Here is a 51,509-nt window from a genome sequence, read left to right as displayed (position 1 = left end):
GGAGGCTGGCTGGTAGGTTAATGGTTAACATCACTTCTGGGAGTGTGATTGGCTATAAAAGGACAATGAGGCCCCAGGCAGAAACATGCTCCATGGCCTTCAGGGTGACAGGTGTCCCTGACAGGCAGACAGCCCAGGCAGACAGGCCTGGGCTGGGGATTTATGACCCAGAGAGACGGGAGAGAGATTGGAGGAAGAGGTGTAGAGCAGGGAGAGATGTAGAGAATGGAGAGAGAGATGGAGTTTGGGGTGAGAGATTGAAACCAGAGGAGAGATTGGAGGGAGATAGGGAGACAAGGGAGGAGAGATTCGAGGCTCAGACAGTCACCCTGTTTGTCATGTTGTCACCACAGTGCTTGGTAGGGGCATCAGCCTGAGCTGCAGCAGCCTTGAGACACATTTTCCCATAAGAGACACGTTGAACAGATTTTTAGGCAGTGAGGGTGTGAGAAGCATGACAATGCAATCATTTTACTCTTGCTGAAAATGAAACTGAAAAGATAGAACAAGCAATTAACAATCAACAATGAAACTGATGGAATAAAGAATCAACCAACCAATAAGATATATGGAACCTGGAAGCATTGCACCTGCAGGTGGTCTATAGCCTTCTCAAGGTGACCTTTCTCATGGCAACATCATTAACAGCACAGCAGCATTGTTAGCAGGTGTCTGTCATTCTAAGCCACAAACATACGTTTAGGGGGAGGGTGTTGGAACAGAGTCCTAATGAGTTCATTAGACGGGGAGATAATCAATGTAAAACTTCCAGATTAACAAACACACACACACATGCACACACACATGAATTGTAACCCCTCCAGAGTACAGTAATTAACCGGTTGCTGATAGGGAAGTCCCCTAACTAACTGTCCAGCCCAGTAGCCATATGGGATCATTCTATGTGCAGAAATGTGCAGTTCTTTGTCACTTGCAATCTACACTGAGTGTGAAAAACATTAAGAACACCAACCTAATATTTTGCCCTTTGAACAGCATCAATTTGTCAGGGCATGGACTCTACATGGTGTCGAAAGCTGGCCCACGTTGACTCCAATGCTTCCCACAGTTGTGTCAAGTTGGCTGGATACACACAGCAAACAGTTGAGTGTGAAAAACCCAGCAGCGTTGCAGTTCTTGACACAAACCAGTGCACCTGTCACCTACTACCTTGTTCAAAGGCACTTAAATATTTTGTTTTGCCAATTCACGCTCTGAATGGCACACATACACAATCCATGTCTCCATAGTCTCAAGGCTTAAAAATCCTTCTTTAACCTGTCTTCTCCCCTTCATCTACACTGATTGAAGTAGATTTAACAAGTGACACCAATAAGGGATCATAGTGTTCATGTAGATTCACCTGGTCAGTCGATGTCATGGAAAGAGCAGATTTTCTTAATGTGTTGTACACTTAGTGTATTTTACTTTATTTATTAGCATTGCTAAATCCTCAACAGGACAGGGTGTTGTAATTTTCAGGAATTTAAGAATATTTCATTAATTGAAGACTTCTTATCCCCCAAAAAGCATATGTGTGTGTATTCGTCTTTGGGGAGGGTGGGATTACTGTAATATACTGTCATATACTGTCTTTAAAGGCCCAGTGCAGTTAAAATTCAGTTTTCCTGTGTTTTATATCATATTGTACAACAGCTGATGAAACTAACACTGTAAAAGTGTTATTTTTTTTCTTGTCAGTGTTATTTCCTGATAGTTGCTGGTTGAATATACATTCCACACAGAACCTTCTAATCAGCAGGTTTGCATGGGTGGGAGTTTCAGCTTTCCATGGTGACATCCCCATGTGGTAAATTAGTTAATAGGCCAAAAACAAAGAGAGTTCAAAACCTCTCTGCAAATAACAGCTAGTTTTCACTCCCAGACAGTCCTAGCCAAATCTTTGCTTGAGAAATATTTTTTTTGCTAAAATTGTATTTTTACCCATTTTAATGGAAATCTATTACAGTAATGTACTTAATTGTTACCCAGAAATTATTTGATATTGGTATAAAAAATGGCTGTATTGGGCATATGACACCTCTACATACAGGGGTTGAAGGGTTGTGCAGGTTGTATGATTTACTCAATTAGAATGCATACAATATACAAATGTAGAAACTCTGGAGTGTAGCAGCCTCACTAAAGTGAACCCACATTGATTTAAGGTGGACAAAAACAATCTTTTAAGAAAATACTATATATTATAAATGTGAGAGATGGATCTTACGATCACCCCTTCAAAACCCTTCATTCATCTTCACAATTAAAGACAAACCACTAGTCACTATGGTCACTGAGTCGTTTCATTCACTTTAAAAGGACATAGGTGGTAAACCGCCCACTGCGTCATGGTACTACTAAGCACCATAGTAGGTGAGAGAGAAACTCAGGACATGTATTAATGATGATGGCACAGGCTCACCCCGGGCCCTTTCCAGCACCCAGACGAAGAGCACACAGGGATAAATCAAAGAACAGCTATTCGCTGGTGGAATAACTTGGCAGAGAGTCAGAGGAAGAAGTCTGGGTCACAAACTGGACCCATTGTATAAGCTATGTGGCTAGGTCGACTAGCTATGTCTGTCTGTACAAACCCTGCAGTATGTTTGAATGACTGTAATTGATGGTTGCATCTAAGAGAAAGGTTATTCTTTAAATTGAAGACAGAACATTAAACGAGATTAAGAAATGTATATGCAAAAGTCTTTCTAACCATCAAGTGGAATAAGTTACATAAAACCCAGCGTTTTTTAAGGTCTATGAGGTCTTGCTGTCACGCTCGTCGTCCTCCTCGTCTGAGGAGGAGTAGTTGGAAGGATCGGAGGACCAAAATGCAGCGTGGTATGTATTCATCATGAATTTAATAAACAGAGAACACTGAACAAACTATACAAAACAATAAACAAACAACGAATGTGAAGCTATATAAGAAATGTGCTGACACAAGCAACTAACATAGACAATCACCCACAACCCACAATGACAAAACAGGCTACCTAAATATGGTTCCCAATCAGAGACAACGACTAACACCTGCCTCTGATTGGGAACCATATCAGGCCAAACACAGAAACAGACAAACTAGACATACAACATAGAATGCCCACTCAGATCACACCCTGACCAAACAAAACATATAAACATACAAAGCAAACTATGGTCAGGGCATGACACTTGCAAGAAGTACATACTGCATCAGAGACTCAGAGACTCCACAACGTCACAGATACTTCAGCAAGGGATGTACTGTTAACCAACCAGGACGTGGGAGGAGAGGACCAGCAACACAGAAGAGGGGGTAGTGTCAGGAGAATGTGTCTAGTCAAGGACACACACCAAGGCCACAGCATCTGTCAATGTGCATGGGAGAGAGAGAGGAGAGAGAATTAGATAGAATGAGAGGGAGAGAGACAGGCAGAAAGAAAGGGAGAGATAGAGATGGACAGAGAGAGATAGAGAGAGAGAGAGAGAGAGAGAGAGAGAGAGAGAGAGAGAGAGAGAGAGAGAGAGAGAGAGAGAGAGAGAGAGAGAGAGAGAGAGAGAGACAGACAGACAGACAGACAGACAGACAGACAGACAGACAGACAGACAGACAGACAGACAGACAGACAGACAGGCAGGCAGGCAGGCAGGCAGGCAGGCAGGCAGACAGACAGACAGACAGACAGACAGACAGACAGACAGACAGACAGACAGACAGACAGACAGACAGACAGACAGACAGACAGACAGACAGACAGACAGACAGAAAAGCAGGGAGAGAGAAAGGGAGAGACTGATTGACAGAGAAGCAGAGAGAGAGGGCACCGACACACATACTGTAGAGAGCAAGAGGATGAGCATAACTACTACTACTACATAACTACTACAAACGTTACAGTTGGCACTATGCATTGGGGCAGGTACGGCAGGTCCTGGTATCCAGGTCCGGCAGGTCCATTGCGGCAGGTCCTGGTATCCTCCAAACCCAATGGTGTCGAGCGTTACACCACTCCAGCCAACACTTGGCATTGCGCATGATGATCTTCAGCTTGTGTGTGGCTGCTCGGCCATGGAAACCCATTTCAAGAAGCTCCCGACAAACAGTTATTGTGCTGACGCTGCTTCCAGAGGCAGTTTGGAACTCGGTAGTGAGTGTTGCAACCCAGGACAGACGCACTTCAGCACTCGGCGATACCGTTCTGTGAGCTTGTGTGGCCTACCAATTCGCAGCTGAGCCATTGTTGCTCCTAGACATTTCCACTTCACAATAACAGCACTTACAGTTGACCGGTGCAGCTCTAGCAGGGCAGAAATGAGATGAACTGACTTGTTGGAAAGGCGCCATCCTATGACGGTGACATGTTGAAAGTCACTGAGCTCTTCAGTAAAACCATTCTACTGCCAATGTTTGTCTATGGAGATTGCAAGGCTGTGTACTCAAGTTTATTCACCTGTGGCTGAATATGCCAAATACACTAATTTGAAGGGATTCCACGGGGGGGGTGCACAAAATAATTTAGGTAACAGGGATCTTGATCCAGGAGGGGATTGAATGTCTCTGCTGTAACCAAAAAGCTTGATCTTGACATCTAGTCACTTAGCTAGCAAGTTAGTAAACCAAATGCATAGCTGGAGCACTGAGCTGCATATCATTTATTTGACACATCTTAGATTTCTTGTAGTTATACTTAACTTAACTAATAAGCATTGGTGTAGAACGCACCCCCGCTGCCCCCCCCCCCCAAAAAAAGTACCGATTTTTAACAACAGTATTCAAAAGTCGGTATTTCTCAATACCCCGGTATACGGTATAAATGGTATATCGCCCAAGCCTAACTACTACCACTAATACATCTACTAATACTACTACCTATATCTTCAACTTTCTATGTGTCTCAACAACCTCTACACACTGGGTATCTTGTTTACAGTCCCATCAGTTGGTTAGCTGTGTCAATTCCATCTGCTGTGCTAAATAGATAGAGGGGCTGAAATGCTATGTCCATCTTTTGTCATTGCGTCACTTGGCTACTGGGCATTGTCCAAGCGTTCATGTGAGATGTCAACAGGGTCAAACACAAAACTTCAGCTGCACTCGACATGACATCTCTTACCCCTCTCTCTCTCTCTCTGTCTCTCTGTGTTGTCCCATTACGACCCAGGAGCCTCTGTCTACAGTGGGACCTTGTCTGACTGACCCTCAGGGGCCTGTCCTGACAAGCAGTCCCTGTTCCAGCTTTGCTATGTGCTTGTCCTGCTCTCTCTATTGCTCTCATTCTCTAGGACAAAAATAAATCGTTATTTTTTTATTTAACCAGGCAAGTCAGTTAAGAACAAATTCTTATTTACAATGACGGCCTACCGGGGACCAGTGGGTTAACTACCTTGTTCAGGGGCAGAACGACAGATTTTTACCTTCTCAGCTCGGGGATTCGATCCAGCAACCTTTCGGTTACTGGCCCAATGCTCTAACCACTAGGCTACCTGCCACCCCTTACTGGGGAACTCACTCTGACATTTCCTGGAACTCTGGTATTCTGTGGTGATTTGTTCCACACATTTGGGCTAGTCGATAATACTTTGCATCACAATGAGAACAGAACATCCAGTATCTATCTGGTTGTGGACATGGGTGAGATACAGAAGAGATTAACATGGAGGTCTCTAGATTTGTGAGTCAGAAATACAGATAAATTCAAGATAAATCTCTCAAGTTATATCACATGCTTGTACGCACATACACATGTACACATGTACACATGTACACACACACACACACACACACACACACACACACACACACACACACACACACACACACATACACACACACACACACACACACACACACACACACACACACACACACACACACACACACACACACACACACACACACACACACCTCTGCCACCTCATATCATAAATAACCCAATGCATTGAGAAGAAGCCCTAGCTATGTCTGATTGGCCGGGAAGATGAAATCTCAGCGGGATGGGTGAGATGGGATCCTGTTGCTACAGCAACGGAGGTGAACCTCCCCCCACTCACCTCGCTCTCAGTTCCTCTATGAGACAGTTACCTCATACGTGGAAAGAGCTCTGAAACATCCATCTATCAAAGAGGCGATCAGCATTTACACAGCTTCATAATGACATCACTGAGGCCTGCAGGTCCCCTGACACCTACTGTCTTTAATGTTCCCCTACTGTCAGAGGAGGCGGCCTGGGATCAGACAGAGAAAAGAGAGGGAGATTAATGACAATATGAAGTCTGTTTAATGCCTCGTGTCTATCTCAGTCTCCCACAAAATTAGTTATTTGACAGTCAGAGTTTCTCTGTGATACTGACCTTCAGGTTTCATTACAGGACCATGTCATCAATTTATGATCCTAAAATAGAGAGGTCAGTCAGATCATTTTTCCCACGATCTGGACTTGATCAAACAAACACCATGTCGAAAGCTTGGTTCATGAGAGGACAACTATTCTGCTTCAGTTAGTTTTTGCATCAGCACCTTTTCCTTTGATACAGGCAGAGATGACATTCCCCATGGGACGGTGCTGCCTATTCTGCTCAAAGAAAGGCCCCTTTACAAAATCCTTGCAAGATATAATTCTACCAGTTAACTGTGTCATAATGGGCGGACAACTGTTAGATCCTGAGATTGGGTCTGCTCTGCTCTCACCACATTTCCTCAACAGAGAACAAGGGAATCCCTCTCGGACACAAAATAATCGCAGGCAATACACACGCACAGGCACACACACACACACATATTCACGCACATACCTACACAAACACGCCCACACCGAGAAGAACAAAGGAAGAAGCTGCAGGCTACACTGGTCTACAGTGATATGAAACTGTTGATTATGTAAACTGGCTTTTTAAAACAGCAAAAGTATGGTCCTCAACCCTCATTCAACAATCACACAGTCAGAAATATGAGAATTCTCATTCAATATGGCCACAGATGAAAACATTCCCAATGTTTACTGTCTCAACCAATCAACTATCTGCTCTCTTTATGTATTATCCAATGACATTACATCTCTGTCTGATTTGTCCAATCCACAAAGGTTGTTTGATACTCCCACCACCAGGCAAAATCATCCCAAGTGTCTGAGTATCGCCCTGAAAATGAATCTGTTTTTCTTCTCTTTTCTGCAACCATATCCCTTTCTCCTCCCCAATTCATAACTCACATTACATTAGCCTCTAAATTTGCAAGGCAAGGAAAACAATATCCTGTCAAATAAAGCTTTCATCCTAGCAAGCACATTTGGTTCCTTGGAAGTTGTGGGAACGTATGTTTTTGGTATCACATTGGTTCTGGGAACGAAGCTATACGTTTCCTGACTTGTAAAACTGAATGTTTTTTAAATGTTCTGAGAACAGAAATGAAAATGTTACCTGTTCTGGGAATGTTTATTTTTAGGTTGCAGGGAGGTTCTAAGAAAGTTTTACTCTGGTTCATTGAAAGTTGTCCTGGGAGGTTTTTAGTAACGCTCTGAGAACGGAAGTTATAGGTTATTTGGAGGTTTTTGAATAACTTCCTTAAAACTTTCACTGAATGCTTGAATAAGACTTTTAATAATACTGCTATCTTGTTTTTGGTTAACTTTTTTGAACTCCAAGCACAGATAGGACACACGGCAATTAATACCTTAGGCATTAATGATGAAATTCAAACCTATAGTATAATCTTCTGTTCTCAATCCATTGAATTAGTTCACTGCTCCACCAAGATGGCGCTAGCATGCCATGTTTTTTTACTCATTCAAGGCTGTTCATTTTAGTCTATTCACACAGACCCCATTTTAAAGAAAACAAGCACTCTTTAAGATCAGGTGTGGCAAATTAGTGGGTGCGGCCAACACACCTGAACACACTTAACAAGATAAAGGATAGAGTTTTGTTGATGCTGAGAACGAATGTACAGTACCAGTCAAAAGTTTGGACAGACCTACTCATTCAAGGGTTTTCCTTTATTTTTACTATTTTCTACTCTGTAGAATAATAGTGAAGACATCAAAACTATGAAATAACACAGATGGAATCATGTAGTAACCAAAAAAGTGTTAAACAAATCAAAATATATTTTATATTTGAGATTCTTCAAATAGCCACCCTTTGCCTTGATGACAGCTTTGCACACTCTTGGCATTCTCTCAACCAGCTTCATGAGGTAGTCACGTGGATTGCATTTTAATTAACAGGTGTGCCTTGTTAAAAGGTCATTTGTGGGATTTCTTTCTTCTTAATGCGTTTGAGCCAACCAGTTGTGTTGTGATAAGGTAGGGGTGGTATATAGAAGACAGCCCTATTTGGTAAAATATCTAGTCCATATTATGGCAAGAACAGCTCAAATAAGCAAAGAGAAACGATAGTCCATCATTACTTTAAGACATGAAGGTCAGTCAATACGGAAAATGTCAAGAACTTTTCTTTATGTGCAGTTGCAAAAAAACATCAAGAGCTATGATGAAACTGGCTCTCATGAGGACTGCCACAGCAAAGGAAGACCCAGAGTTACCTCTGCTGCAGAGGATACGTTCATTAGAGTTTAACTGCACCTCAGATTGCAGCCCAAATAAATGCTTCACAAAGTTAAAGTAACAGACACATCTCAAAATCAACTGTTCAGAGGAGACTGCGTGAATCAGGCCTTCATGGTCGAATTGCTGCAAAGAAAACACTACTAAAGGACACCAATACGAAGAAGAGACTTTCTTGGGCCAAGAAACACGAGCAATGGACATTAGAACGGTGGACATCTGTCCTTTGGTCTGATGAGCCCAAATTTGAGATTTCTGGTTCCAACTGCCATGTCTTTGTGAGACGCAGAGTAGGTGAAGGGATTATCTCCGCATGTGTGGTTCCCACCGTGAAGCATGGAGGAGGAGATGTGATGGTGCTTTTCTGGTGACACTATCGGTGATTTATTTACAATTCAAGGCACACTTAACCAGCATGGCTACCACAGCACTGTGCTGCGATACACCATCCCATCTGGTTTGCTCTTAGTAGGATTATCATTTGTTTTTCAACAGGACATTGACCCAAAACACACCTCCAGGCTGTGTAAGAGCTATGTGACCAAGAAGGAGAGTGATGGAGTGCTGCATCAGATGACCTGGCCTCCACAATCACCCGGCCTCAACCCAATTGAGATGGTTTGGGATGAGTTGGACCACAGAGTGAAGGAAAAGCAGCCAACATGTGCTCAGTAAATGTGGGAACTCCTTCAAGACTGTTGGAAAAGCATTCCTCGTGAAGCTGGTCGAGAGAATGCCAAGAGTGTTCAAAGCCCTCATCAAGGCAAAGGGTGGCTACTTTGAAGAATATAAAATATAAATATGTTTAAAACTTTTTTGGTTACTACATGATTCCATATGTGTTATTTCATAGTTTTGATGTCTTCACTATTATTCTACAATGTAGAAAATAAAGAAAAACCCTTGAATGAGGGTTTGTTTATGTGTAACTCTGTGTTGTTGTTTTTGTCGCACTGCTTTGCTTTATCTTGGCCAGGTTGCAGTTGTAAATGAGAACTTGTTCTTAACTGGCCTACATGGTTAAATGAAGGTGAAATAAAATTAAAATAAATAGAAACCACAACAAAACTTTAGTACTGTTCAGAGAAAAGTCTAACAATGTTATTTAAAAACATATACAGCACCAGTCAAAAGTTTGGATGAGTTGGACCGCTATCCTGCACCATTCCCATAAAGCTGTGGGAAGGCTGTACGCAAAATAACCATAGGACAACCAAGCGCTCACCAAGCTCTAAGAAACATATGGTTTTCAGAACATGATGTGCTAGCTGGGATGGCATGCACCAGAACATTAAACAGACAAGCTACAGTTCTTTAGTGCTCTATAGATACCCCTCCTTGACTTGAACCACAGGATCAATCCCTAAAAACCTTAAGTTCATATATTACAGACTGTGCTTTTAACTTAGAGAACTGGGCAGGCTTCTAATGAAGCACACTAAGTTTAAGTGTGAGAGAGGCACATTCAGGATTCTATGGGACTTAAAGTAATAGTGAATAGTTTCCATCCCACTCCCACTGTTCTGCCTCAAAGCAAGAGATAACAACTATCTTTGGATATTATTCAAATCGCTGTAATATATGTACTACTTACTCAAAAAACGAATGCATGGATTTCTGTAACAAACTGGTAATATATGGATATTACTTAGCCAAATCTCTTGAGTTTAAGTTGGAAGCAACCACTTATGGGAGAATTTGGGCTTTAATGTATTGAGAACCATGTGAATCAAATCAACATGGCTGTGTAGAAAAGCTCTCATAGGTTAGAGATGTCATCAATAATGAATTTAGGATGCTCCCAGATAGTCTAGCGCTGCTGTCGTTAGGGAGCAGACAGGAAACTCTCTCTATTTCTCTGTATCTCTGTATCTTTGTATCTCTCTCTCTCTCTCTCTCTCTCTCTCTCTCTCTCTCTCTCTCTCTCTCTCTCTCTCTCTCTCTCGTCCATTAGGGATGCTCATTCTGCTACAGAGGAGAAAAATGAAACTGGGAAATTAGCCAGCAGCAAATTGATCAGACCCTTCTGTACCTTTCTGAAGGAACTAGGGCTATGGGGACGAGCACTGCTCACTGGTGCTGAGCTATATATTCTCTCCTGTCAAAAATATGCACTGACAGAATGTGCACTGACAGACATACTGTTATGGGTCAGAGAGTCCCAATAGGAGTAGTTTATGACAACGATGAGGTCATCAGGCATGTTTATATATTAACCCCCTTCCCTCAATCTTACACACAATCTAGTACCTGAGTTTATCTATTCGATTTAATGTATTGATGATATAATAACATTTTGTCATGAATGTACTTTACATATCTGTCAATGGATAGATAGCTTCTTTTGCAACATGATGATATGAAATATTGGACCCAAAGCAGGCCCTACTGTACCATAGAACAAAGTACAAACAGTCCGAGAAGCTGCAGTCCAGTCCATGGAATGAATGTATCGAAGTTGGTATCAGACAGATTTGTGTTTATTTAATTGATCGCCTAAATGTTTAGCTTAAAATGTTGATTAAGTATTATTTCTTCACATTTGTGGCACAGAAATGTGCACAAGGCAAGGCAATAGGCCTATGTGTGGATGTTCCAAAATGCACACAGCACATACATTTCATGGACAGAGATGGAAATATTGGTTAGAAATTTAGAAAGAGGGGAGATCTAAAGATGCAACAACTATCATGTGCTGCTAGACAATGAAAGAAAGTTGAAAGAAAACCAATAGAAAGGGAGAACGCATACTGTAAAACTTCAACTAAACGCTGAGTCTCAAATTGCTGCCTGTCCCTTTTAATAGCCAGGCAACGGCACACATTTCAGCAAATAAACACCTGTTTCAAATAAACGCTGGGTCTAAATGAATTGTTTACGAGGTTACCATGAATTACCATTCATTGTTTACAAGGTTTAATGATTGATTTGTTACATTAAAAAATTCAGTAATGAGTGCATCCTTCACTCATGCTGCCAAACATACCCTCGTAAAACTGACCATCCTACCGATCCTCGACTTCGGTGATGTCATCTATAAAAATAGCCTCCAACACTCTACTCAACAAACTGGATGCAGTCTATCACAGTGCCATCCGTTTTGTCACCAAAGCCCCATACACTACCCACCATTGCGACCTGTACGCTCTCGTTGGTTGGCCCTCGCTTCATACTCGTCGCCAAACCCACTGGCTACAGGTTATCTACAAGTCTCTGCGAGGTAAAGCCCCGTCTTATCTCAGCTCACTGGTCACCATAGCAGCACCCACTCGTAGCACGCGCTCCAGCAGGTATATCTCACTGGTCACCCCCAAAGCCATTTCCTCCTTTGGTCATCTTTCCTTCCAGTTCTCTGCTGCCAATGACTGGAACGAACTGAAAAAATCTCTGAAGCTGGAAACACTTATCTCCCTCACTAGCTTTAAGCACCAGCTGTCAGAGCAGCTCACAGATTACTGCACCGGTACATAGCCCATCTATAATTTAGCCCAAACAACTACCTCTTCCCCTACTGTATTTATTTATTTATTTTGCTCCTTTGCAGCCCATTATTTCTATTTCTACTTTGCACATTCTTCCACTGCAAATCTACCATTCCAGTGTTTTTCTTGCTATATTGTATTTACCTCGCCACCATGGCCTTTTTTTGCCTTTACCTCCCTTATCTCACCTCATTTGCTCACATTGTATATAGACTTATTTTTCGACTGTATTATTGACTGTATGTTTTGTTTATTCCATGTGTAACTCTGTGTTGTTGTATGTGTCGAAAAAACATCAAGAGCTATGATGAAAATGGCTCTCATGAGGACTGCCACAGCAAAGGAAGACCCAGAGTTACCTCTGCTGCAGAGGATACGTTCATTAGAGTTTAACTGCACCTCAGATTGCAGCCCAAATAAATGCTTCACAAAGTTAAAGTAACAGACACATCTCAAAATCAACTGTTCAGAGGAGACTGCGTGAATCAGGCCTTCATGGTCGAATTGCTGCAAAGAAAACACTACTAAAGGACACCAATACGAAGAAGAGACTTTCTTGGGCCAAGAAACACGAGCAATGGACATTAGAACGGTGGATATCTGTCCTTTGGTCTGATGAGCCCAAATTTGAGATTTCTGGTTCCAACTGCCATGTCTTTGTGAGACGCAGAGTAGGTGAAGGGATTATCTCCGCATGTGTGGTTCCCAATGTCAAGCATGGAGGAGGAGATGTGATGGTGCTTTTCTGGTGACACTATCGGTGATTTATTTACAATTCAAGGCACACTTAACCAGCATGGCTACCACAGCACTGTGCTGCGATACACCATCCCATCTGGTTTGCTCTTAGTAGGATTATCATTTGTTTTTCAACAGGATATTGACCCAAAACACACCTCCAGGCTGTGTAAGAGCTATGTGACCAAGAAGGAGAGTGATGGAGTGCTGCATCAGATGACCTGGCCTCCACAATCACCCGGCCTCAACCCAATTGAGATGGTTTGGGATGAGTTGGACCACAGAGTGAAGGAAAAGCAGCCAGCATGTGCTCAGTAAATGTGGGAACTCCTTCAAGACTGTTGGAAAAGCATTCCTCGTGAAGCTGGTCGAGAGAATGCCAAGAGTGTTCAAAGCCCTCATCAAGGCAAAGGGTGGCTACTTTGAAGAATATAAAATATAAATATGTTTAAAACTTTTTTGGTTACTACATGATTCCATATGTGTTATTTCATAGTTTTGATGTCTTCACTATTATTCTACAATGTAGAAAATAAAGAAAAACCCTTGAATGAGGGTTTGTTTATGTGTAACTCTGTGTTGTTGTTTTTGTCGCACTGCTTTGCTTTATATTGGCCAGGTCGCAGTTGCAAATGAGAACTTGTTCTCAACTAGCCTACCTGGTTAAATAAAGGTGAAATTAAATTAAATTAAAAAGTGCATATACCACAATTGTTGTATACCCACTTCTCAAGGCACCACTTACTACACCACTGCTCCTAAGCCTGTGTTTACCACATACCTTATTTTCGGCGTTTAAACAAATAAATAAAAAGGCTTGAGCCATGGCAGAGTTAGTGCATGTACCGTAGTGAGTTGCCCATAAAGACACAATTACTATTGCTCTCTAAAGCAGGGACGGAAAGCTCAGGTCATAGTTTGGAGGGTGCATAATGTGCATGGGACACTGCCCCCTTCCGGTTGTAGGATGTAATAGATTTATGTTCAGTATGTGTGAAATTAATTTCGTTTGTTATAAACACAACCAGACGTCGGGCAGCTAATGGGAATTGAGATGTCAAGATAATGATCATTTTACTCCAAGATAGTCCATTTGTCAGAAGAAATATGCGTCTTAGCTAGACATTTGGAAATCCAGCGTAAAACTAGTCAACAGCCACGACCGGGCGCAGCCATTTTTGAATGTTCCAACTAAATCGTGAAAAAGTGGAGAATAAAACGTATATATTTCTATCTGTTCGTTTTTTCTTCTTCACAGAACTTATGAATTGTATGGTAAAACAATACATATAATTAGTCAATGCATAATAAAATGCTGTGCTTATAACAAATCCAGCGCAGCGAAAGCAGAATGTTTTTGAATTGCCAAACCATTTCACCCTTTACTCTCGCAATAGTACAGTCAGGGGCAACATGGCGCTTGGCAGTATCGGCGGCTCCATCCGAATACTGCTTCACGATTGTCCCTCAAAGGGATTACTTTGTGGCCGCATACAATCGGACTGTATGGCATGCAGAGTAGGAGGTATATGAATAACCTATTTTATGGTTATGGTGCAGTACCTTGTCGACAAACCACCACACGAGGAATCTGTCTCAATCAATGTCACTGTTGCTGTGACAGCGGCTGAGTTGTCTTTCCTTGTCCGGTTTTCATATTTAGGCTGGAACTATTTAAAATTTCTAGACGAATTTGTAATGCATGCACTCAATTTCCACAAGTTGTTCAGCTCCATGGGCAAGTACAGTAGCACAGTACTCCTGTCAGAGACGGTCGAGAAAATCTAGTCTAATATCATCTCTGCTCCTGTTGCTCCATTCATTTCAGCAAAAAGGCATCTATTGTCAGAGGATGTTGTCAAACTACAAGAATTTCAGCAGCGGAAACAGGCAGTGGCTCATCAAGTGTCCGGATCAGAAAGTAGGCTACTCAAGTTTTAATGTGACGTGGACAAGTACAGTGACATGCCTCTCTTGCAAGCTCCAAATACAACAATGCAGTAATCAATATCAATGCAGCACTAAACATAAGGTAGAACATTGGGTTATTATGGGGTATTGTGAACAAAAACACACAAGAAATGAAAATAAGAACACAAGAAAGTAAGAAGCTATATACAGGGTCAGTCCCAATACCATATTTACATTGTGCAGGGGATACTGGAGTGATAGAGGTAGATATGTATAGGCGTAAGGTGACTAGGCAACAGGGTATATGATAAACAGCTTGTCGGTTATAAGAAATGATAGCAGATACATTTTGTTAAAATAAAGTAAATACAAACGCCAAAAGATTCACAAAATAGAAATGTCCTTGTTTTTGAAAGAAAAGCCTTTTTTTTGTCCATTAAAATAACATAAAATTAATTTGAAATACAGTCTAGACATTGTTAATGTTGTAAATGACTATTGTAGCTGAAAACGGCAGATTTTTTATGGAATATCTACATAGGTGTACAGAGGCCCATTATCAGCAACCATCACACTTGTGTTCCAATGGTACGTTGTGTTCGCTAATCCAAGTTTATAATTTTAAAAGGCTAAATGATCATTAGAAAACCCTTCTGCATTTATGTTAGCACAGCTAAAACTGTTGTGCTGATTAAAGAAGCAATAAAACTGGCCTTCTTTAGACTAGTTGAGTATCTGGAGCATCAGCAAGAAGGCCAGTTTTATTGCTTCTTTAATTAGAACAACAGTTTTCAGCTGTGCTAACATAATTGCAAATGGGTTTTCTAATGATCATTTAGCCTTTTAAAATGATGAACTTGGATTAGCTAACACAACGTGCCATTGGAACACAGGAGTGATGGTTGCTGATCATGGGCCTCTGTACACCTATGTAGATATTAAATTAAAAATCAGCCGTTTCCAGCTACAATAGTCATTTACAACATTAACAATGTCTATAATGTATTTCTGATCAATTTGATGTTATTTTAATGGACCAAAAATGAGCTTTTCTTTCAAAAACAAGGACATTTCTAAGTGACCCTAAACTTTTGAACGGTAGTGTATGTATGTATGTATGTATGTATGTATGTATGTGTGTGTGTATATATATATATATATATCTATAGATAGATAGATAGATATATTTCTATATATATCTGTCTATATATATATATATATATATATATATATTTCTATATATATAGAAATATTTGCAAATATATTAATGAAGCATAGTGGTGGCAGCATCATGCGGTGGGGATGTTTTTCAGCGCAGGTACTGGGAGACTAGTCAGGATCGAGGGAAAGAAGAATGGAGCAAAGTACAGAGAGATCCTTGATGAAAACCTGCTCCAGGGCGCTCAGGACCTCAGACTGGGGCGAAGGTTCACCTTTCAACAGGACAATGACCCTAAGAACACAGCCAAGACAACGCAAGAGTGGCTTTGGAACAAGTCTCTGAATGTCCTTGAGTGGCCCTGCCAGAGCCTGGACTTGAACCCGATCGAACATCTCTGGAGAGACCTGAAAATATCTGTGCAGCGACGTTCCCCATCCAACCTGACAGATCGTGAGAGGATATGCAGAGAAGAATGGGAGAAACTCCCCAAATACAGGTGTGCCAAGCTTGTAGCGCCATAACCAAGAAGACTTGAGGCTATAATCGCTGTCAACAAAGTACTGATTAAAGGGTCTGAATAGTTCTGTGAATGTGATATTTCAGTTTTTGTTTTTTAATAAGTTTGAAAGAATTTCTAAAAACCTGTTTTTGCTTAGTCATTATGGGGTATTGGGTGTAAATTTATGAGGGGGAAAAAACCATTTAATCAATTTTAATAAGGCTGTAACAAAATGTGGAAAAAGTCCAGAGGCTGGAATACTTTCTGAATGCACTGTATATGTATATGTATGTGTGTATATATGCATGTCCTTACTGCTTGGGTCTAACTACTGTACCTCAACTACTTATTTTGAAGTTGACAGACCATTTTCTATTCTGCAGGTCATTATTTGGAGGTATTCAATCGGAAGCTAAAGAAGAACGAGCTAATTTTGAAGGATGAGCTGAAACTGCTTCTACACCTATGCCAATCTACAGCCAGAGGTGCCATCTACAGGTATGGGTCACACAATAAAATACTAGTTTCTCACTAATGCATTGTGGCCACTGGCCAGATGAGTATCCTGACAATTAGCTGTCAAAACAGACCTGAAGATCAAGTCTACTCATCAGCTGTGTTACGGACAGATAAAGCATTAGTCTGAAATAATTTAATGCAATCTTGAAGTTTGACTAATGTTGGCATTCTTACTTAGTTATGGTTCTGTATTATTTACGTGTATGTTTGTGTGTTCTGCATGTTCGTTCCACTGTCCAGGTACCACGAAGATAACAGTAATGTAGCATTTGGAGAGTTTAAGTTTGGTCCCCTGTTCATGAGGCTGTGCTATGAGCTGGGGCTGGAGGAAATGGCTGCTGCTACTCTGACAGACAAGGTAACAATATTTATATGCAGCACTTGGACTACAACAATCAGGGAACAGTCATAATCAACATCTGGACTAAGTGCTGTCATGAACTAAGTGCTGTCATAGTAACTCTAGTCCTCTTGACTAGGGCATTGATTGACGTTTACACATACTGTAGTTTGTGAAGTTGTAAATATACTATTATTTATCTATATTCTCTAACAGGACATGAGAGGATTCTTTTCGGACTAAACTTCCTTCAATATTGCCATAGACATGTTGTTTATGAAAGGATTATATGAGAGTAGGTGGCATCCTTTTACTATTAGAAGGCAGACACATTAAACTATAAAGGTACATTTTTTAGATGACTGATCTTTGTCATCACTAAACAATGTCTATAACACTAGGTTCTCTGGATGTACTAAGAGACATGAAGAACCAAGGTATGCCATTCAACAAGGACACATTCACACTAGCAACTGGTACCTGCTATAAACTGGTGAGGATTTGTCCACCTTGCAGACATTGTATTGGTCCACCCTATAGACAGTCGATTTAATGCCCTATTTCATGTTTACCAGAATACCCCAGAGTCCTATAGAATCTGTACTGCCCTGATAGAGGAGGAACAGACCAAAGGACACATTATGCCCAGACATGCCTACTGCTTCACTGTGGCTCTACCACTTAGACAGGTTGGTAATCTATTTTTTTTCTCTCTCTCGCTCTCGCTCTCTCACTTTCACTCTCACTCACTCTCTCACTCATACAAATGTGTTTAAATATATTTTATTCTCCTTCCAGAATGATGTTGAAAAAGCACAATCCATGTTCTGTCAGATTATGAGCACTGACAGCAGAATATGTCAATATCTCAAAGTGAGTTCTAATATTCACTGTCTTTACAATAACTTTGTAACTGTGTTAAGCTGTCAGTCAGGGAGCAGGCTATTTGATGATATTTCTGGTGTTCCAGGTGCTGATACTGGCTATGGCAGGAGCTGTGAAAGAATCACTCTCTGTCTTGACCTTAGCTTTGGGATCCAGCAGCCCTGCATTTATAAAGAAGCCTGAATTCGCACAGGAAGTGGTAAGTAAAAAAAACTCCAAATGGATGTTTAATGTCTGATGCATAACCTATGTGTAATTATCTCTGAGTCATCCAGTCACAAATATAATTCATCAATACATCTATGTGTGTGTGGTCTCTTTCTCAGGTGGACCTGGTGCGTCTTCGGAGCGAGGACAGTCCTCTGATGGCGAGAGTGGAGCAGGCAGTGTCCCACCTCCAGCAGGCAGGTCAGGTGAATCAACGAAACGTGGACGAGATGTTGTGTCATACCCCCATGGGGAAGAAGAGGATGCCCATGGGGATAATGGACGAGAGACGGATCAGCCGGAGGACTCTGAGGCCTCTGCAGTCCACTCTGTTGTCAGAGTGAATGGGACTAGGTGTATCTCTCAGCGTGTTTGAGGGGATCAAGGTGAGGCGCAGAATTGTGAATCTTGATCAGGTACTGAGTAGGTTTTTGGGAGGGGATTTGCAGATCAGTGATTCTGCGCAGTCCAAGTGCAATGTAGTCGATTTTAAACAAACATTGTTTCATTCTAAACTCTGCCTTAATTGTACCAGTCCCTGTCACAGCCATGGGGTCTTCTCTCACACCACCCAAGCAAGGCTGAACAGATGTCACGATCGTCAAAGGGAGAGAGATTGGACCAAGGCGCAGCGCGTGAAAAATACATCTTCTCTTTATTTTAAGAAGAAAAATGAAACAAAACAACAAACAGACGACCGTGAAGCTAACAAAAGACTAAGTGCAAACATGCAACATAGACACAGACAATTACCCACAAAAACCTAGTGCCTATGGCTGCCTTAAATATGGCTCCCAATCAGAGACAATTAATGACATCTGTCTCTGATTGAGAACCCTTCAGGCAACCATAGACACAGCTAGACTACTATACTAAACATAAACCCAACTACTCTAATAAACCCCCTAACCTTACAACCACCCTAGACACTACAAAAACACATACATTCACCATGTCACACCCTGACCTAACTAAAATAATAAATGAAAACAAAGATAACTAAGGCCAGGGTGTGACATAACCCCCCCCTTAAGGTGCGAACTCCGGGCGCACCAGCATAAAGTCTAGGGGAGGGTCTGGGTGGGCGTCTGTCCACGGTGGCGGCTCTGGTACTGGTCGTGGTCCCCACCCCACCATAGTCACTACCCGCTTTCGTAGCCTCCTCCAACTGACCACCCGCCAACTTAACCCCACTGGATTAAGGGGCAGCACCGGACTAAGGGGCAGCACCGGACTAAGGGACAGCACCGGACTAAGGGGCAGCACCGGACTAAGGGGCAGCACCGGACTAAGGGGCAGCACCGGACTAAGGGGCAGCACCGGACTAAGGGGCAGCACCAGGATAAGGGGCAGCACCAGGATAAGGGGCAGCACCAGGATAAGGGGCAGCACCAGGATAAGGGGCAGCTCCGGACTGAGGGACGGCAGCTCCGGACTGAGGAACGGATCCTGGCTGGATGACGGCTCTGGCGGATCCTGGCTGGACGGCTCTGGCGGATCCTGGCTGTACGGCTCATGGCTGGCTGACGGATCTGGCTGCTCATGGCTGGCTGACGGATCTGGCTGCTCATGGCTGGCTGACGGATCTGGCTGCTCATGGCTGGCTGACGGATCTGGCTGCTCATGGCTGGCTGACGGATCTGGCTGCTCATGGCTGGCTGACGGATCTGGCTGCTCATGGCTGGCTGACGGATCTGGCTGCTCATGGCTGGCTGACGGATCTGGCTGCTCATGGCTGGCTGACGGCTCTGGCAGATCCTGTCTGGTTGGCGGCTCTGGCAGATCCTGTCTGGTTGGCGGCTCTGGCAGATCCTGTCTGGTTGGCGGCTCTGGCAGATCCTGTCTGGTTGGCGGTTCTGGCAGATCCTGTCTGGTTGGCGGCTCTGGCAGATCCTGTCTGGTTGGCGGCTCTGGCAGATCCTGTCTGGTTGGCGGCTCTGGCAGATCCTGACTGACGAATGGCTCTAGCGGCTCCTGACTGACTAACGGCTCTGACGGCTCGGGACAGACGGGCGGCTCTAATGGCTCGGGGAAGACGGATGGCTCAGACGGCGCTGGGGAGACGGATGGCTCAGACGGCGCTGGGGAGACGGATGGCTCAGACGGCGCTGGGGAGACGGATGGCTCAGATGGCGCTGGGGAGACGGATGGCTCAGATGGCGCTGGGGAGACGGATGGCTCAGATGGCGCTGGGGAGACGGATGGCTCAGATGGCGCTGGGGAGACGGATGGCTCAGATGGCACTGGGCAGACGGATGGCTCTGGCCGGATGAGGCGCACTGTAGGCCTGGTGCGTGGTGCCGGAACTGGAGGCACCGGGCTAAGGACACGCACCTTCAGGCTAGTGCGGGGAGAAGGAACAGGGCATACTGGACCCTGGGGACGCACATTAGGCCTAGTGCGTGGTGCCGGAACTGGTGGTACCGGGCTGGGGACACGCATCTCAGGGCTAGTGCGGGGAGCAGCAACAGGATGCACAGGACTCTGGAGACGCACAGGAGGCTTAGTGCGTGGTGCCGGAATTGGTGGTACCGGGCTGGAGACACGCACCATAGGACGAGTGCGTGGAGGAGGAACAGGGCTCTGGAGACACACTGGAAGCCTGTTACGTGGTGTAGGCACTGGTGGAACTGGACTGGGGCGGGGAGGTGGCGCCGGAAATACCGGACCGTGCAGGCGTACTGGTTCCCTTGAACACCAAGCCTGCCCAACCTTACCTGGTTGAATGCTCCCCGTCGCCCGACCAGTGCGGGGAGGTGGAATAACCCGCACCGGGCTATGTAGGCGAACCGGGGACACCATGCGTAAGGCTGGTGCCATGTATGCCGGCCCGAGGAGACGCACTGGAGACCAGACGCGTTGAGCCGGCATCATGGCACCTGGCTCAATGCCCAATCTAGCCCTACCAGTGCGGGGAGGTGGAATAACCCGCACCGGGCTATGAACACGTACAGGAGACACCGTGCGCTCTACTGCGTAACACGGTGTTCGCCCGTACTCCCACTCTCCACGGTTAGCCTGTGAAGTGGGCGCAGGTCTCCTACCTGCCCTCGGCCCACTACCTCTAAGCCCCCCCCCAAGAAATTTTTTGGGCTGACTCACAGGCTTCCTACCGCATCGTCGTGCTGCCTCCATTCGCCGGTATCCCTCCTCGCACTGCGCCAGAGAATCCCAGGCGGGCTCCGGCACTCGCCCTGGGTCGATTGCCCACCTGTCGATCTCCTCCCAAGTTGTGTAGTCCAGATTACGCTCCCATTGCCATTCCTCCTTGCGCTGCTCCTGTTGCCGCTTATCACGCTGCTTGATCCTGGATTGGTGGGTAATTCTGTCACGATCGTCAAAGGGAGAGAGATTGGACCAAGGCGCAGCGCGTGAAAAATACATCTTCTCTTTATTTTAAGAAGAAAAATGAAACAAAACAACAAACAGACGACCGTAAAGCTAACAAAAGACTAAGTGCAAACATGCAACATAGACACAGACAATTACCCACAAAAACCTAGTGCCTATGGCTGCCTTAAATATGGCTCCCAATCAGAGACAATTAATGACATCTGTCTCTGATTGAGAACCCTTCAGGCAACCATAGACACAGCTAGACTACTATACTAAACATAAACCCAACTACTCTAATAAACCCCCTAACCTTACAACCACCCTAGACACTACAAAAACACATACATTCACCATGTCACACCCTGACCTAACTAAAATAATAAATGAAAACAAAGATAACTAAGGCCAGGGTGTGACAACAGAGATGCGCTCTCTCCCTACACCCAGACCTGGACTTTATAGCGACCTATAGTGTACCAGTCAGTGCAATGTACCTCTCCTCTCAGCCAGAGACCCTTTTGTATTCCTCCTTTTTGATCATATTCTTCACCTGTTCACATGCAATGGTACAGGTATACTAGTTGGTTCTATGTCTGGGGAGCCCCTTCAGAGCATTTCAGACTTTTAACTGCTGACTGTGAAAAGGTTAGTTGAATCCAAGGGACACCAATGTGTGCAAAAGAAGAATGTAATGGTGTATGTGAGACAGATATGTATAAACATGTCATTATTTGTGATTTATAGGGTAATACATATTGAATGAAATAAAAGCTGCTGTTGTAGAACTCTTTATTTTATTGTTGAATAAAGAGTCCTTCTTTACATAAGTCAAATCAAAATGTATGTGTGTCACATGCACCGAATACAACAGGTGCAGACCTTACAGTGAAATGCTTACTTTACAGGCCCTTAACCAACAATGTACAGTCGTGGCCAAAAGTTTTGAGCATGACACAAATATTAATTTTCACAAAGTCTGCTGCCTTGGTTTGTATGATGGCAATTTGCATATACTCCAGAATGTTATGAAGAGTGATCAGATGAATTGCAATTAACTGCAAAGTCTCTCTTTGCCATGCAAATGAACTGAATCCCCCAAAAAACACTTCCACTGCATTTCAGCCCTGCCACAAAAGGACCATCTGATATCATGTCAGTGAGTGTTGACGAGGACAAGGCCGGAGATAACTCTATCATGCTGATTGAGTTCGAATAACAGACTGGAAGTTTAAAAGGAGGGTGGTGCTTGGAATCATTGTTCTTCCTCTGTCAACCACGGTTACCTGCAAGGAAACACGTGCCGTCATTATTGCTTTGCACAAAAAGGGCTTCACAGCCAAGGCTATTGCTGCCAGTAAGATTGCACCTAAATCAACCATTTATCGGATCATCAAGAACTTCAAGGACAGCGGATCAATTGTTGTGAAGAAGGCTTCAGGGCGCCCAAGAAAGTCCAGCAAGCGCCAGGACCATCTCCTAAAGTTGATTTAGCTGCGAGATCGGGGCACCACCAGTACAGAGCTTGCTCAGGAATGGCAGCAGGCAGGTGTGAGTGCATCTGCACGCACAGTGAGGCGAAGACTTTTGGAGGATGGCCTGGTGTCAAGAAGGGCAGCAAAGAAGCCACTTCTCTCCAGGAAAAACATCAGGGACAGACTGATATTCTGCAAAAGGTACAGGGATTGGACTGCTGAGGACTGGGGTAACGTCATTTTCTCTGATGAATCCCCTTTCCGATTGTTTGGGGCATCCGGAAAAAAGCTTGTCCAGAGAAGACAAGGTGAGCGCTACCATCAGTCCTGTGTCATGCCAACAGTAAAGCATCCTGAGACCATTCATGTGTGGGGTTGCTTCTCAGCCAACGGAGTGGGCTCACTCACAATTTTGCCTAAGAACACAGCCATGAATAAAGAATGGTACCAACACGTCCTCCGAGAGCAACTTCTCCCAACCATCCAGGAACAGTTTGGTGACGAACAATGCCTTTTCCAGCATGATGGAGCACCTTGCCATAAGGCAACAGTGATAACTAAGTGGCTCGGGGAACAAAACATCGATATTTTGTGTCCATGGCCAGGAAACTCCCCAGACCTTAATCTCATTGAGAATTTGTGGTCAATCCTCAAGAGGCGGGTGGACAAAACAAAACCCACAAATTCTGACAAACTCCAAGCATTGATTATGCAAGAATGGGCTGCCATCAGTCAGGATGTGGCCCAGAAGTTAATTGACAGCATTCCAGGGCGGATTGCAGAGGTCTTGAAAAAGAAGGGTCAACACTGCAAATATTGACTCTTTGCATCAACTTCATGTAATTGTCAATAAAAGCCTTTGACACTTATGAAATGCTTGTAATTGTACTTCAGTATTCCATAGTAACATCTGACAAAAATATCTAAAGACACTGAAGCAGCAAACGTTTTGAAAATTAATATTTGTGTAATTCTCAAAACTTTTGGCCACAACTGTAGTTTTAAGAAAAATACGTGGTAAAGTATTTACTAAAATAAACTGAAGTTAAAAAAAAATAAAGAAGAAAATAGAAAACGAACAAATAATTAAAGAGCAACAATAAAATAACAGTAACGAGGCTACAGTAGCGGGGGCACAGGTATTAGCATACCCATGGCGGGAAAGTCCAGCATGCCATTTTCTGATTGGGGGGCACCAACACAGAGGAAAACAGCCCACAAATGAGAATCAAACGTTTGGACACACCTACTCGTTTTTCTTTATTTTTACTCTTTTCTACGTTGTAGAATAATAGTGAAGACATCAAAACTATGAAATAACACATATGGAATCATGTAGTAACAAAACAAGTGTTAAACAAATCTAAATATATTTTTTCCAAGACTGTTGCAAAAGCATTCCTCATGAAGCTGGTTGAGAGAAGAGAGTATAGCGTATACAAAGCTGTCATCAAGGCAAAGGGTGGCTACTTTGAATAATCTCAAATATAAAATATATTTTGATTTGTTTAACACTTTTTTGGTTACTATATGATTCCATATGTGTTATTTCATAGTTTTGATGTCTTCAATATTATTCTACAAAGTAGAAAATAGTACAAAATAAAGGAAAACCGTTGAATGAGGTGTGTCCAAACTTTTGACTGGTACTGTACATTTAGGTAAAGTGACTATGCATAGATAATAAACAGAGAGTAGCAGCAGTGTACAAATGCAAATGCAAATGGTCAATGCAAATAGTCCGGGTAGCCATTCGATTAGCTGTTCAGGAGTGTTATGGTTTGGGGGTAGAAGCTGTTAAGAAACCTTTTTGGACCTAGACTTGGCGCTCCGATACCGATTGCTGTGCGGTAGCAGAGAGAACAGTCTATGACCAGGGTGGCTGGAGTCTTTGGCAAAAGTAGGAGCTTCATATGTCTCAGGCAAATCATAATTAAATACATAAATGCTCATAATTAATTAGGGATAACAAAAAAAAAAACATTACAGGATTTTGTTGTGTCGCTGCGCTGTGCAATATCTACCGAACTGTTTGGATTGGAACACACCCACATGTAAACAAACAGTGACGTACACTATTTTAGTCCCACCCACAATGCAACGCGGACGAACCTGGGGGATCCTCCGAGAAGACGGTGAAAAGATAACAAATTAGGGAGAAATTAAGACAAAGCAGGTCGTTAAAACGATAATTTGTGAATGGTGTAATTGAATAGTGGTAGCTCTAGCTGCCTAATTTGAAAAAATTGTTTAGTAAGTTCCAACTTTGTTAGTGGAGGTTAGCGGTGTGACAGAAGCCAGACTTTGCTTTGGCGACAGGGACAGCAGAGTTAACTAGCTTCATAGCTAATGTTAGCTGTCAGCTATCTTGACAACAAAACAATGCTCCGTTGATAACCGTAGTTTGTTATTTAGCTAGCCAAAGTATAGACCGGATCAAAGCTATCATTAAAACACAAATCTCTGTGATTTCTTCAACTATCAACAAGACCATTGACGTTGGCTAACTAACTCTAGTTTTCGTTGTCCAAGTGAGCAACAGCCGGTAGTGGCTATTGTTAAATTGACTGAGGCGAGTCGCTGAACCATTTACTGGGTCAAAATGAACATCGACGAGGCGGCAGCTCCGAAACCTGTCACCGACGATGATGGTATGACATGGTGGTATCGATGGCTCTGTAAAATCGTTGGGGTTCTGGGCGGAGTATGTAAGTAAAAACTAACTAAGCGTTTTCATAACTACTGTGATTGACAGTCCAATTTGAATGTCTAATACACACAGGGAGGTGATTTCCTACAGTCAAAGTCCCACAATAAGAGCTGTGACGCTAATATTTGTGTTAACTCTTTGGAATGGTAATCTGTGGCTTTCACTGAGTACTGGGTTGATATCCCGTTTCATCGGTTCACACTCCATAGTTAAGGCTGTACAATTATTTTGTCTAATACAGCCACAGTGGAATCACCCAACTCAGCAAAACCCACAGATCACAACTATGTAGAGTTTACTTATTAATTATTGTATTTATTTTTAAGTTATGTATCAATATTCCAACCTGTTTAGCATTATCTAGTCCAAATATGGCATTATTCCACTTTTTTTGGGATCCGTTTCAATGGGGGACCTTTGTCTGGGATTTGGATACCTGTGTGAAGGTAGCTACAATATTGGAATTTGCTGGTCGCCTTCAAAATAAGAGTCCCCCGTTGTAACTGAGCCAAACAGATCCAAATAGTGGAATAATGCCATATGTGGACTAGATAATGCTAAACAAGGTTGGAACGTTGTTGCATAACTATTTATTTTCTTAAATCATCAATTAATTAAACTCTACATAGTTGTGATCTGTGGGTGTTGCTGAGTCGGGTGATACCCCATTTCATGGGTGCACACTCCATAGGTAAGGATATATGTACAGTGCATATGTATGCCCCCAATGCAATTATGCAGTCTAGTGCATCCACAGTGGGATTATTTTACTGTTTATTGTCTAATTATTGTATATATTATGTAACTACATTCCAACCTTATTTTGCATTATCTAGATGGAATTATTCCACTATTTATGTCTGTTAGGATCAATTTCAATGGGGAACTTTTTGTTTTGAAGGTGAACTGCAAATTCCACTATTGTGGCTAATCCTTATGGTCTCTACCTTAACACAGGTCAGTGGTTTCCCCTGCTGACTTTAGGCTGATGGTATACACAGCCTGAATGTTGAATACAATTACATTTGAACTCACTCTACCGGTTGTCTGTGGTGTTGGTCCTTCAGATGGTTGAAACTTGAGACAAAATATCAAAATTTATTGGTCTGTATTTATCTATTTAGATCCAATATTTTCCAGACAATTCTGCTAATTTAATATATGGCAGACAGACAAGTTCTCTAGCTTCTTCCACTTGCCTCCTCAATTTTTGCGGCGATGTTGCAATCATTAAAAAATTAAATAAATGTTTACATTTCTATCACCTGACACAGGCACAAAACCATGTAAATACTAGCTGACTTCAATTAACATGCGATGCATGCATACTCTCTCATGACTGAAGGCACGTGTACATGACGGAAGTGCATGCAATGACAGTGTGAGGCTATACTCTCTTTAGGAAGCTCTGCTGATCTGCTGTCTTTGAAATATTACAGTGTTTAGTCAAGGCCTTCAGTGTTCTTACTGAGCGCCTCTGTCTGTCCAGACAAAGCACTGCCACATCACTCTACCCCAGCATCTCTCTGTACAACAATAACCCATTAGTCACATGTTCACATGGTTCCTTACAGGAACCAAGAGGCTGGAAGTTGGCACTGTCTGTCTGCTCTCCTGGCTGTCACATATCTCCTTGGGTCATAGGCTTTCTGCTTGCCTGGCTGGCACAATAAGTCATAATCTTATGTTCAGTGATGGCTTCTATTTTATAATGTTAACTAGAGTAGAGTACTCAGTGCGAGACAGACAGAGGTGCTGTTTCTGCCTGCGTTGCAGTTCCCCAGCAGTAGGCCAATCGCATCCCTGCCCTCCCTTCCCACCTATCCCTTCCCTGCCTTGCTGTAGCTATGATACCGGAGTAGTGGTCGCTGTATCACATTCACATGCTGGACAGCTGCATTTTAAATTGGCTCTGTATACTTCAGCATGCTGTTGAATCCGAGCTCAGGATAGGATATGTCCTAAAGTGCCTTCAGAAAGTATTGACACCCCTTTACTTTTTACACATTTTGTTACAGCCTGAATTTAAAATGTATTAAATTGAGAGTTTGTGTCACTGGCCTACACACAATAACCCATAATGTCAAAGTGGAATTAGTTTTACAAATTAATAAAAAATGAAAAGCTGAAATGTCTTGAGTCAATAAGAATGAACCCTTTGCTATGGTTAAGCCTGGGTAAGTTCAGGAGTAAAATGTTGCTTAACAAGTCACATAAGTTGCATGGACTCACTCTGTGTGCAATAATAGTGTTTCTCATCTCCGTACCCCACACATACAATTATCTGTAAGGACCCTCCGTCGAGCAGTACATTTCAAATGCAGATTCAACCACTAAGACCAGGGAGGTTTTCCAATACCTCGCAACGAAGGGCACCTATTGGTAGATGGGTAAAAATAAAGAAATCAGACATTGAATATCCCTTTGAGCATGGAAAGGGTATTAATTACACTTTGGATGGTGTATAAACACATCCAGTCACTACAAAGATACAGGCGTCCTTCCTAACTCAGTTGTCAGAGAGGAAATAAACCGCACAGGAATTTCACCATGAGTCCAATAGTGACTTTAAAGCAGTTACGTTTAATGGCTGTGATAGAATAAAAGTGAAGATGGATCAACAACAGTGTAGTTACTTCACAATACTAACCTAATTGACAGAGTGAAAAAAGCCTGTATAGAATAAAGAGATTCTAAAACACACATCTTGTTTGCAACAAGGCACTGAATTAATACAACAACAAAAAAAATGAAACTTTTAGTCCTGAATACAAAAAAAGTGTTATGTTTGATGCAAATCCAATACACCACATTAGTGAGTATCACTCTCCATATTTTCAAGCATACTGCATAGTGGTGGATGTTGTTATGGGTATGCAGCTAATCATTAAGGACTCTGGAGTTTTTCAAGATAAAAAAGAAATGGAGTGGAGCTAAGCACAGGCAAGATCCTAGAGGAAAACCTGGTTGTCTGCTTTCCACCAGACACTGGGAGATTTAATTAATCTTTAAGCAGGACAATAACCTAAAACACAAGGCCAAATATACACTGGAGTTGCTTACCAAGAAGAGAGTGAATGTTCCTAAGTTGGCAAGTTACAGTTTTGACTTAAATCTCCTGCAGAAATATATGGCAAGACCTGAAAATGGTTGTCTAGCAATGATCAACAACCAATTTGACAGAGCTTGAAGAACCCTGAAAACAATAATGTGCAATTATTTGCACAATCCAGGTGTGGAAAGCTCTTAGAGACTTACCCAGAAAGACTCACAGCTGTAATCACTGCCAAATATGCTTCTACGAAGTATTAATTCAGGGGTGTGAATAAGTATGTCAATGAAATATGTCTATTTAATTTTCAATAAATGTGCAATAATGTCTAAAAACATGTTTTCACTTTGTCATTGTGGGGTATTGTGTGTAGATGGGTAAGGAAAATAATCTTAAGTAATCCATTTTGAATTCAGGCTGTAACACAACAAAATATGGACTAAGTCAAGTGGTATGAATACTTTCTGAAGGCACTGTATATGATACCCCTGACTTTAGCTACTGCAGAGTAGACTGCATATGTGTGTCTCTGAGACTAGCAGTGCTTGTGTGTGGGCGTCTCTGTGGGTGTATGGCATGAGTGTGCTAGCTAGCCGAATGGTCTCATCTGATCCTGTGGGAGTTTGTTGCCAGTGGCAGCCATTTAATTTAATCACACTCGTATGGGATCTCCAATCTGTCATTACTAGCATGAGGTTAGCGTGATGTTTCTCTCTAGATAGAAATCCTGATCTGTGTTTTCAAGCTTTAATGGTTTCAAACCAATACAACTCTAGCCCCACTAGTTAATAATTTAGCCAAAATCAAAGTTGGGTACAAAAGACTAGATGAGCTGTCTGAGCTTTGAGACACTATGTTTGAGACACGCTGTGTGAATTCATTTATTCATTCAATTCTGTATATATATATGTGTGTGTGTGTGTACTACAGAGTGCAATGGATGTCATGTGTGTAATTATCCCATCTTTTCATTGTCTGGGTCCCTTCCCATGCTCACAGTGTGGCCACTGGACTGGTAGCAGCACCCAGCAGAGCCAACCAGGCAATGTATATCAGGGGCCTAGCAGGATCTTAGCATGGGGCCTGTAAACTCAGATTAATACTCATCTGCCTCCTATTTGGCTCGTATTCTATGGCTCTCTGCTAGAGGAGAAGAGATGATCCTCTGGTGCTCCTGCTATCAAAACCACTCATGTTTGTTTAAACGGAAATTCAGGCCCTTGTGGTTTCCAGTTAGGCTATATTTGATTTAAGTGTGAATGAATAACGTCCCCAGTCAGGGTAATAGCACTGTTTGTCATATTTCTAAATTGGAACAAAGCCTCCTTTATTCTGGTAAGTTGGTATTCATGGTAACCCTATATGCCTGAAGCGTCCACATGCATATTTATACCTGTTTGTACTTGATCTGGTTGCATTATCAGAACTGTAACATTGCATGTAATATATTTTCTCTCCCACTGAAGCATGTGCCATCTCAGGAGTGTGGATGTGTGTCACTGTCAACCCTTTAAACATCGCTGCTGGAGTATGGATGGTGTAAGTTTGTCTTGCACAATATGATCCTTAGCCAAGGCTTTAGTTTTGCATACACGCCTACATATATAAGAGCTAATGTCCTCCTTCTTTTTCAAGGTTGAATGCCTTTGTGCTGTTCCTGTGTGAAGTCCCATTCTGCTGCCAGTTCATTGAGTTTGCAAACGCAGTGGCAGCTAGAGCTGACAAATTCAAGCCATGGCAGAAAGCCTTCTTCTACTGCGGGTAAGAACTGGACTGAGACCTGCTGTCTTCACATGACTCAGCTGTCCATTGTCTAGGCCTGCAATTTAAATGACCTTTTAACCAGTTGAAAAACACACTTCAAGTTTTCTGTAATCAACCACTCAATCAATCCCTGTTTCTTGTATTTCCAGGATGGCACTGTTTCCCATATTCCTGAGCTTCTCCATCACCACGTTGTTTGGGAATGCCATTGCCTTCGCTACGGGAGTCCTCTATGGTCTCGCCTCCCTGGGCAAAAAGTATGACTTTTCTATTTATACTTTTGTGATAAGATTTCGATTTGAATATATGTGTGTAGGCCTACATAGTGTACTTGAGATTGAATTTGTTTCCTTCTCGCGCCTCTTTCTCACCCTTTCTCCCCTTTCAGTTCAAATAAACATGAATTTTTAATCAACATTTAGATGTTTAGGTGTTATTAATCAGTAATAAGATGCATTACATTTAAAATAATGTAACATCTTGTAACAGGAGATAACAGCTTCATTCCATACTCTCATTATAACTTTGAGTGGCAAAAAGTAACCCTGTAAATTCTCTCATTCAACGTTATATCTAACATCTCCCCTTTCCTCTGTGGTGTCATGCTTTCGCCCCGGTTTCTCTCTCTTCCACCACTCTGTTTCTTTCAGGGGCGATGCGGTGAGTTATGCCAGGCTGAATCACCAGAAACTGGGGGATGAGGAGAAGCTGACCGGGATGACTGACGGGTCAATATAGTGACATGGCTCATCCCTCCGGTCTCACAGAGGAGGAACACTATCCTTAACCAAGGGACAAAGATGTCAACCCCTCTCCCTCACCATCCCATCTCTTTTACCCCACCTCTCCCTCTCTGTTACTGGGTTTATTTATGTATCTAAACTGCTGCATCTTTGTCTTATTTGATGAAATGTGTCCGAATAGATAACTAGATTTTATGTAATTTGGCCCTTTTTATAGTGTGAATTTAGTTTTCCATGCCATTTTAGTTCATGTAAATGTTTAGCGGTTGTTTTAATACGTTTTGGGGGTTATTTATTCATTTTTTTTGTGCTGTTTTGTTGTCCTGGTTACTGGGGAATCCATTTTTGGCAAGTAGGAAAAGGAATGTACCATTTTAGCTAATCCGCCTTTCAGGAAACCTGGGCGATAGTGAAAGTGGAATTGTAGTTTTTGTTAAGGAATTTCCCAAGTCATCTTACTCTGCTTGTGCCACCGGCAATTGGAAATTCGGCCATTGGGACAGTAATCCCAAATGTATATCCATCCAGTGTACCCAAAGATGGGAGTACTCTTTTATATTGGTTACTTGAGATATGAACAAGTTTCCAACTGAACAGTTTGAACAAACATTGAGAACATTGCATGTTTACAGAGGACATAGAACTATGATGTCACAGTGAATCCTAACAACAGTTTTCAGTGCACAAATAAGATTAGCTATCTTATCAGCTTTTGGGGCATTCTACAAATTTGCTTGTAATCAAACAGTCACAGGTTGCTACAGGTTGTGTATATCATGAGAAGAAAAACAGATTTAAGGGCTCAATTCAATACATCTCTTGGAAGTTCAGCGCTGTAGTGCAATTGAAGTTCAAAGGTAATGAACTTTCGTGGAGACTCCACTTTCGTGGAGACTGTATTCACGGTAAACGATGCACATGTTGGCTCAATCGGAAATTACTTTAACATTTAAATCACGCTATAGCGCTGAACTTCTGCGACACAAATTGAATTGGGCCCTAAAGAAAGGCTATGGTGCTTTAGAACCTATCTATTGTTGGTGTTCTCTTCTGGAACCTGAATTGATCTTGAACCCGGTTGATCTATGCCACTTCAGAATGTTTGTTTTCGACTCTATATCCTAGTGCGATCTAGCCTTCTGACCCATGGAAGGAGCAAGTTAAAGGTTTAAGGACTGTGATGAGATAATGTCTTGATTCAGGGACTAATAGTGTGTAACACAGCACACAAAGCAAATATTAGCCTTTTTTGTTAATCAGATAGGAGATACAATCTTCTGTCCAACCTCTGATCGCAGGTGAAATGTGTTGTTCAGCAACATGCTACTGTTGTTTTTTTGGTTGACTCTTTTGGTGAAAAGTAATGCATTGAGTTAGCTTGTTTGGCCACACCTCTTACAGTAGTGTATCTCGCACATTATCTCTGGATTGGAAATTATTTCAATCAGGCATATTTTTATTTTTTTATATACATCATACAGGGTAACTAGCAAGAACACTATTGCAGGTCACTTTAACCAATGCATAGGTACTATCCACATACATGTACAAATGAACCAGCTTTTGTTAAAAGGAATCAAACACTACAGGCACACAAGCGATATTCTATCACTTAGGAATATATGCAACGTAGTCGTGTTAGCAGCTATCTAATGTTGCTTCACAGTTAACTATTTTTCCTTGACAGAAAGCAACTGGGAATTTCATGAATGTTTCATCCATTGACCCAAAGGTCTATATTGCCCATGGATCATTCTCATAAAATTGTCCAAAACATTCTCAAGTCTTGATTCACTGATATTAGGATCTGTACGCACTAACCACAGCAGGTAGCCTAGTGGTTAGAGCATTGGGCCAGTAACCGAAAGGTTGCTAGATTGAATCCCCGAGCTGACAAGGTAAAAATCTGCCCCTTCTGCCCCTGAACAAGGTAGTTAACCTACTTAGGCCGTCATTGTAAATAAGAATTTGTTCTTAACTGACTTGCCTAGTTATATAAAGGTTCAAAATATATATTTCAATTGTTTTTTATCAGATGTTAGGCATTTTACCAACGTTTTCATTACTGTAACAGACAAAAGAAAAGTTATAAACAAATCAATATATATATATTTTTTACATTGCTCCCCTAATGAAAAGGCCTGAGTTAAACATAACACTGAAAATAAACATTTCTAATTAAATAAAATGTGACTTTTTCCCAATTTGAGCTCTTCAGCCATTTTGGTAATGAGAAGGCCAAATGGGGTAAAGGGAGTGTTTTAAAATAAAACTCATTCTGAGGGCATATAAGCGAATAAATTAACTTGTGCTTATCTACTCTGGATGATGCATAATGGGCGAATAAAACTTTAAAACCTGATTGGAGTTTTTACAGGAACTAGAAAGTGTTTTGATACATGTCCACAGACACTATGTAATAAATATAGTTTAATGTAAACTTCAAGTGTTTTATTCAAATAAGTTAAGCTTTCCCCAAAAATGTTTTAAATGACCTGAGAATTTAATACGGGTGCATTTCGGCAATGAGAATTTGGGGTGAAAATGTAAAATGGGTTTAAAATAAGACACCTTCCCAAAAAGTAGACATCTTGGTCCTCAGCATGATAGTCGATTTTGGCAGGTTCATCATGGTTTTGTAACTCAATTTGCTAGACATTTTAAAACTGATTTCATGAGGGACATTAATCCTTACCTTATGATCTCCTGGCACATAAGTCCTTAATGGTTACACTATAGTGTTATGGAACAATGATCCAATTTGTAAGTCGCTCTGGATAAGAGCGTCTGCTAAATGACTTAAATGTAAATAAATGTTATTTAACTAAGCAAGTCAGTTATGAACAAATTCTTATTTACAATGACGGCTGAATGAGATACAGCCTGGATTTGAAAAGGTGACGCCTCTTGCACTGAGATGCAGTGCCTTAGACCGCTGCACCACTCTGGAACCTCAAACAGCTTGCCCCATGCAGTAGGATTGATTGTTTTGCAGCCCTTACAGTTTCCTGTAAGGGGTTTCGGTGTATTCTTCTGTTTAGTTATGTTGAATCTAAGTGAATTTAGTTTGTCTTTGTTGCTTTTTTTATGAGCATACTAACTTGGTTGCTAGTTATATGGGGGTGCATTTGTAAACTCACTCTGGAGTGCCAGAGAGCGCTTTGGGCGTTCGTAAATTCAGAGCGTTTTGCTCTGGCCGAGGAGTAGGGTTGATCCGATCGTTCTGACCTTAACGGCAGTCAAGCACTCAAGCTATCCGGCTAAAATTTGCTCGCTTGATAGCTACTTCCATACAAAAATTAGAGAACACCTCACTCTGACCATTTTACTCACACCGGTCATGTTCGTAAATTCATCAGTTATTCTGTGCTCTGGCGCACAGACAAGAGCGTTCTGAAATCGGAGTAGATGGCCAGAGCAAATTTACGAACGTGCCCATGGTATTCTCTCCATATGACTAAACATTTTTCCATGCAACAAATTACATACTTGTGATTTAAATATCTAACTTTTAATTCATGAAAAACTCTCAAATACAAAAGGCAACGAATAATCCAAACACTTGGAATTGAAACTGCAGATATTCAACATCAAGACATGGATGTTAGATCAGAAAAATAGCACATTTTAAAACATTCGAACCAGAAGAAAACATGATGTAGCAGACAATGAATGAAAGATCGATGCATAGTTAAACTGGCACTAGGCTGTTTTTGATGACCAACTTTCTGAATGATTAGGGTTGAGTGGGATTTGAATAAAGTCCAAATTAATTTGATCAAACCGCTTTGTGTAATCCTTATGGGTCACCAAAAGAGATTACTCAATTCACTAAAACCTCAAAGTGCGAGTCCACTTCCAAAAGACACACTTGTTAATCCAATCAAGCCTCCTGTCCTGTGCCATCTAGTCAAGGGCGAGTCCTCAGTCCCATTACAGACTGATGCAGTTCAGTCAGGTTCATTTGTGTTTGGGAGATTTGGGCTTCCTTGGTTCCTTGGTCCTCTTGGTTAACTCTGGGTTGTTATGACTAGCCTTGATCTCTGCCTCCCAATGTTTCTTCGCCACCGTGTACAACCTCATGGTCGCCTGGGCATCTTGGACCTGCAACACATTGGCTATGGTTCACAGTTGTACTACTGTATATGTGAGCTACAAAATAAAAATATTGATAAAAAGGTGACTTACGGATGAATGTTCTCCCTGTTGTACTTTGACACCGAGTATTTCACTACACAGGAGTTTCAGAGAGGGCCGACCACTCTGAAAATAAAAGAACATTAACATCTTCCTCTTATAGTGTTATTACAACCCCTTCAGTCACGCACATTAATACAAAATATCTGCCCACAAACCAGTCTTTACCTTCACAATTTTCTTGAAAGGTTTATACTTCTGGGTGTCTCTGATTCTCTTTTTTGGGTGATCCAAGAACAAAATCTGAAAGATTTTAGCATGGAAAGTATATGTAAATGTTGACAATGGTGAGTTTTTAGTTAGAATGATAAACAATGTAAGTTACATCATAGTAGTGTACCTTGAGGTCATTGTGAATGGCGTGTCCCACAAGCGTTCTCCCCTGGAGGATCTCAGCCACCTCTTTCTGTACGGTCTTCACATTCTCACCTGCAGAATATAACAGACGACACAAAAGTCGCATTTGAAAACGACCCGCAGATAACGTCATCCTAAAATAAGACAACTCTTTTGGGCTTTAGTGAGTTTGTTTCAGTTTCCAATGCTACCATAAGACCATATTAAAATAGTGGTAAAATTATCACTAAGGAGGTCAGCTCATCCTGCTTACCGTTTTTGATGTCATCTGGCCGGATGCCACTGACAGCTGTCCTGTAGTCCGTCACCTTCTCTGTGGGTTTGACGTATTTGTCGTAAATGCACTTTCCAAACTGGTTGACAAGGGAGACCCGGGCTACGATGCTATCCTCGCCATCTGGCCCCACACCCACCATCTCACAGTCCATAGCCACCGCCTTGGTCAGGCTGACAGGTGCCATGATGAACAGGGAAAGAAAAAACCTTGGTCACACCTGGTACTTGACCCCTCCTCCACCCCCTAGGTTTTTTAGCCCATTGATTTTGTAGTAATGTTCGAGTCACTCAAATATCACATGAAAACAGTGTAGAATTGCAGGAAATAAGCTTTAAACCTGAAAAACCCTCCAACAAGAGGGGTGTTAACAGTTTGTATTATTAACAGTGCTTGTGCCCATAGAAATAGGAGGACGCAGGATGTTCCCCTATGCTGGAATGGGGGGCCTGAGTGAAAATGTTCAGGAACCCCTGCACTAGATAGCAGTATGAGGTCACATGACATCTCTTGGCCACTTGAAACCAGTTGTGTCTGGTTTGGGTAGTGAGTCACTGTGCTCAAATGGCTGAACGGATTTTCAAATCTGACATCTTAAAATGAATGTAGCAAACGGGGCTTTCAAGTTATGGAGTAAAAACAGTTTTAAATAAGGACACCGATAGGTGAAGAAACGCCAAACTTTTATTCCCAGCTAGCTAAACGATGCATACAAGGTAATGTGGGAGAAGGAAATGCATTTCTTTACAATGACAATCAGGTGTAACCTTTCCATGCATACTAAAAAGGTGACTTGACCTACATTGCATAATCTATGAATATGTCCACAGCGCATTATTTAGGGGGGGGGGGGGGGGGGGGGGGGATTCTTATGACATTGCCAGCAGTAAGATTTTAGTACGATTTCCAAAAAGACAAGGCCTCACTGGACTGAACAGGGCCCAAAACAACCTGTTAAACTCTTAAGCGGTTAACTCAGTGGTTCTCAACTGGTTTTGCTTTGGGACCCAAATTGAACCAGTTTGTCTGTCACAACCCAATACTCGCACCATGACAAATAATTGCCAAAATTCAATCTTGAGAACTATTTTGAATGCTGTAGTGATATACTCAATCAAGGAGCTGTATGCGCTCCAACCAGACAAAGTGGAGCGGTGTCTCCCGACCCCTCCTGTCTCAGCCTCCAGTATTTATGCTTCAGTAGTTTGTGTGCCGGGGGGCTAGGGTCAGTCTGTTATATCTGGAGTATTTATCCTGTCTTATCCGGTGTCCTGTGTGAATAAGTGTGCTCTCTCTAATTCTCTCTCTGAGGACCTGAGCCCTAGGACCATGCCCCAGGACTACCTGGCCTGATGACTCCTTGCTGTCCCCAGTCCACCTGGCTGTGCTGCTGCTCCAGTTTCAACTGTTCTGCCTGTGGCTACGGAACCCTGACCTGTTCACCGGACGTGCTACCTGTCCCAGACCTGCTGTTTTCAACTCTCTAGAGACCGCAGGAGCGGTAGAGATACTCTGAATGATCGGCTATGAAAAGCCAACTGACATTTACTCCTGAGGTGCTGACCTGTTGCACCCTCGACAACCACTGAGTATTATTATTTGACCCTGCTGGTCATCTATGAACATTTGAACATCTTGGCCATGTTCTGTTATAATCTCCACCCGGCACAGCCAGAAGAGGACTGGCCACCCCTCATAGCCTGGTTCCTCTCTAGGTTTCTTCCTAGGTTCTGGCCTTTCTAGGGAGTTTTTCCTAGCCACCATGCTTCTACACCTGCATTGCTTGCTGTTTGGCGTTTTAGGCTGGGTTTCTGTACAGCACTTTGAGATATCAGCTGATGTAAAAAGGGCTTTATAAATAAATTTGGTGTGAGAGTGCGGAACAGAGAAAATGCAAGCCTTCGTCATGGGGGGGGAACGTGCGCCCACTGCCCAACAAGGTAGATGAGCTGTACGCAAACATTCAATGTCAACAGGACTTTAACGATGTGAGCTTTCCTTCTATCATCAAAACTTGGCTTAGGGAGGATACACTTGTTGAATCAGAGACTTTGGATGGGTTCTCTGTCATGCACTTGGATAGAGACTGCAACAGTACGGGTAATTACTCAGACTGTGGACCAGGTGAGGAAACAGTTCAAATGGACAAATGCCAGGAAGGCTGTAGGACCGGACAGAATCAGACCCGGGTGCTCAATGACTGTACTGCGCAGGTGAGCGGGATCCTGCACTTTATCTTCATGCAGTCACTGTCTACCTCTACTGTACCTACACCATGGAAAACACCCTGCATTGTGCCTGTTCCCAAAAACACCAAGGGCAGGGCCTAAACAACTTCAAGCCTGTTCCACTCACTTCCCAGCTGATGAAGGTATTTGAGAGAGTGGTCCTGGCACAACTAAAGCAGCAGGTGCTCCGGGTTTCTTGACCCCCCCACAGTTTTCGTACCAGGCCAAGATAGGTGTGGAATATGCACTGCTGTTCATGTAGCACAAAGCTGCTAATAGCTCTATTTTGAAAATTCTGCAATACTGTGAAGAAAAATTATTCAGAGATTCAAATTAAGTAAAAATGTAAGTTCATTATAATTTTGACACACTTTCTATCTGGTTTAAGTTCAGACTGGAGTATTTTTTTCATTTTTTAAAAACTCAACACTTGCAACCCATTCAAAAACCACCAGTTGAGAATCGCTGCCTAACTTACCCCTCAAATGCCCTGTCCTTGACCAGCGCTTTCTCTGTGGTCTGGGCATGTGTCTTCTGAGTGCCTTGGATCTTTCTCATGATATCGGCTGCCTCTGTTCCCACTGTGGCCTCAATGTCGTCAGGGTCCACATCATCAAACCACATGTCGGATCTAGTGGACAGATATGCATTAACCATCACATACATTAACCAACACCGAGGTGCCTGTGGAAATAATATCTGATAATCTGACCGTAGGTTTGGATGCAAGTTTGACAATTGACTACAGAAGTGACTAAACACAGACAAACCACACGCATGCTTTTTACAACAGTGAGAGGTTCTTGAAGTCAATGCCTCAATAGTCACACTTACTTGCCGGTATTCATTTTGGGTGCCCGTACTGTTTATATTTAGGTGCAGAAACTCTGCAATACCTTTGAGCTGATATTCTATAAAGGATGTGCAGAAACTCAAGCAGTAGAACATTGGAGGTCCTGGTACTTAGTTCTGGTAAGCTCCTGCCCAAGTCAAGGCAATATTGGTAACACTGGACAGACTTACTCAGTGGGTTTCTTTTCCTCCACTTCTACTTTCTTCTTCTTCAACTGTGCATTGCTGTCTATCTGGACACTGCTCTGTTTCCTCTTCTTGGCTTTGGGCTGTTCTGTCCCCGATTGTCCTGGATCTATCCCATTCACCTGAGTTTTACTAGGAACAGCACTGTCCTGCCATGCTTTCCCACTGTTCACCTGCTTGGGCTTAGTTGCCTTGGCATCATTCACTGTCTTTGATAAGTTCTTAGCAGGCTTCTTATGCGCCACCTCCACCTCCTTCGAAATGTCTTTAGTGGGTTTCTTAGGGTCTTCCTTCTTTGAGTTCTGCTGAAACGGTTGCTTTTTCACCGGAGGGGGGTTGGATTTGAACACCTGCAAATAGAGAGAGCTCTAATAACACCACATTTGAGACAGGGATGACAGTGGTACTAATTCATTCAAGTCAGTCATCTATCCAAAATCTGTATCACAACATGCCATTTCTGACTTAAGTCATAACCAAGTCCTTACCTCTAGTAACGTTTTCCAGTTGGTTGAAAACTGTTGGGCATCTTTCGGGGGAAGCAACGCCTTGGTTTTACCTTGATCTTTTGAGACGGGCTCTTTCTTCTTGGTGTGTTGAGACAACGTTTTTAGAGGTTTCTTTTTCGCTTGGCTCTGACTGGATTTTGGCATTTTAGAAGCAGCAGAGTCCGTTTTCTCTGGTTTGACTTTACACATCATGTCTCGAAAATCTTGCTGTCAACTCGGTTCTGATTTCTTGGGTGGGAAGCAGTGTGAGAGTAATGCCAGCCAGGACTCCACTTTATACTCTTAATATCTCATTTAAAAAAGTTAACCTTGCTAAATGACTAGCCTTTGACAGCCCAATATACTTCAAACGTTCAAACGAATATACTTCAAACAGTAAGTTAGCTACTTGCTATAAGTTCGCTAGCTTTGCTAACATGTGATCAGAATCTCAAACATGGACCAATTAGCTAACGTTAGTTACATTTGCTAAGTAACAATAACATAACAACTAATCGGTACTCATGGTTAAAACTGGAATATTTCACCTCTATAAAGAGCTAAATGAATACTTACAACGCCGCAACAATCGTTATGCTGTACACAATTAGAGATCCAACGTTACACATTTTTCTACACGCCATGCTGAAATGTGTACTTCGGAAATTTGTCACAATTGTGATGCCCGAAAAGAAACACGTCCACGGTTGCGGGGTTCCTAGATAAAGGATTTCATTCCGTTCATCCTGAATTATGTTGCTTAATATAAACTACTCTACCAATAAAAACTGTAATCAATGATGTTGGCTAAAAATCTATACATAATATCCAGTAAGGTGACAAGCACACAAAAGAGTAACCATAGGAGACAACCAGTGACAAGAGGGGATTGCGTTGAAAGGTCTTGCACTAAAATACTTTAACACAAGGTGACAGTGTTGTCTAATTGATTAATCACTTTCGTCCTGGTTTCAGAACAATACACCCAAATCACAACATACAAGACAATAAATGTAGGCCTACATTTGAAGTTGCAAACATTATTTTTATACATCAGAAACTTTATCACCTTGATAATGGCCATTATATTGTAATATATGGCACATTTATAAGATTATGATTTGTTATTACTGATTTGTCACTCCACCTCAAGAATTCCATTTGTCAAATCGCTCGGGGCACGCATACTCTCGTTCAGGCAAATTAGAAATAAGTGCGCTCAGGCTATCCGGAAGGCCAAAGTTAGTTTCTTTAAGGAGGAGTTCTCTCGCTGGAAAATGGTTAAAGACCTGGAGAATAAACCCTCCTCCACACAGCTGCCCATGTCCCTTAATGTTGATGATGTGGTTGTTACTGACAAGAAGCACATGGCTGATCACTTTAATCACCACTTCATTAAGTCAGGATTCCTATTTGACTGCCATGCCTCCTTGCCCGTCCAACATTTCCTCATCTCCCACCCCTTCTAATGCGACTATCCCCGATGCTCCTCCCCCTTTTCCCCCTGCCTCGCTACAAAGTTTCTCCTTGCAGGCGGTCACTGAGTCCGAGGTGCTAAAGGAGCTCCTTAAACTTAAACATCTGGGTCAAATGGTTTAGACCCTTACTTCTTTAAGGTTGCTGCCCCTATCATCGCCAAGCCTATCTCTGACCTTTTTAACCTGTCTCTCCTCTCTGGGGAGGTTCCCATTGTTTGGAAGGCAGCCACGGTGTGTCCTTTATTTAAAGGGGGAGATTACAGCTGATTTCCAATTTCTATGTTGCCCTGTTTATCAAAAGTGGTGGAAAAACTTGTCAATAATCAACTGACTGGCTTTCTTGACATCTATAGTATTCTCTTGGGTATGCAATAGGGTTTCCACTCAGGTTATGGATGTGTCACTGCAACCTTAAAGGTCCTAAATGATGTCACCATTGCCCTTGATTCTAAGCAATGTTGTGCTGCTATTTTTATTGACTTGGCCAAAGATTTTGATACGATAGACAATCCCATTCTTGTTGGCCGGCTAAGGAGTATTGGTGTCTCTGAGGGGTCTTTGGCCTGGTTTGCTAACTACCACTCTCAAAGAGTGCAGTGTATAAAGTCAGAACATTTGCTGTCTCGGCCACTGCCTGTCACCAAGGGAGTACCCCAAGGCTCGATCCTAGGTCCACGCTCTTCCCAATTTACATCAAACAGCATAGCTAAAGCAGTAGGAATCTCTGTCATCCATTTATATGCAGATGATACAGTCTTATGCTCAGCTGGCCCCTCCCCGGATTTTGTGTTAAACGCTCTACAACAAAGCTTTCTTAGTGTCCAATAAGCATTCTCTGCCCTTAACCTTGTTCTGAACACCTCCAAAACAAAGGTCATGTGGTTTGGTAAGAAGAATTCCCCTCTCCCCACCGGTGTGATTACTACCTCTGAGGGTTTAGAGCTTGAAGTAATCACCTCATACAAGTACTTGGGATTATGGCTAGATGGTACATTGTCCTTCTCTCAGCACATATCAAAGCTGCAGGCTAAGGTTAAATATAGACTTGGTTTCCTCCTTCACCCCAGCTGCCAAACTAACCCTGATTCAGATGACCATCCTACCCATGCTAGACTACGGAGACATCATTTATAGATCGGCAGGTAAGGGTGCTCTCGAGCGGCTAGATGTTCTTCACCATTCGGCCATCAGATTTTCCACCAATGCTCCTTATAGGACACATCACTGCAATCTATACTCCTCTGTAAACTGGTCATCTCTGTATACCAGTCGCAAGACCCATTGGTTGATGCTTATTTACAAAAACCCTCTTAGGCCTCACTCCCCCCTATCCGAGATACCTACTGCAGCCCTCATCTTCCACATACAACACACATTCTGCCAGTCACTTTCTGTTAAAGGTCCCCAAAGCACACACATCCCTGGGTCGCTCCTTTTTTCAGTTTGCTGCAGCTAGCGACTGGAACGTGCTGCAAAAAACACTCAAACTGGGCCGTTTTATCTCCAGCTCTTCATTCAAAGACTCAATCATGGACACTCTTACTGACAGTTGTGGCTGCTTCGTGTGATATATTGCTATCTCTATCTTCTTGCCCTTTGTGCTGTTGTCTGTGCCCAATAATGTTTGTACCATGTTTTGTGCTGCTACCATGTTGTGCTGCCTCTATGTTGTGTTAATAGCATGTTGTTGTCATGTTGTGTTGCTACCATGCTGTGTTTTCATGTGTTGCTGCCATGCTATGTTGTTGTCTTAGGTCTCTCTTTATGTAGTATTGTGGTGTCTCTCTTGTCGTGATGTGTGTTTCGTCCTATATTTTTATTTTATATTTAATTTTTAATCCCAGCCCCCGTCCCCGCAGGAGGCCTTTTGCCTTTTGGTAGGCCGTCATTGTAAATAAGAACTGACTTGCCTACCGTCCCCGCAGGAGGCCTTTTGCCTTTTGGTCATTGTAAATAAGAACTGACTTGCTTAGTTAAATAAAGGTTAAATAAAAAATTAAATACTGCATATTATAGGTTTTCTTTGCTCTCGTGCCTCAGACACTTGTCTTTGAAAGTGTGCTGCTAGCTTTACCAAATAACATTCAGCTATTATTATCATTATGACTTTGTTGCTTAGTGGGTGTGTGCAGGCTTTGCTCCAGTAATAAAGTACCACGGTATGAGTCATAATACCCATTAAACCTAGCGGTCAAACAAGGAAATGCTTCCAATCGTTTTTCCACCATACATTTTTCCCATAGGGGATTTTAGAAACACTTAAAATAAGGGCTGTGTTTCGTGTAGGCTTACCTGGGCGTGATGTTTTGATAACCGTGTAAATCTCTCTAGGACAAGGTGACTTGTGTCAATGTATTTGCTTGTAAGCCCACACAAAACACAGCTCTTATTTTTGTGTTTCTAAAATTCCCTACGGGAAAAATGTATAGTGGAAAGCCTTTGGAGCCATTTCCCTGTTTGACCGCTAGGTTTTATGGGTATTATGACACCTCTACTGTGGGACTCTATGCTCTAACACACCTGATTCAGGGTGTCAAAGTCCCGAAGAGCAGCTGATTAGCTGAATCCGATGTGAGATGTTACCCAGTAGCTAGTTCTCCAGAATCCTGGGTCTACACTGTTGTTTGTGAACCAACCAGGGTTGTATTAATTATTGCACACCATAGCAAGACATTTCGCAAACAAAAAACAAAAACAAGCGTTTCTTTTTGGACAAATTCAGGGGTATGTATTCATTAGTGCACACCATAGCAAAACATGTTATGGCACTATTTTGTTTCCACTGGTTCTGGGGCCCTTGTTAAGGTCAACGGCATCATGAACTTTACCCAGTACCAGGACATGTTAACCAAAAACCTAGTTGACTCTGCCAGGAGGTTGAAACTGGGCCACAAGTGGATCTTCCAGATATACAATAACCACAAATCAAAATCCAAAGAAATAGTTAATTGGTCACAAAATAAACATTTTGCTTTGGCCATCTCAGTCTCTGGACTTGAAACCCATTGACAACCTGTGGTTTGAATTGAAGAAGGCAGTCCATAAGCGCAGACGAAGGATATCAAGGATTTGGAAGGATTATGTATCGAGGAATGGTCTATGATCACGCTCAATGTCTTCTCCAACTCAAAAAACATTTTAGAAAAAGGCTCAGTGCATTTATCCTTGCAAGTTGAGGTATTGAAAACAGGGGTGTTGTATGTTCACGTCTCTACCATAAGCTGCCTCCAACGTCGTTTTAGAGAATTTGGCAGTACGTCCAACTGGCCTCACAACCGCAGACCATGTGTGAGACCAGCCACCCGGACAGCTGATGAAACTGAGGAGTATTTCTTGTCTGTAATAAAGCCCTTTTGTGTGGAAAAACTCATTCTGTTTGGCTGGGCCTGGCTCACCCGTGGGTGGACCTATGCCCTCCCAGGCCCCCCCCATGGCTGCGCTCCTACCCAGTCATGGGAAATCCATAGATTATGACATTATTTATTTATTTCAATTGACTGATTTCCTTATATGAACTGTTACTTAGTAAAATCGTTGCGTTTTATATATATTTTAAGTACATTTAAGTGGTAATGCCCGAGAAGCCGGTGTTTGGAGGATATATTAGCATGGGTGTTGATAGGCCCAAGACGAAGTCGAGTACTCCTCCTTCTGAACCCTCATACCTCTGTCACCCGATCAACACACTCAGAAGGGATCAGATTGACTGCTGTAGGTCGGGAGGTTATCCAGATGTGAGCAAAGGGAAGCAGATTTCCCTTGATGAGCTTTGTCAGCAGCATATCCACTGAGGTTGGCTCTGTGACATCAGACCAGCTCTTACTGGTCCTGTACTCTAGGGGCAGTCGGCACTCATCCAGACCATCAAGAACAAACAGGACATTGTACTTGCTCTCATTATCGTTTGAGTCTCCTGATTCTTGTAACTTCATGAAAAGCTAACTGAGAACCCCCATCTTAATCCCTTTAGTCTCTCTGATACATGTATGAACAAGTCCTACCAAACTATGCTGTTCCTCCCTCACCACATTCAGCTCCCGAAAAGAAAGTGAAAAGATGAACTGGATATCTTGATTGGCTTTTCCTTCAGCCCAGTCCAGCATGAAATTCTGCACAGAGACTGTTATCCCGATTACAGTGTGCTTTGTACAGGTGTGGGTTGAAATAAATAGTTACATTTGATTGATGTCTCTAGTCTATCTGAATTCTTGGATTGTGTCGTCTCGAGCCGTCTTGCCTCATGTACACTATTGACCTTTCCACATCCACCTTCTGTGATGTAGAGCTCTGTGTAGACCTTGATGAGAAGTGTTTTATGGCCCAGTTTTGCCATACCCTCAAATACATGCTGAAACTTCTTTTTTTAGGTTGGATTGACATTTCTGTTGGTACAACAGAACATTTTCCTCTTAAGGATCTGAGAATGAATACAACATTTTACTTTGAACTAGGATATAATAAAGATTTCAGGCAAACATTGTGATAAGCAACATAAGATGTATTAAATGTGTTATAAGATCTACCTTTGTATCCCCTAAATAAGTCTAAATAAAGCTTGAAGGTACCTTTTAAAAAAGTGAAGTACTGTCGCCCTAGACCTAAAGCCTTTTTTTGTTGTTGATGTATTTGTGTTTCATTATATTTGTGTCTCTGCCCCGCCAATTATTTACCATGTTGTGTAGACTCTCCAGCAGGACATGTCGTGGCTGTAACATGGCCTTCAGTCTCAGCACTGTCAGAGGAACAGTCAGAAACAAGAGTTTATGTTTCCTCAGCCGCTTCTTCCTCAACACTGACATATGCTGAGCGAAAACGAGGAAGGGGGAAGGACATAGATGAATAATTGTTGAGCTTATTTGGAACATCTAGAAACCATCCATTGTGGACTATCCACATTTTTTTTTACATTTCTTCCATCATAGATAATGCCTCTCCTATGAGCTATTCTCATCAACATACATTTTTTGACTACTCAACAATAAACAGACGAACAGAAGAGATGGTCCCCAATTTCGTGATATCCAATTGGTTGTTACAGTCTTGTCCGCTACGCCACTCATGAGGCAATTGAATGAATCTTGATACCTAAACTCAGCAAAAAAAGAAACGTCCCCTTTTCAGGACCCTGTCTTTCAAAGGTAATTTGTAAAAATCCAAATACCTTCACAGATCTTCAATGTAAAGGGTTTAAACACTGTTTCCCATGCTTGTTCAATCAACCATAAACAATTGATGAACATGCACCTGTGGAACAGTCGTTAAGACACTAACAGCTTACAGACGGTAGGCAATTAAGGTCACAGTTCTGAAAACTTAGGACACTAAAGAGGCCTTTCTACTGACTCTGAAAAACACCAAAAGAAAGATGCCCAGGGTCCCTGCTCATCTGTGTGAGCGTGCCTTAGGCATGCTGCAAGGAGGCATGAGGACTGCAGATGTGGCCAGGGCAATAAATTGCAATGTCCCTACTGTGAGACACCTAAGACAGCGCTACATGGAGACAGGACGGACAGCTGATCATCCTCGCAGTGGCAGACTATGTGTATTAAACACCTGCACAGGATCGGTACATCCGAACAGGTACAGGATGGCAACAACAACTGCCCGAGTTACACCAGAAACGCACAATCCCTCCATCAGTGCTCAGACTGTCCGCAATAGGCTGAGAGAGGCTGGACTGAGGGCTTGTAGGCCTGTTGTAAGGCAGGTCCTCACCAGACATCACCGGCAACATATGGGCACATAGCTGGACCAGACAGGACTGGTAAAAAGTGCTCTTCATTGACGAGTCACAGTTTTGTCTCACCAGGGGTGATGGTCGGACTCACGTTTATTGATGAAGGAATGAACGTTATACTGAGGCCTGTACTCTGGAGCAGGATCAATTTGGAGGGGGAGGGTCCATCATGGTCTGGGGGCGGTGTGTCACAGCATCATCAGACTGAGCTTGTTGTCATTGTAAGCAATCTCAACGCTGTGCATTACAGGAAAGACATCCTCCTCCCTCATGTGGTACCCTTTCTGCAGGCTCATCCTGACCTTCCAGCATGACAATGCCACCTGCCATACTGCTCGTTCTGTGTTTGATTTCCTGCAAGACAGGAATGTCAGTATTTTGCCATGTCCAGCAAAGAGCCCGGATCTCAATCCTATTGAGCACGTCTGGGACCTGTTGGATCGGAGGGTGAGGGCAAGGGCCATTCCCCCCCAAAAATGTCTGGGAACTTGCAGGTGTCTTGGTGGAAGAGTGGGGTAACATCTCGCAGCAAGAACTGGCAAATCTGGTGCAGTCCATGAGGAGGAGATGCACTGCAGTACTTAATGCAGCTGGTGGCCACACCAGATACCTACTGTTACTTTTGATTTTGACCCGCCTTTGTTCAGGGACACATTATTCAATTTCTGTTAGTCACATGTCTGTGGAACTTGTTCAGTTTATGTCTCAGTTGTTGAATCTTGTTATATTCATACAAATATTTACACTTGTTAAGTTTGCTGAAAATAAAGCAGTTGACAGTGAGAGGACGTTTCTTTTTTTGCTGAGTTTATTTTATAGCCTGCCTTTAACTGCTCAGCTAGATTGTTCTGGTCCATCTTCCTCAGGATCTCTAGTGAGATCTTCACAGCTCCTTCAGGACCATAGGTCTCCACCATCTTATCTACAGTGTCCTGTCTGTCAGCATTCTCCAGTCTGCTACTTGGGATGCTAGAGAAGCCTTCCAGTACATCTTGATTTAGGAACCACTGAAACATCTTCAGTTCATCAGTGACAAGCTCCTCCAGAGTGGCCAGCAGCCGCTCAGGTGTAGCCGTTGTAGATCACCAAACACTAGGAAACAACAGAACAGGTAGAATATTAACATATTAACAAGCCCTCCAATAAAAGACTGAGCAGATGCTCTAGGATTTACAAACTATAGTACATTGAAGAAGTTGAATTGTATGGTTGCGTTCCATGTCATTGACTGTTCAGTCGGACATCCGATTGCTCTATGATGTGGTTAGCTGATATGTTAAACACCTATCCAGGCGTTGTGAGATCTGGCAGGAACACCACCATGGGTCGATTAGACGTTGGATGCATCAACCAAAGATTGCATGACTCATCAACGACTGACAGATTTCTATGACATATGTGGTTAGCTGATACATAAAATACCTATCCAGGCATTGTAAGATCTGTTAACATCTAAGCAGTGGAACACTACTATGATCATATGATGTGGTTAATTTATATGTTAAACACCTATCCAGGCGTTATCTGAACGTATGACAGGAAATGACTAGCATGAAATGGTGGAGTGCTACACCACTGTGTTGCTGTGACTTGGAGAAGGTGAATAAAGGATAATGTAATAACATTGGTTGATGTAATAAATAGCTGGATAGCATAATTGTCAGGCGTGTGCGTACTGGTAGCGAAGTCAGGTGCAGGAAAGCAGAGAGTTGTGAACAGGCACACACTTTATTGAGGCAGGAGAAACCAACAGACGGACGCAACTGCGTCAAAACCTCCAGCCCATAGGCAAAAGTGCAAAACGCGCAAAACAGTCACAATAATTTATGTTTAACAATAAACATCTTCGTGAACAACACAGTATAAGCCAACCAGTCTGTCGCATCAACAATTAACACACACAAACAATTTCACACAAAGACATGAGGGGGAACAGAGGAATAAATACATGCAGTGTGATTGGGGAATGAAAACCAGGTGTGCAGGGAACAAGACCAAACAAATGGATCAATGAAAAATGGAGCGGCGTTGGCTAGAAAGCCGGTGACGTCTGAAAGTGGTAGGCCTGATCACCAACAACAACGAGACAACATATAGGAGGAGGTCAGTGACCTGGCCGTGAGGTGCCAGGACAACAACCTCTCCCTCAACGTGATCAGGAGATTGTGGATTACAGGAAAAGGAGGACCGAGAAGATTCTCATACACGGGGCTGCAGTGGAGCAGGTTGAGAGCTTCAATTTCCTTGGCGTCCACATCACCAACAAACGAACATGGTCCAAGCACACCAAGACAGTCGCCAAAACCTATTCCCCCTCAGGAGACTGAAAATATTTGGCATGGGTCCTCAGACCCTCAAAAGGTTCTACAGCTGCACTATCAAGAGCATCCTGACTTATTGCAGCATCCTGACTGGTTGCATCACTGTCTGGTATGGCAACTGCTTGGCCTCCGACCATAAGGCACTACAGAGGGTAGTGCGTACAGCCCAGTACATCACTGGGGCCAAGCTTCCTGCCATCCAGGACCTCTATACCAGGCGGTGTCAGAGGAAGGCCCTAAACATTGTCAAAGACTCCAGCCACCCTAGTCATAGACTGTTCTCTCTGCTACCGCACGGCAAGCGGTACCGGAGCGCCAAGTCTAGGTCCAAGAGGCTTCTAAACAGCTTCTATCCCCAAGCCATAAGACTACTGAACATCTAATCAAATGGCTACCTAGACTACTTGCCTTCCCCCCGCCCCATTTTACTTTAATAACTACCCACATGTATATGTTATCTCAACTACCTTGACTAACTGGTGCCCCCAAACAGTGACTCTGTACCGGTACCCCCTGTATATAGCCTCGCTATTGTTATTTTACTGCTGCTCTTTAATTATTTGTTAAAACTTCTTATGGCTGGGATCCCGTTAACGGGATCAATATGACAACAGCCAGTGAAAGTGCAGGGCGCCAAATTCAAAACAACAGAAATCTCATAATTAAAATTCCTCAGACATAACAAGTATTTTACACCATTTTAAAGATAAACTTGTTGTTAATCCCACCACAGTGTCCGATTTCAAAAAGGCTTTACGACGAAAGCACAACATATCATTATTGTCACGTTCCTGACCTGTTTTCTGTGTTTTGGTATGTGTTTATTGGTCAGGGCGTGAGTTTGGGTGGGTAGTCTATGTTTTCTGTTTCTATGTTGGTTTTGGGTTGCCTGGTATGGCTCTCAATTAGAGGCAGGTGTTTGACGTTTCCTCTGATTGAGAGTCATATTAAGGTAGGTTGTTCTCACTGTTTGTTTGTGGGTGATTGTCGTCCGTGTCTGTGTCTGCGCACCACACGGGACTGTAGCGTTCGTTTGTAATAGTCTGTTCCTGTTCGTGCGTTCTTCTTGTTTTATGTAAGTTCTCTCGTTCAGGTCTGTCTACTTCGTTTTGTTGTTTTGTAAAATTATCAAGTGTTCTTCGTGTGTTTAGTTTCGTCTTGTTAAATAAAGTTCATTATGTATTCACAACCCGCTGCACGTTGGTCAAATCACTACTCCTCCTCTTCGTATGAAGAGGAGGAGGAACACCGTTACAATTATGTTAGGTCAGCACCTATTCACAGAAAAACACAGCCATTTTTTCAGCCAAAGAGAGGAGTCACAAAAAGCACAAATAGAGATAAAATTAATCACTAACCTTTGATGATCTTCATCAGATGACACTCATAGGACTTCATGTTACACAATACATGTAGGTTTTGTTCGATAAAGTTCATATTTATATCCAAAAATCTCAGTTTACATTGGCGCGTTATGTTCAGTAATGTTTTGCCTCCAAAACATCCGGTGATTTTGCAGAGAGCCACATCAATTTACAGAAATACTCATAATAAACATTGATAAAAGATACAAGTATTACACATGGAACTTTAGATAAACCTCTCCTTAATGCAACCGCTGTGTCAGATTTAAAAAAAACTTTACGGAAAAAGCACACCATGCTATAATCTGAGTACAGCGCTCAGAGCCCAAACAAGCCATGAAGATATCCGCCATGTTGTGGAGTCAACATGTCAGAATAGCATTATAAATATTCACTTACCTTTGATGATCTTCATCAGAATGCACTCCCAGGAATCCCAGTTCCACAATAAATGTTTGATTTGTTCCATGAAATCCATCATTTATTTCCAAATACCTTATTTTTGTTTGCGCGTTCAGTACACAATCCAAACTCACAACGCGCGGGCAAGTCCATGCGAAAGTTCAGACGAAAAATCATATTACAGTTCGTAGAAACATGTCAAACAAAGTATAGAATCAATCTTTAAGATGTTTTAACATAAATCTTCAATAATGTTCCA

The 51,509-nt window shown here is 42.5% G+C and overlaps 3 protein-coding genes across 5 annotated transcripts; 2 read left to right on the top strand and 1 right to left on the bottom strand.

Annotated features, from left to right (window-relative positions):
• Window positions 1–16,285: 16,285 nt before the first annotated feature.
• On the top strand, window positions 16,286–18,921 carry LOC120026429 (pentatricopeptide repeat-containing protein 2, mitochondrial-like). Its single transcript, XM_038971287.1, has 9 exons — window positions 16,286–16,335; window positions 16,722–16,836; window positions 17,098–17,215; window positions 17,414–17,492; window positions 17,599–17,690; window positions 17,773–17,886; window positions 17,996–18,070; window positions 18,168–18,281; window positions 18,409–18,921. The coding sequence occupies exons 4-9, from the start codon at window positions 17,465–17,467 to the stop codon at window positions 18,631–18,633; spliced, it is 648 nt and encodes a 215-aa protein (XP_038827215.1). The 5' UTR covers window positions 16,286–16,335; window positions 16,722–16,836; window positions 17,098–17,215; window positions 17,414–17,464; the 3' UTR covers window positions 18,634–18,921.
• A 6,265-nt stretch (window positions 18,922–25,186) lies between these two features.
• On the top strand, window positions 25,187–33,145 carry LOC120026251 (calcium channel flower homolog). Of its 2 annotated transcripts, none has more exons than XM_038971073.1 (6): window positions 25,187–25,232; window positions 25,630–25,805; window positions 30,326–30,398; window positions 30,495–30,620; window positions 30,773–30,880; window positions 31,274–33,145. In XM_038971073.1, the coding sequence occupies exons 2-6, from the start codon at window positions 25,700–25,702 to the stop codon at window positions 31,359–31,361; spliced, it is 501 nt and encodes a 166-aa protein (XP_038827001.1). In that variant the 5' UTR covers window positions 25,187–25,232; window positions 25,630–25,699; the 3' UTR covers window positions 31,362–33,145. The 2 variants fall into 2 exon arrangements, with proteins under 2 accessions (XP_038827001.1, XP_038827000.1); XM_038971072.1 differs by having other exon boundaries at window positions 25,195–25,273.
• A 1,603-nt stretch (window positions 33,146–34,748) lies between these two features.
• Window positions 34,749–40,780, bottom strand: LOC120026250 (RNA exonuclease 4-like). 2 transcript variants are annotated; one of them, XM_038971069.1, is made up of 9 exons: window positions 40,525–40,779; window positions 39,949–40,197; window positions 39,446–39,810; window positions 38,901–39,053; window positions 36,174–36,367; window positions 35,904–35,992; window positions 35,732–35,806; window positions 35,555–35,629; window positions 34,749–35,470 (listed from the first exon to the last, which is right to left on the bottom strand). In XM_038971069.1, exons 2-9 carry the CDS (start codon window positions 40,159–40,161, stop codon window positions 35,327–35,329), a joined length of 1,308 nt encoding a protein of 435 aa, XP_038826997.1. In that variant the 5' UTR covers window positions 40,162–40,197; window positions 40,525–40,779; the 3' UTR covers window positions 34,749–35,326. The 2 variants fall into 2 exon arrangements, with proteins under 2 accessions (XP_038826997.1, XP_038826998.1); XM_038971070.1 differs by having other exon boundaries at window positions 39,949–40,780.
• Between the last annotated feature and the right edge of the window lie 10,729 nt (window positions 40,781–51,509).

This window comes from Salvelinus namaycush, chromosome 31 (assembly GCF_016432855.1).
Source record: "Salvelinus namaycush isolate Seneca chromosome 31, SaNama_1.0, whole genome shotgun sequence".
Taxonomy (NCBI): Eukaryota; Metazoa; Chordata; class Actinopteri; order Salmoniformes; family Salmonidae; genus Salvelinus; species Salvelinus namaycush.
Note: the sequence above shows the minus strand (reverse complement) of the source record. Positions and strands in the feature narration are given on the sequence as shown.

Bases quoted from the DNA above. Each gene is read 5' to 3' on its own strand.
- LOC120026250 (XM_038971070.1), bottom strand. From the start codon at position 40,161: ATGATGTGTAAAGTCAAACCAGAGAAAACGGACTCTGCTGCTTCTAAA. The intron at 36,368-38,900 runs GTAAGTTAGGCA...GGCACCTGTCAG, and splicing joins AAGGACAGGGCATTTGAGGG to CCTGACCAAGGCGGTGGCTA. The intron at 35,993-36,173 runs GTAAGCAGGATG...TATATTCTGCAG, and splicing joins GCCAGATGACATCAAAAACG to GTGAGAATGTGAAGACCGTA.
- LOC120026429 (XM_038971287.1), top strand. From the start codon at position 17,465: ATGTTGTTTATGAAAGGATTATATGAGA. The intron at 17,887-17,995 runs GTTGGTAATCTA...TTCTCCTTCCAG, and splicing joins TGGCTCTACCACTTAGACAG to AATGATGTTGAAAAAGCACA. The intron at 18,282-18,408 runs GTAAGTAAAAAA...TCTCTTTCTCAG, and splicing joins CTGAATTCGCACAGGAAGTG to GTGGACCTGGTGCGTCTTCG.
- LOC120026251 (XM_038971073.1), top strand. From the start codon at position 25,700: ATGAACATCGACGAGGCGGCAGCTCCGAAACCTGTCACCGACGATGAT. The intron at 25,806-30,325 runs GTAAGTAAAAAC...CTCCCACTGAAG, and splicing joins TGGGGTTCTGGGCGGAGTAT to CATGTGCCATCTCAGGAGTG. The intron at 30,399-30,494 runs GTAAGTTTGTCT...TTCTTTTTCAAG, and splicing joins GCTGCTGGAGTATGGATGGT to GTTGAATGCCTTTGTGCTGT.